Source organism: Urtica dioica, chromosome 2 (genome assembly GCF_054948205.1).
Source record: "Urtica dioica subsp. dioica isolate 48M chromosome 2, U.dioica_male_clone48M_v1_H2, whole genome shotgun sequence".
NCBI classification, from domain to species: domain Eukaryota; kingdom Viridiplantae; phylum Streptophyta; class Magnoliopsida; order Rosales; family Urticaceae; genus Urtica; species Urtica dioica.
The window spans coordinates 37,658,718-37,730,639 of record NC_142757.1 but is presented as its reverse complement, the minus strand read 5'-3'; the positions used below and the strand labels follow the sequence as shown (position 1 = coordinate 37,730,639).

Sequence of the window (71,922 nt, the reverse complement as noted above, 5' to 3'; positions counted from 1 at the left end):
AATTTATTGGGTCTTGTGGATTAATTTCATTTCATAAGAATTTTATTGAAAATTCTTAATGAGCCTTTTTCATGTTGTCATGAACAAATAGAAAAGCTTCTAGAAGCCTTTTCTAGATGACCTTGGGCGCCCAACATACCCAAAGAAAGAGAGAATATTTTGTGCATAAATGTATCATGATACCTGCCAAAAGAAAAAGAGGAAACAAATTTCCCACACATGCATGAAGGAAATTCGGCCATAAGGGTCAAGAGAGAAGCACATAAAAGAGGAAACAAATCCAAGGACTTGCTTGGCAAGTCTTGGCCGTGTGACTCTATGAAGGAAAAGGGAAATTGGCTCATGAATATGTGATATTCTATAGAAGAAGAAACTACCTTATTGAAGGTGAGACCTCTCCTATAAATAGGAGCATCATTCCACGCATTTCATTCATCCAAATTTAAGAGATTTAAGAGACTCTCTCTCTAGAACTTGGCCGATCCTCTCTCTCTCTCTCTAGTTAATTTTCGGTTTTTGTTTTGTTACCTAGGTCCTCATTTTACCTAGTGTTTAGCTCTGCGACTTCAAGACTCGTTCTTAAGTCGTAGTGTTTAAAAGTGCCCACACACTAATTCTTTTTCTCTCGAGTGATTTAGTGATAGAAACTTTCGTGGTTGCTCGAGTTGCCGAGGAAGGAAGAGAGACGTGCCGCGAGGGAGATGAACGTTGCAACCTTTTCCAAAAGCTTCTCAACGTTCAAGCTTCTAAAAAGGTTAGTAATCTTTTATGCTGATATTAGTTTTTATTTACATGTGCTTGCTCTTTGTCTAGGTTACTAAAAACTGTTTTACTTGAAAAAGAAATTTTTTAAAATTCCGCCGCTTAACGAAGCGTTAAACTTTTTCTTAAACCCTAGATCAATTCCAACAGTTTTTGGTGTAACGGACCATACTACACAGACGACTGCCCTCAAGCAAACAATTTCCATCCCGAGAATGCCAATTACGTGGCATTGAAGTTTTTGGCATATAGTGAAATAATGTGCTTTAAAACGTCATTTTGGCATTGAAGCTCATTAATAAAATTAATTAGTAATAAATAATAGCAAGGCCGAGGGATCAACACGCTCAGATCAAAATCCAAATCAAAACGATAACTAGTTTACTAGGTTGAACACGAAGAAACTTGTTGGCCAAAGTATTGGAAACAGCATCTGAAGGTGGTCCCTGAGAACGACGGAGACGAAGAAGATAATAGAGAAGACTGAAGGTACCCGTTCTCCTTCATGTAGCAGAGGGCTCGCCACGTGGAACGACTCCATGACGATCTTCGTCAGCATGAAACATAGAAGAGCCCCGGGCGCCGCCGCCCTCGTCGCGCGGTCCGACTCCGGTAAGACCAGATCTACTAAAGCTCCGCCGTCAGGGTTGATCAGGGATCTCCTGATCATCGTTGTCGTTGACCACGGCCGCGTTGAGTGCATTGCCGGTGATGGGACGTCTTGAAGTGGCTCGGCCTCTGCCGCTTCGACGTCCTCGAAGAACGACCTGAACAGAGCTCCGTTCGACGAAACCGTAACTGGCGTGATTTGAATCCCGCTCGTGAAGCTCAGGATTCTCGGTCTTGGCGCAGACAAAATGAGATGTGCAACAAGATGTGGGCATAAGGATATTTTTTGACTTTTGATAAGTGTGGGCTATTTACTTAAATAAATTATTTATAGTTTGACTATTATTTTAATTTCTCCGTATATAAAGGCTATATATTAACAAACATATGCCTTGATGTTGATGCATCGCTTAAAATAATAGAATTATTGTTAGATGAATAAATTGTTACAAGTACAACCAAGGATTCAAATGCCGGCGATTTTCTCCGACAATCGCCGACAATGTCGTTTCCGGTGAGTAAACGGCCGACGACACTTTTGAAGTCGTTTTTCCTCTATTTGTCGTTCGGAAATCGCCGAAAACGACACACCGTTTTCACTTAAAATGACCGGTCGTTTTCGGTCAGTTTAAAGAGTAAAAACTTCATTCACTTGACGAAATTTTCAGAAAATCGGTGTAAACAGCGACGAATTGACGAGTTTCGGACCAGAGCAAGCAAGCGAAGAAGAAGACAATTTTTCGGCGCCTTTTTTTTAGTTTCGTTCCTCCTCGTCGATAATCGGACGTGCTGAGGTGAGTTTCCACAATTTTTTCGGCGACAGGAGGCGAGTTTTGGGGCGAATCTTGATGAGTTTTGGATTTTAAAATTGGCTGAGTATTGAAGAAGAAGAAGAAGAAGAAGAAGAAGAAGAAGAAGAAGAAAAAGAAGAAGAAATGAAGATGGTGATGGTGGCGTGGTGTACGAAGATGACTGAAGAAGAGAGAGAAAGTTAGAGTTTTTTTTTGTATGTAAAGTGTAAACGTCAATATCAAAATTGACACATTGCATTTAATGAAAACTTGCCAATTGCATAATGAATGACATATCAAATATTACCATTTAAAATTGTGCCAATTGCACATAGGAAAAAAAATTGTGCCAAATATTGCCAATTGCACTTTAATTACCGTATTTAAGAAAAAAATAATATAAAAAATATTAATACTATTAAAGATCATAAGATATTGTGCAAAATAAATGCAGTTCATTAACATTCAAATACCGAATTTGATAGCGAATTTTTAGCTTTAAATACCAAATACAAGTTGTAACGTACAACAATACCAAAAATATGAACTTGAACCTAATAAATAAGAGCAAATATAAATAACTAAATAAAAGTAATTGATTTATTTTTAATATTAAACCACAATGAAAACATAAACCAAACAACTGAACGACCAATGAAACCGTCACTTTTACAGTTAAACCCATAAAAATTATTATAGGTATTAAACCCAAAATATTATTATATATATTACTCTCAACAACAAAAAATACCAATACATAGAAATACGTACTAAATCTATAGCTATTATATAGAATATATTTTTCAAGTTTAAAAATTCAAAAGATATATATATATATATATATATATATAATTATGTATTATCTTTTTAATATATTAGACAACATTATTTCCGTTCGGTTTTCCATCGACATGTCGATTTTCTATCGAAAATGGTATTTTATTTGCCCTTTTCCACATTTTTTCCGTTCGGTTTTCCGTCGACATGTCGATATTCCATAAATAAAGAGGCTCGAAACTGCATCGAAAACGACATTTAAATCACCAACCGGAAGAAACAACTCATTGTACCAATAGTATCGTGCAGATAAATTCCAGTGAAAATTGTGGACGAGATTGTCTCCATCACATATGAATCTACTAAAGAGAGAAAGTGTTTAGTTTGAGGGTGGTAATTGATAAGGAAGAATCCTACCGAGTTTGAAATTGTGTTTTAGAGCATTCAGTTCTTTTTCTTTATCTATTATAGTCAATTATTTTCGTAGAGCACATGTTTATTCAAACCTATAATTCTAAGTTCTTTGTAATTTTAACTGCTAAACTCTGAATACGTGTATTTTTTTTTGGTGCGTAAACTGACTTCAAAATACTCTTGGCAATTATTGAAGAAAAAATCGGTCTGAATTTATAAATGGGCTTTAGAATTCAGTAACAAAATCAAATCCAACTTAGAAAGTAAATAGACGAAATGTAGATAATTGAGATAGACAACAAAATAATCAAAAGATGGCTCTGGCCTTTTTTAGTGAATTATAACAGCTATAAAACACATGATAAATATCGGGCTGTAAATCACATGAACAATGAAGTCGGGATCAAAGTGTCCATGTAAAAGATAATAATAAATAAAGTGTAAAAAATAAGCTCCAGGGTCTTGTATTTATAGCCCTTGAGGACGATGGGCTCTGATTCTTCAGAGCCCATCGTACATCAAAAGCGGTGTTCGTTGTCCATATGATGATCACGTATCGTCTTTTACTTAGTTTTGGAGGAGCAATTGAGAAGATCATGTCTTGAACAGTCTTCATTGTCCGGGTCATAAGGGAATCTGTTGAAGCCCTTATCGTCAAGTGAGGATTTGTGATACCAAGACAAGGCCTGATGGGAGGCTTCAGTTCGTTGACCCTGCATGGACTTTGCCATCTGGGCTTTGAATTTTTCCTCTAGGTCTGGACCAGGTTAATTATTTGGTCCTACAATTTCATTATTAGTCAAGGACGAAGTCTAACATCAACATAAACTGTTGTATATGTGACTTTGAATGGCTTTTCATTTTAGTTATGTTGCAACTTATTTTCTTGTTATTAAGGTTATGCTCGACGAATTTTGGTGATTTTCATAAATAACTGATCCTCAAGTTACCCAATACGACCTAGAGATTTTTGGTCATTTCGACCTCAAAACTAGCTTTATAAAAATTACAATATTGAGACATATAGCAAGAATGATCGAATGCTACATTATATGAACAAACAAGAAACAAAATTCTCATGATACGCATAATAACAAGAGATTGAACTCTAGACTTGTCATTAATATTGTTAGGAATATTGCCCATTAGAAGATGATGATGATTACTAAATAAGATAAGAAGTTTCTTTATTAGCATCATATGATTAGTGGGTTGAGGTCTGATAACATTCAAAATCAGTAACAACTATCAACCATAGTCTCTGTATCAAACTGAATCGCATGCTGGGCATCCGAGAAAGGGTGGTGAACTAAAATCTGGTCGATGACTGATATGTGTCTGGAAAGCCTTATCTAAAGTCATATATGTGAAACACAAGTGAAGGTTGATTACTTAGTGGGAGCATTCTGCACTTGTGGTAATTGTACAACCCGGACAGACCTTGCCTGTAGATGTGTCGTTTAAGCACCGTTACGACACACTAGCCAGGGTCACAAATGTTGGTCACAGTGACGCTTGATCTTAATCCTGAAGTGATCATGGACTTCTAGATCCTGTTACCGGGTTCTTTGATTCATCACGTTAAAGGCCAATGAAGGTTGAATAAATGGATGTTTTGGGAACTCGGGACATGATTGTAGAAGAAAGTGGTTTACAGATACGGAATCCAGCATTCCTGAAAGAATGTTAATGTTCTGTCACCTAAGGGTTGATTCTAGAACCGATTGATTGTGCACATTTCCGAAGTTGGCTTACGTTCGGTTGAATCTTTCGCTGGGGAAGCAATGATGTTTAGGGCTCATATGTAACGAGAAAGGTATAACGGAACAAATTGACCTATCTATACGAGCAGAACATGGAGGGTCATGATCACGTACTGACTAAATCAGTGGACACTCGTTACGATGAGTAAATAAAATTCTAGTATTAAAGGAGAGTTCAATCTTAGCTTACACGGTGGAGTATTGACTAAGATTAGACGAATCGATCGAAAAAGAGAAAGAGTTTTTTTCGTCTTTTTGATCGGATTTTTTAAGCTTCTACTACTAGGTCCATCGTCCCCGATTTGACTTCGATAAAGATGGATAAGAATGTTAATATAATAGTAAGTAAATAAGTGTTTAATGGGCTTAAATCTATTGGGCCTTGAAAAAGCAAAAAAAAAAAAAATCGCATACCCCTACGGTATTGGACGTTTTTTTGTATAGGTGTGATAACCAGTATTTTTTCTGTTTTTTCTGTTCCTAAAATATAGGAGAATAAATAGGAGATATATTTTCCTAGATTCTCTCCTAATATTTAGGCTAAATATTAGGAGGATATTTTGGAGAAATCTAGGAGAGTATATTTTACTAGATTTTTTCTCAACAGCAAAATATTTTATACTGTCGTATAAAATAAAATCCAAGATACTGATCTGACGGATGAGAGAAAAAATAGGATTCACTTGTTGAGATCCAATGGTTGAGATTTAATCCACTAGTGAACACAATAAAAGGAAATAATATCTTTAGAATATTCTGGAATATTCTATAAAGATACCTTTTAAACTGCTATAAACAGAGGGTTGATGTGAAGCAAAATTTAACCTAATTTGCCAAGGAATTTCGTGGCCTCTCTCCCATGAGTGTGCCGACCTAATTCCTCTACTCCTTTCCCTCAGAATTGCTTCAATTCCATTCTTAGAAATAAGAGAGAAAGATCGAAAACACCCCGTTTCCAGATCTAGTGAGATATAACGAAGCCCACTCTTTTGTCTTTTCTTCCTCGGAGATTACGCTTCCGAAGACTTTGGTGTCATCACATTGAGTCCTTGAAGGAGGAGTTCCAGATCTGATCGTGTGGAGGCTTGTACGTTCAAGACGAGGATTGTGAAAGCCTTCGGTTCGTGAGCCAAAAACTGTAAGTTTTCTTAAACTTGTCTTTTATCTGATATGGTTGCTTGATGAAGTTACTTATGATTAATTAATTAAGTAATCTAGATTTTGTTTAATAACCATGTTAATAATTAGCTCTTGTTAACGTAATTATTCTTTTATGCATTTTAATTGGTTATTTAAGGTGCATTAATCACCAACAAGTGGTATTAGAGCAGGTTGATTATTTAATTAATCGATTCGTTCTAGTAATTAATTTTCATATGGTTTTTATCAATTTATATTATGATATGTTATTCATTCAATTCAGTATGATATGATATGTGAATTGTGATTCGTGGTTGATCGTAGATTTTTTATTCTCGCTTTTCTAGAATTGTTGTTAAACCCGAAATTCAAAGGGTATAAGATTTTTGTAATTTTATTTAAAATACTTCCTCTAATCCGATTGTTGTGAAATTCGGAGGGCTGACTACTCACTGCGAGATGAGATCATGGTCCGAAGCACAGCCCCATCGGAGTTCCAGAGATCCACCTTTGACGAAGAAGACGAATTTTGTGACATCCTTGTCACAAAATTCCGCCTACCCCTTAGATAGGAGTCTCGGATTTTTTGCCCCCTTGGCTCTTGATCCGAGCTAACTTGTTGAGCCCTAACTTGGCAAGTGGGCTCAAGGATTCGACCGGGTCAAAGTCCGTTAGACCGGTTTGGGCCTTTTATAAAAAAAATTTTTTTTTTGATGTTTTATTTAAATTAATTATATGGGCTAGGCCCTAATAAATTTTATTTAAAACATGAAAAATAAATGATCAAAGACACCGATTTATTTTTTCAAAGGCCAATTGTATTGGGCATCAATCATTAAATTATTTTTTGACAAGTATGGAAAAATAAATAATCTTTGACATTGATATATTTTTCACTTGAGACATAGAATGTGCTCAATAATAATCCATGAACTAATGTGATTGAGTTCATCAAGTTAGATTTATAAGAATCAATTAGGATACGATCAATCCGAATCAAAACCATACAAGCTTTGTGCATGCTTGTTTAAATAATTGCTTTGCCATGTATGATATATCTTGAAAAGTTGTTTTGTGGGTTATCATGGGCTTTCATTTATTATATGTAACTTATCTAATATGATTAGGATAGTTTTTAATAAATGAGTTGAACGGATCGGAGAAGCTTTGTCACCAAGCCGATAAGAGGCTAAGCTTGGGGGTTAATAAAAGACTATGTCTTCCCTCCTCGTTGGAAGCTTTTTCTGTAAAGGAATGCTAGTAGGATAATCAAGACTAGATGTCACGATACTCCTAATCACTAAGTTATATCGAAACTTAATTGTTTTTAAGGGTAGCTTAGAAACACTCGAGTTTTTAATATGATTAGATAATTCGAGTGGATCATCTAGATTAAAGTTAATGCTAGGAGATAAAAAAAAATAACTGAAAGTAATTTGAGTCGTAGACCTCCAACATTGCCACAACACCGTGTGGATAAAAGATCCCTGCTTGATCGACGATCTTTTAGACATGGTGATCTGCTCCTAAGGACAGACTTTTCTGATTCCAATAATAAGGTTGTGTCTCTAGCGATAAGTGGGGGAGTTGAGTTCGGCGTGTACTGGCTAAGTCAATGAGTTTGGGTGATACTCTTTCTGCTGAAATGTTGGGCTGACTCATGTGTGAATCCAACCAGTGGTTGCACACGTGGTCAAAGATTCCTAATTAGTGTCATGAACCACGATTGTTCACTAATCTGAGATGGTTCTCGATTTTCACTAGGTGCACTCCGTTACTCCACCATAGTGGGACGGGCTGTGGCTATTGGTGGATTACCGTGGAATATAAAAACTGGGTTCTTTTCTTTAGTATTTTATCCCGTGCTTGGTTGCATTATGTTTTTATTTTCCTAAATCTTATTGATAGCTTGTTTCTTTTCATTTGCTAATATATGTATATGCTTTTATATTTTAGAAATCATGTCGAACCGTATTATGGCCCTGTTGTCGAAAGACGTCCTGACTGGTGAGAACTTCCCGAAATGGAAATCTAACCTGAATATTGTGCTGGTGAGTGAAAGCATTCACTTTATCCTCACTTAAGAGAGACCTCCTTTTCCGACATCAAATTCATCCCTCTCACAGAAGGATGATTTTGACAGGTGGACTGTGGCTAACAACAAAGCCATAGCCTACATGCCCATAAGCATATCTGATGCGTTGCGAACAAAGTTGGAAGGTGAGGAGACTGTTGTGGAGATCCTTGACTCGCTGAAGGAAATGTTTGGGATGCAAAGCGAGCAAGCCCATATTGAACTCACCCGTAAGTGCACTAGCACTAGGATGATTGTGGGAACTCCTGTGAGGGATCATGTCATGAAAATGACTAATTACTTCACAGAAGCTGAACTCCATGGGGCTTTGATGGATAAGGTCACTCAGGTGGGAATTATCTTGAATTCTCTTTCGAGTGATTTCATACAGTTCACGTCGAACTATATCATGGATAAGTTGACGTATGGACTGCCTCAGTTATTGAATGAGTTACAGACTTTCGAGTCTATCACTCATCAAGGAAAGAAAAAAGGATCAGCTATGTATGCTGACAAAAGTTCTTTGCCGAAATCCAAGAAGAACATGTCTTCTGGAGCTGGGTCCTAGTACTTCGAAGGGGGAAAGCTCCCCCTAACAAGGAAAGGAGAAACTTCAAGAGAAATGGAAAAAGAAAAGAGAAGAAGTGTCAAATGGTGGGCAAATGCCACCACTGTAACACTGAAGGCCATTGGAAAAGGAACTGTCATTTGTACATAGCCGAGCTTGAAAAGAAGAAGAAGAATGCTGGTAATGTACCGAAAAATTCATGATATTCTAAAATTATTTTTGAGGATAATTATTCATGAGCATACTTCTATTCTTGTTGCAGAATAGATCTAGAGGAACACGATGGTATTGGTGAGCTTGTTGAGCAATGTCGGATTCAAGCCCGAATTATAGAGAAGCTCATGCTCCAGCTCAAGATCTAAAATTTCCCGCTAGTTTTATTACTTTCATTTTTAGATTTATTTTTTAACATAAGAGTTGTGTCACAAATAATTCGAAGTTTTCTGGACTGTAGTCTTTTATGACTATTCCAGATAGGATGAATCTTTTCTTTCTTTATGTTATATTACATTATTTATGAACATATGAATGTGTCATTTAATATTTCTCTACTCATATATGAATTGCCTTAAATTGCCTTTATGATATTTGAATATGCATAAATTCTTAAGCCTTAATTAAATATAGAATATGAAGGACCGTGTTTCCGTTCATTAACTATATAGGTGCACAATATTATATTATCCGAGTTAATAATCTCTGTTAGAATTTTAATTAGCTTTTATTGCTTTATTAAAATTGCTATTATAAATATGTTTTATGAAATAATAAGAACTATTTATAATTCTGGTAGTGTCTAAATAATTATCTCATATCGACAAATGATTTGTGTGATTAAGAGATAATAAGATAAAACAACTTTAAATTTAGTGTTGATGATACATTGATTGAGTGGGAGGATCTTTATAAGAACCTAGACACACTAGTTCAATAACTAAGTGGGAGCTTCCTTGAATGGAACCTAGTCACTAGAATTGATTAAGTTGGAGCATCCTTTATTGGATCCTAGTCACTAGAATCATATTATTGAGTGGGAGAATCCTTTAAAGGATTCTAGCCACGACTGTTCCTTGAATTTAATGGGAGCATATTTATAAGAATCTCGCCATTGTTGAACAATATAATGAAAGCAATGTCCTTCACAAGACTGTTACCATCATTTATGATGGAATACTTTGATATGGATTAATATTGCTATCATGACAATAATATGAATGGAAGTGTAATTAATTATTGACTTGCCATAAATAATTAATTAATAAGTGGGAGCATCTTTAATTAGAATCTTGCCGCTATTGAACGAATTTAAAATAGCTTAATCCTTCACAGGATTTTATGCATCATTTATGATGAGATTCTTAAATGAATCTAATAGGCTATTGTATCGTATGATAAATGGAAGTATGCATTACTTTCCATTAAGTAGAAAGCATCCATTAATGGATCCTTGTCTTTAATCATCAACAAAATCTTTCATTAAATGAAAGTACCGATCTTTAATAATTAAGATCAAGCTAAATTGTTTTAAGACAATAAATCCTTATTTAGTAGATCAACCTGTCAAGCTATTAGCTTGAAGGATTTGAGAGATCTATAAATTGAACAATGAATGTGTTCGAACAAGCGGATTGGTACTTAAGGGATTGAGCCCTTGAGAAGAGACATTGACAACGATGTTGCGCTTCTCTCTGATACCACGAACCAGTTCATTTGGGATCTTATTTAAAATAAGATGAACTGTCCTTTGAGGAACATGTATAGTTGACTTTGGATCTAAGTAGTTAGATACTACTCTACCTTTTATTAAAAGGTAGATCTTTACAAACGAAAAAATAATCATGATGACTCTTGGATTTTTGTTATAATCAATATTCTTGGAATGATCGATATGTGTTATTATTATACACGTGTCATTGAGAAAGTTATTACCGTTGTGTAATAGACTTAACGATGACACGATTGACTGAGCTAAAACAATTTCTGAAATTTGAGGTTTAGAAACGACAAGCTCGTTCCATAAATGTCTCAAACATACTTATTGTGATAAGGTATAAGCTCAAAGTTGAGGCTAAGGACATTGTCAATAAGTGGACTATAAATTAGCCCTTTTGACAATGTCAAATTTCTGAGAATACTAACGAGTGTTTTAAAACACTGTAATATTATAGAAATAGTGAGATACTTAATTATTTAATTGTAAGTCCTTAAAGTCATGTATATTAAATATGACTTGACCAACAATGATGCATAATAAATAACTAAGTAATGGAAGAAATCAATAAAGTTCTTATTGAAACATATTTAATCACACTATGGTTAGTGGTGATGAGATCTGAGCATGCAACGGTGCAAATTGTTGAAGGCGCCAATAGATGTACACCAACGAATAGGGTAACTTCGTATCTTTAGATATGAAGTCTGGTGTATAGTCTGAAACATGCAAAGTGTTAGAATGTTCTAAAGTAAATTGATTTACTAAGAACAAAATGACTTGACCTTAAGAGGTAAGTCAAGAATACTTGCATGTTAGCATGGAATGTGGATATATATTTGGGATATAAGTTGAATCGCCATAACTTGTAAAGTATGATAAAATTGAGAATCCATGAGAATCTCAATCCTGGGTCAAAACTTCTGAAACTATCTTTACGATGGCTACGAATAAATTGGCTCATGGTAATTTATCTTCTCTGGTCAAAGTGGGAGATTGTTAGGAATAAATTGGCTACGAATAAATTGGCTCATGGACTTCTAGATCGTGTTACCGGGTTCTTTGATTCATCACGTTAAAGGCCAATGAAGGTTGAATAAATGGATGTTTTGGGAACTCGGGACATGATTGTAGAAGAAAGTGATTTACAGATACGGAATCCAGTCTTCCTGAAAGAAGGTTAATGTTCTCTCACCTAAGGGTTGATTCCAGAACCGATTGATTGTGCACACTTTCGAAGTTGACTTACGTTCGGTTGAATCTTTCGCTGGGGAAGCAACGATGTTTGGGGCTCATATGTAACGAGAAAGGTATAACGGAACAAATTGACCTATCTATACGGGCAGAACCTGGAGGATCATGATCACGTACTGACTAAATCAGTGGACACTCGTTACGATGAGTAAATAAAATTCTAGTATTAAAGGAGAGTTCAGTCTTAGCTTACATGGTGGAGTATTGACTAAGATTAGACGAATCGATCGAAAAAGAGAAATGGCGTTTTTCGTCTTTTTGATCGAATTTGTTAAGCTTCTACTACTAGGTCCATCGTCCCCGATTTGGCTTCGAAAAAGGCGGATAATAGTGATTGACAGCATTAAATTCCAAAAAAGGTATTTTGGGAATTAAATAAATATTTATAGTAAAGCTGTTTATTTATTGCTAGATCAAGTAAATAAACTTAATATTTATTATTGGACAAGTAAATAAGTGTTTAATGGGATTAAATCTATTGGGCCTTGAAAAAGCAAAAAAAATCGCCTACCCCTACGGTATTGGACATTTTTTTGCACTGGTGTGGTAACCACTATTTTTTCTGTTCCTAAAATATAGGAGAATAAATAGGAGCTATATTTTCCTATATTCTCTCATAATATTTAGGCTAAATATTAGGAGGATATTTATGAGAAAATTTAGGAGAATATATTTTCCTAGATTTGTTCTCAACAGCTAAATATTTTATACTGTTGTATAAAATAATATCCTAGATACTGATCTGACGGATGAGAGAAAAAATAGGATTCACTTGTTGAGATCCAATGGTTGAAATTTAATCTACTAGTGTAAACACCATAAAAGGAAATAATTTCTTCCTCTCTATTGGGCATTGGTCGTTGGAACGCGCTAATGCTTCCAGGAGAGCTTGAAACTCCGATGGCGTCTTAGTTAGCACCGTGCCTCCCGCGGCGGTGTTAACTAAAGTGTTCGTTGAATTGAGGAGACCGTAGTAGAACGTTTGAAGTTGGACCGGCAATATGACCCCATGGTTAGGAGACTTTCGGAGCATCTCCTTGAAGCGTGCCCATGCTTCGTGGAGGGACTCGCCGTCTATTTGCGCGAAGCTATGGATGGTGTTTCTTAGGTGGGCCGTCTTATCGAATGGGAAGAACTTGACGAGGAAGGTGTTGTACAACTCATCCCATGTGGTGATGGAATTGGAGGGGAGTGAGTTCAGCCATGCTTTTGTCCGGTCACAGAGAGAGAATGGGAACAGTCAGAGTCGGATGGCGTCCGCGTTGATGTTGTGGATTTGAAATGTCCCGCACAACTCGTTGAAATTGGAGATGTGCTCATTCGGATCTTCTTTCGGTGCTCCGGAGAATTGATTTTGCTGGATCATGTTGATCGTCCCCGTCTTGATCTCGAAGTTTTGATTCCCTCCGATGGCCGGATTGACAATGGCTGGGCGATACCCTTGAGTGGTGGGTAACACATAATCGAGGAGTTGTCTTTCTTCGTTAGCCATGATCACTTCTTCAATGTCTTTCTCGTCTATGTATTGCTTCTTCTCCTTTCGATTTCTCTTGCACGTTTTCTCGATTTTGAAATCTATCGGAATGAGACTCAGTCACAGTCTTTTCGCATTAACCTTCAAAAGAGAAAGAAAACACAAATAAGTGAGACACAGAAAATAAAAGAATGTTCAAATTGAAATCTAGTTAATTGAATTACAATTGTAAGCTTATTCCCCGGCAACGCTGCCAAAAACTTGTTGCGATTTTTACGCGCGCAAGTGCACGTGTCGCTCAAGTAGTATAGTGAATTAAGTACGAATCAACTAGCACGAATTGAACTTAAAGAGGAGATGGAAAGATGTCACAAATTGTTGACAAGTTCTAAAACAATGAATAAACAAAACACTAAAATAACGGGTGTAAGCAGAAAGAGAGGCTAAGGGCCAATGCTTCACGGGTTTATTCAACGGTTTGGATACACGAATTTCACGCACAATCAATAATCAACTCACTACTCTTTGCTAATCATGCTCACATAATAATATTGCTAAATCTCTCTCGAGCATCTAACAACCTATGTCAAAATTAGGAAAATCTTCTCTCGATCTCAATCCCTAACAAAAGCATGCATTACTATTAGGAGCATTCACACGATTCTATGACAACCTAACTATCTCTAGCCTTGGAATGCATCATAGTAATTCAAACCAAAACACTAACAACCTAATCTTTCTCAAGCATCAAGTTGAAGTATAAAATCATGAACAGGGTAGCTAATCTCGATCAAGCATTAAAACGGATTTGAATTAAGCAAAGTAGTAGAGAATGACGATTGAACTTCAATATATTAAATTATATCCATAACCGAATCCTAAACCCGCTACGCCATAGTTCTAATAGAATTAGTTCATGACGTAGCGAGAGAAAAAAAAAACAGATTAAGAGAAGAAGAAACCATAATTAAAAACTCAATTGTAAATTAAAATACGGGACTTCAAGAGTAAAGGAGAAGAAGAAAACTGTAATTGACGCAAATTGATGAAGAACGGCTCTCCTCTTTTTCTCTATCTCTCCCAAACACTCTCCAAAAGCAAAACCAAAACTAATAATAATGTTTTTTACTAGTGTTAGAATAAAGGGAAAGGAAATGTTTTTTATAGTTGAAAATTAAACTAAATATAGATTACTGTCTTAGAAAATGGATGAAATTTGTATTTTATCACGCCAAAATAAGTATTTAGTTCAATAAATTGAGTCTTATACACCTGGATTCGTATTTATACAGAAACTATAAATATTCACCTAAAATTTTATTTAAGATACATTACAATAACTATTGACGTTGTTATTTTTGTTTTTGTTTTTTTGAAACGCTTATTGGCATCATTGCGAGCTCCAATTCAATGTGGTCTTGTGTAAGTCGACAACAGAAACGTTGTTCTGCAAGTAACATTTGAAAGAAAAAATTAAAATAGAGAATTCACCTTTCGGAACAAACTATCGAAGAAATTCAAATACAGAATAATATAGGGCTGGAATTTTCAAAGTCAAAACGAACTATAAAATGTGTACACTATTTTCGAATCAGGACATACACATTAATCTGGCTAAAATTTATGGCATTCAGCATTGACATTGTTGTCTTCGAAGTTAAAAATCAACAAGCATTTACGATAACTACACGCAAGAGTTTGTCATGATAGGGGAGGATGATTTTACCTAGGTACTTTTTTTTTTTTAATCTTCCGCATTTCATAAGGCACTTTAGCCAGAACCATGAGACAAAGCTACAGGGAGAGACTGGTGGTTCCAGCAACCATTAGACATGTTGCTAACCGCCCACTTACTAAACCCATCAGCCACAAAATTACAGACCCTTGGCTTCCAGCCAAAACTAAAATCTTCAAAAACATCTAACTCCTTCAAAATACAAAAATACAAGGAGGAAGTACTCCAATCAGGGCAAATATCCCTTTGTTGAAAAACATGAAATAAATATTTACAGTCTCCTTCAAAAAACACCTTCGACTAGCTTTCCCTTTTAGCCATAAGCTCTGCTTCTTCCGCCGTCTCTGACACCGTAAAACAAGCTTCAGCTCGCAGAACAATACATGCCTCATCTCTGGCAACCACACCGAGGCCGGCCCAACCATTCTTGAACGCTCCGTCTGAGTTTACTTTAATCCAACCTGGTTCCGGGGGCCTCCACTCCTCGGATAGAGTCGCAGAGAGAGGAGTAGGGGATATTGAGCTGGCTGTACGTTGTTGTTTCTTTCCACGTGACCAACAAGCCAATTCTTCAAATCTGGACTGAACCAAAGGAATAAGTTGATCTAGAAGGGGTTTAAATCCCTTGAAGATCAAATCATTCCTAGCCAGCCAGAGGGTGTCGCACAAAACTCCTGCAAAGATCGCGAAGTCTCTGCCAGAATCAGGGGGGTGCCTCTTCCTCATCTCGTCAAAGAGCAGGATATCTACCACAGACCTGTCGGTCGCCGGGGACGCGAGTGGCCACGGGACAGACCACGGAGACGAGAACCAGAGACCCCTAGCCAACGAACACTCACCAAAAATATGCCCCTCCGTCTCAATTGCTGCATTGCAAAAAACGCAGTCAGCTTCATCTCCCCGGCCAAATGTCGACGTCTTCGCTCGAGTCGGAAGAATATTATTAGCTATTCTCCACAGAAGAAGCTTGAGTCTTTCCGGCATCTCAAGCTTCCAAATTTTCTTCCACAGTGCTGACGGAATCCGCTGCTCTTCCTGGGAAAGCAACTTATAAGCAGAACGAACCGAGAAAGCGTCGTTCCGAGTCGCAGACCAAAATCTGTGGCCGTAAAGAGGTCTCGGCCTCACACGAGTTCTTAGGAGTTTCTTGGCTTCTTCTGGTTGAAGAAATGCTTCCACCTTATCTCTGTCCCACTTCCGGAGAGATAAGGAAATGAGGCTTTTGACTCGCATCTTGGACGCAGCAGCTTCAAGAACTCCATCTGGTTTCAACGCAGCTCCGCCTTTTAGCCCACAGTCCAGAACTAACTCACCATCCCCCACAAGGACGCGGGAGTTGTTCCGGATAAGAGGGCGAGTAGCACAAATTTCTTTCCAGCCTGGAGACGCCGATGTTTTTAGCTCACAGTCGAGGAATTTTGCTGATCTACAATACTTCTTCCTCAAGCTTGAAGCCCACAGGCCTTGGTGGTCGGACGCAAGAAACCACGCAAGTTTGGATATGAGGGCGTGATTTATGAGGTCAAATTTCTTGAATCCCATACCACCTGCGATCTTCGGCTTCGTCAAACTTTCCCATTTTAAAAGGCACTAAGAGTGAGTTTTATTCACATCACCCGACCACCAAAACCTTCGAACTAGCGCATCAAGTTCTTCACACCAGCCTTTAGACATCTTTATGGACGACATTGCATACGTCGGCATAGCTTGAACAACGGACTTGATTAGCACCGCGCGACCCGCTTGTGAAAGGAGTTTCCTCCTCCAACCCTCAATTTTAACAAGCATCTTCCGCTTAAGATCTTCAAATTGCTCTCCTTTCCTCCTCCCAAGAAAGAGCGGAATACCGAGGTACCGAACATCATTATCCAAGGTACTCATGCCCAACAAACTCTCAATACTAGCCGAGCACGAATTTTCGCAATTTTTGGAGAAAACTAGACCCGATTTGGCAACACTCACCCTTTGCCCGGACCAAGATTGATATTTTCCCACACAGCTTCACAAATTGAGCACCTCGGTCGTATTAGCGCGGCAAAAGAGGAAAAGATCATCGGCAAACATCAAGTGGCTAATCCCATTGTTGTATCTCCCAATCTTGACACCGTGAATCTCACCCTTACTCTCAGAGCCGAGAAAGTGCTTCCGCCGCCATGATGAAGAGAAACGGAGAGATTGGATCGCCTTGTCGAAGACCACGAGAAGGCTTACATCTTTGAAGGGGAGATCCATTTAAGAGAATCTCGTATTCGGATGTGGAAAGGCATACCTCAATGAGTTTGACAAAACTCTCACCGAACCCACAACACTTAAGGATTTCGAGGACAAAGCTCCATTCGATACGGTCGTACGCCTTATTCATGTCGATCTTGATACCTACTATGCCTTCACCACCGGTCTTTTTCTTCATCGTATGGAGGATCTCTCTCGCGAGCATCCCGTTCTCCGCTATCCACCGGCCGGGGACGAAGGCAACGACAAGATCATATCTGCCATAATTTTTACAAAAAAAATTAGCCAAATAAACCACCGAAAGTCTAAGAATTACCTAATAGCCAACCTTTTGTAAAAAAAAATTATAAATAACCACATCAACTTCTTTACGGCACTAAAAAAAAAAAAAAAATTACCCAAAAATATTCCCCCATATTTTGGGTTTTTTTTTTTTTTTTTTTTTTTTTTTTTTTTTTTATGTTTTTGAGTGCCATAAATAAGTTGAGGTGGCTATTTACAGAAAATTTACAAATGGTTGGCTATTATACAAAACGTTATAAGTCAAATAACTATATAGCTAAAAAAACCCTAATTTTTAAGAGTTGTTGACGAATAAATCCATATTCAACAATTAATTAAGCGAAGATAAGATTTTAGTTCAAATTATCAAACTATGACAAATCGGTTATAAGACATGATTTTTTTTATATAAGACGAATCTTTGATACAATGAGTAATATGAATCTTTTGGAAAAATATGTTGTTTGTCTATAGCCTTTTGCATTGATGTCATTTGCCTTTTATTGTTGTTAACTAAGAAAGTAGGTTGATCAGATTCACGTTTATGCAGTTATTTTGATAACTATTTATCCACATTCTCTTTTTTTTTTTCTTTTTTTTCTTTTTGTATTAGGAGTGGTAACCGCTTTTTTTCTATCCAGTTTGTGCGTCTATAATTGTCTTGCCTTGTGAAATAAGTGATTACATGGTGAGATGTCTATCCTTGTGAAATAAGTGATTATGTTGATCAGTATATAACAATACTATTTTCAACTCACTCTATACTAGAGTGGTGGGATGTGATAAAATATAGTTAGAACGTCTTCAATTCAGTTCTATTTACGACTCTATTATAGAGAGTTTGAATAGTTGAAATTTCAAATATAGAGTTCTATTATTCATCTAACTCTCATCCTGGCTATTGGAAGGAAGTGTCACTTCCATTTCCAATACGTCACCTTCCAATTGTTTATTGGGAATGACACTTCCATTAGGAAAAATGCATTCCATTGCTTAACGGAAGTGGAATTTCCATCAGGCTTAATGAAAATATGGATTTCCGTTAACTTTCATTAAGTAATTAAAAAAATTAAAATAAAAATCAAATTTAAATAGTAAAGGAAATGGACTAAACTGTTAAAATTTTAAAAGAATTTACTAATATGTAAACTGAATTTCATTTTTATTAATAATTTTTTTTAAAAAAATAAAAATAAAAACATTATAACAATATTGTGAGAGAGATAAATGGTAGATGACTGTTTGAGTAAAAAACATCAATTAATAACTTAAGTATATACTATTTTTTTTTAAAATAACTATATAAATAGAATTAGAATACAAACTTAGATAATATATGTGAATGGAGAATTTGAAAGATTTTGAGAGTTTGAGAGAGATGAATGTTTGAGTTGTGATTAAAAATGTTATAAATGTGATGTATTTATAGGAGAAATAAAAAAAGTGGGTTAAAATTTAATAATTTGTGTAAATTGAAGGTCCAACGATCAAATAACAGACAAATATTTTCGGTTGTCCACATCCAAATCATTTCAAATCTAACGGTGCCGAGTTTTTTTTTTTTTTTTTTTAAATAAATAAAATGTCCACTTGCAATTATATATGTTACAAACAACTTAAACCCAAATGATAATAATCCCTGACACACGTACACCCCCGCCCTGCCATCTTCCGTCACCTGTCGGCACGAAAATTTCCGCCTTACCGTCACACGGTACTGGGCTGTACCGTAACACACACATACCATACGGAAGGCCTTCCTTCTGCGTAGCTTCCGACCGAATGCGTAGCTTGAAATTCTATTATAACGTATAGATATAGAAATTTAACTACTTTTATTCATATCAAAGCAACTCTAAAATTATTATATTTTGTACATTTTTTTTTCTATAATTATATTATCTATACTATATATGAGTGTTGGGCTTTAAAGCTAGAAGATGCCATGCCGCATTTCATTAGCAAGAATATAATGTTTACACCAAAAACAAAACATGTCAACAACATATTTATCGTTTCCTAGAAAAAAAAAAGAAAAAAAAAAAAGAATAATCATGTTTATCCTATAGAGTGCCCAAATTAGACTTGAATTGTGAACCCACTAATATTAATCCACATTTCAACCATTGCTCATATATTAACCTTTTCTTAGCTTTATATTTCTTTTAATATACAATTTAATATATTGCGTTTACAATATTTTATTATGGATAATTAAATCCGTAAATCAATAGCTCATTTTCCTGTAAAAAAAAAGTCAAAATTTTATTTTATTAAAAAAAATAGTCACTAGGATCGCAACAAATTAATTAACAAATGAGTAAATTTAATTAGTTGCGCTATTTTTTTTAATAAAATAAAAATTTGGCTAAAATTTAAAAAAGAGCGAATGAATTAGCTAGTTATAACAAATTTTTCTTTTGTTATGATGTAAAATAAATTTTACTTTTATATTTCTCTAACGTCGCATGTGTTAAATTCTAAGAAGATATATGTTTTTTTTTTTTTTTTCCTTTCTCTAATGGTTAAACATATCTCAACTTATTTAAATTGATTCTATGTTTAAATGGAAAAACATATCAAAGATAAGAGGAAGAAAGATACAAAAAAAAAAAAAAAATAGTATTGAGAAAAAAAAATGTTTAATCAATTCATGAATTTTTAATTAATAGTACGTTTATATATAATGTAAAATAATATATGTATATGTACCAATTTATATGTGCATATACCGGCTTGAAACTAGTTTATAAAAATAAAATAAAAAAATAAAAAACTGAATAGCATATTCTTAAAAAAAATTATTTTCTTCTAATTATAATTTATTGAATACAAATTAATTTTATATGATAGACAATAATAACGCATAATACATTTAAAATATAAATCTTCACTACGAAAAAACATTAAAATAAATTACATGACATAAATATATAAATAAAATCTTAAAAAATAAATTGTCAAGCAAAATACTATAATAATAAATTAGTTAAGAGCCAAAAATTAATTTAAATCCATGTAAAATGAATAAGAAAAAAGGTATGGCTGAATATAAAAAGTACAAGTTAAGTATATGTGGACTAAAATGTGATATATAGAGAGTTGTTAAAATTATTAAATTAATAGATTGATAATGAGTATACTTGATTTTAAAAATAGAATTTTGGGTTGGAGATAAAAATTGTTTGACTTGACATAAACTGTCAAATATAGTGACAAAAACTTTTTAATAGAGTTTTTTTTTTTTAAATCGACCCCCGCCCTACTTACATCTCCGAAGAGGAGGAAGAGAAGGACGAGGGAGACAGTTGCAACATTCATCAGGTCAGTTTCAAAAGAACTCCGAACAAGGGTCGGAGCTTCCCCAATATTACAAAACCCAGAGACCCTGTCTCGAGCAGCCCACCCACACAGTTCATGAGCCACTCGGTTGGCGTCCTTGCTCACCCAAACAAAATTAACTAAAACAAAAGACATAGTCTCCTTCAAAATGTTCTAATAAATCGGACACAAGAACCAAAAAGGACAATTTTTGGATCGACGGAGACTATCCATAATCAGTTGGTTATCTCCTTCTATCAAAACGCGATCGCATCCTCGAAACTTCGCGACTAGAAGAGTTAGAAGCACCCCCTTGAGCTCCACTTCCTACGCCAAGGTCGCCTCCACCGGACTCCGCCAAATCCAGACTAACGCTCCTTCATTATCTCTTGCCACCAAGCCCACTGAGGCCCTCCCCAACCTGAAAGACCCATCAGTATTAATCTTAACAATTCTCGCACTAGGCTTAGTCCACGCCTAAGGCCTTAAAGTTTCCGGAGGAGAGACACCGTCTCCTGGGAAGACCGAAATCTCCATGTGATCCCGAACACCGCCTCTGACTCTGATAAGGGAACGCTCAAACTCCATAGCCTTGTCGTCGAAAACTTTGTTGTTACGATGCCGCCAAAGTTCCTCCAAAAGAAGCCACGCCCTAACCACCAGTTCATCTGATCGGCCTCTCATTAAATTCGCCGCCTCATTAGCATCCAGAATCGCCTCTATCAGCCTTTCTCCCGACGTGTCTTCCGGCCATTTCCAACGCAAACCCAGTCCTTCTAAAAACCAAAACCGATCAGCCCATTCGCAATTGAAAAACAAATCGTTTCCTTCTATTTCCCACAGCTCCGACACGACTCATCCTCCGACATTTTCCGGCGAACCAAGACTGGAGCCAGATTAAAACACTCATTAGCAACTCTCCAGGGTATCATCTTGCCACGTTCATGAATTTTGAGCTTCCATATCCTATTCCAGATTCTCGGCGTATCTCCATTCCCCTCTCCTCAGATCTGGCGCAAAGCCAACTTGATCGAGAAGCGCCCCGCGCCCCGAATCCTCTGCCGTCCAGACCAGCTTATCCGGACTTGGTTCTCTAGTATCTTCAGTGCCAAAAATTTTCCAAGCCATTCCATACTGCAGATCTCAAAAATTACCCTGCTATCCCAAGCGCGATTCCCCTCCTGAAGCAGAGAGCTCACTGTGATTCCCATGGGGACCCCGCTAATGTTGAGGAATTGCTTCCCTTCTAAGACCCATTTGTCTTCACTTATACTCACATTAACTCCATCCTCAATTAGATAACCCGAGTTCTCTTTGATCAATCCTCTCAAAGCGCACACTTCCCTCCAAAGCCTGGAATGATTTCTCTTAACAATGGTTTCAAGAAATTTCTTGCCTCCACTGTATTTTTTCCGAAGAATTTCTACCCATTTCAGCTTCGAGTCCGCCGCCAAATGCCACCCAATCTTCGCAAGAAGAGCTGAATTCATGTCTTCAAATTTTTCGGAATCCTAGGCCTCCTTCACCTTTGGGTATACAAATCTCACTCCAACTAATCGCCGCCAAAAACCGATTCCCGTCATAAGCCCCTTTCCACCAAAATTTCCTTGTCATTTTGTCGAAAGCTTGACAAAAAGTTTTGGGGAGTCTAAAGGATGACATCGTGTAAATTGGAATACTTTGAATGACCGTCGTCACTAGCGTTGTTCTCCCGGCTTTGGAAATGGTTTTTGCCATCTAACCTTCGAGGCGGCTACGGACTTTATTTTTGAGGAACACAAAGCTTTCACTCTTCTTACTCCCAATAAAGAGAGGGTTACCTAGGTGTATTACATCATTGGTGCACTCATTCATCCCTAGAGTGGCTTTTATCTCTTCCTTGACCTCCTCCGTGCAATTCTTGGAAAAGAATAACCCGGATTTATTAACGTTCACTTTTTGCCCGGACCACGCTAGATACTTCTCCACACAACTCCAAATAGCTTCGACTTCACTCTTTTTGGCTTGACAAAAAAGGATCGTGTCATCGGCGAACATAAGGTACGAGATGCTTGGCACATTTCTTCCTATCCGGACTCCATGAAATCCTCCCGTAGTCTCTTCTCTTTCGAAAAGTCTACTAAGAACCTCCGAGGCAATAATGAATAAGAACGGCGATAATGGATCTCCTTGTCTAAGACCTCGTTCAAGCTTAAGACTTTCAAGAGGGCTCCCATTCAACAAAATCGCACTTGAAGCCGAGCAAACGCACTCTTTCACTAACTTGATAATCTTTTCCAAAATTCCAAAGTTGTTTAGGACTTTAAAAATGAAGTTCCATTCCATCCGGTCATACGCTTTACTCATATCTATCTTTAATCCCAAAAGACCATTCTTGCCTTTCACTTTCTTCATCTTTTCGACAACTTCTCTAGCAAGAATCGTGTTCTCGGCAATCCATCTACCGGGAATAAAAGCCGATTGGAAAGGGGATATCATTTTGTGAAGGATTTTTCTTAGCTTAGCCGTTAAAATTCTTGGGATAACTTTGAAACTAAAGTTACATAAGCTTATAGGGCGGAAATTATCGAACTCCTCCGCTCCTTCACTCTGTGGAATAAGAACAATATGGGCAAAACTCACTTCATAATTCAAACCTTTTCCTTCAAAAAACTCCTTGACAAATGAGCATAAGGACTCTCCCACAATATCCCAATATTTCTCATAAAAACATCCTTGGAGCCCATCCGGGCCCGGGGCTTTGAGGCTCGGCATATTCCAAACCGTCGCTTTGATTTCCTCATTCGAAGGAACAAGGATTAGAAGAAGTAAAGAGTTCAAGAAACTTACTATTTAGAAGTTCTCCGATGTGTCTTCTTGTGAAGATTCTTTGACCATCTTCCTTGATCAAGCATCCGATGTAGTTACGCTTCCTCCGAATCACCGTAGAAGTGTGGAAGAATCTCGTATTCTCATCGCCGTGCTTAAGCCAAGACTCTCTCGACTTTTGCCTCCACACTCTTTCTTCCTTTTGTCTAAGGGAAGAAATTTCATCAAGAACATCCTCTTCTCGACAGAGAAGACTCGGGATTGGTGCCGAATTTTGGATCACAAGGAGCTCTTTATCAAGATTCTTGATCTTCTCCTTGATACTCCCCCATTCTATCGTTTGCCATCTTTGGAGCTTCTTCCCCACTTCTTTGCACCTCTTTAGAAGGGTGGGCCCTCCTAAAATTAAGTCCGGGGGTCTCCAACAATCTTCAACGATCTCTCGGCAAATAACCGAAAGGGCTTGCTCCCTCTAGCATCTTCCAAATAACAATCTAGAAGAATCGGATTATGATCAGATCCGATAGCCGGAAGGACCCGTACACCGGCTTTGGGGAACCTGCACAACCACTCCGGATTGGCAATAGCTCTATCCAACCTTTGTCTAATACGGTACCGCGCTGCTCTTCTATTGGAACAAGTGAAATGGCTTCCTTTCGAATGGATCTCGAGGCCCCCAGAAGAGAAAAGGAAGTTTCGCAACAGATTGCCATGCGCCCATGTCACCGGGACTCCACCTTGCTTGTCTCTAGGCTCAAGAATGACATTTAAGTCTCCAATCAATAACCAAGATCATCCGAACTTTCCGACCATTGGGGAGAGGGAATCCCAAAAGCTCGCTTTATCCCTCGCATACGGAGGTCCATAAATCCCGAAAAGGTCCTAATCTTTACTTCTTTCCTTGCCCCGAACAACCGCCCAAATCATATTTCTAGTCATCTTCCATATGTCTATCTCCAAACCCCTTCGCCACCAAATACATAACCCACCGGCTAGCCCATTAGCCGAAAATGCCTCTCCTCCCCAAAAACCAAAACCCCTACGTAAATCTTGCATACGACCGGAACTCATCTTGGTTTCAAACAAAACTAAGATGTCCGGGTTACTTTCCCTCACGAGCCCCCGTAGAGCGTCGTGGGCCGAGACCCGATTAAGGCCTCGGCAATTCCCTGATAAGACTAACATTAGGGGGGTGGGGGCTTAGGATGACCCGCCTCCTCGGTCTCGAAGCTTGTAGCATTGACTTTCTTCTCGGTCTTTTTCGTATCTCATCCTCTCTTGAACTTTCCAGAATTCCTCCTCCCTTTTTTATGTTTCTGGACGTCCGAAGGACTAGCCTCCACATTGGTGTTACCCGGGTGAAAAGCTAACTTGAATTTTGCTGCCAGTTTTGCCAAATCCTCCAAACATTGGTCTTCATCATCACCATGCATATCGCCATGCACGTACCCTTCCTTCTTCCTCTTGTTTTCTATTACTATGGCTTGTTCCTCCAATCTACGCTTTGTTCCCGAGCCCAATCCAAACTAAGGTGAGGCTAAAAAATCTAGGTACTCAATCTCCTTCTGTGAGATCCCTTCTATTACTTCCTCTTCAGCTTCAGCCGGCCCTTTAATTAGGCCCACTGAGCTCCCCTTCATTTTCCTTTCCTGTTCTGAATTATCTCGTTGGGCTTTCCCCTTAAACGGCCCACTTCCTTCACCCTTAGCCGTTGACTTCCTATCCAACCCTCATTTCTCCCCAACGGATATAATCCCTAATTTCCTGCCAGCGACCCCACCTTCTTCCCCCTTGTCAGGAATAGTAGTATTATATTCCTTAAAACCCTCTAACACAGCTTTCTTTCATATCTCGTCAGTATCAGACCTTCCCTTGTTGCTCCCCTCCTTACCGACAGACGAGGACCCGTCTCCATCCAAATAGTGTTTCCCTAAATTAGGGTTAGCAAGAATTCCAGGATTATCGCATGTCCTGACAGCGGTATGGTTTATAATACTCATCTCTTCCCCCGATGTCTGATTCATCTCCGGCGAGGCCAGCCAAAGTCGTATCTTCTCCGGTGGGACTTTTCGGCGATTTTCAGGGTCTTCTAGCCAAGCCCTGGCCTCTGGGAATTTTCCTTTCCCAATCAACGCTTCAATCCCGTTGTAGGCAGATTTTATTGGTGCATCTTCGTGGAGCCAGACTCCAAACATCCTAACCTCCGGCGAGTGAGGCACAACCACTTTAACCCAGGTGGTTCTACTGCAAAAATCTTCATCGTGGCCCAACTTTCCGCATTTGAAGCATATTCTACCCAAGTTTTTGTATTTGCAGTAGATCCAAAGCGGTTGTAAATTCTCTCGGTCCAAGAAAAATCCAGACAAGAAGGATTTATCGTTGGAGATATCCCATCTAGAAAAATATAATGGACTATGCAACTTGAAACTTTAACATTGCTATTCAACCAACTTCTCAAATATGTTTCAAGTAAAGCCACTGAATCTGATGTGGCAAAGTTAATCACATATGTTTTAACATAAATAACTTAAAAAAATTGCTAAAGCATTCTATAGCCAACGTTTTGAAATTCTTAAATCTTTTATATAGTTAACGTTATTTCTGATTTTATGTTGCAATAATTTTATATTCATGAAAACGTTAAACATGAGCTAAAGGCCAATGTTTTGAAATTAATTAAGTAAGGGTATTTTGGATATTTATATATTATTAATTTTTTTATGATTATTTTGCAAACATAACAAAATATTGGTTATTTATCAAAATCAAATTGCGTACATGGTTAGTCAGCTACAGAGCTCATTAACCTATCCAAAATCCTACCTATATCATACATGCTCAAAATTATTACTATATTTAAAAAAATTTAAGCAAATTTTTGGCATACTCTTTCATAAATTTAGGAGTTTTTTTTTATAGACACGTTTATTTGTTTCATAAAAATAATAATAAATAGATTAAAGAATACTCTTTAATTTACAATGAACATTTTAGAGTTAACTAAACTCCTACGTAGACGCATAAAGATAAATAAGCATGAGTAAAATATAACTTTAATTTGTTCTCGCGGATTGTATCTAATTTTATAAGATCATATCTAGCCCCTATTTGATCTTTTATTATTAAGATTTCCGCGGAATTATGCACTTACACAATAAAAAGGAAACTAAATTAAAAGTTATATATAGGTAAAATGTGAAATTACTAGACATTTAAAACCACAAAGTTTGTTATGCTATTACTAGTACACAAAATTAACACCTATAGTATCAAAGAAATGTAAAAATAAAAATACAAATGGAATGGCAAAGATGTCGACAAGGTGGGGACGATGAGAGAGAGACTAAAAAGGACGGATTGGCACGAGAGTCATGTCGATTCATTGTCTCTCGACAATTTCTTGTACTGAATTTCTCCTTGGATAAGTCTCATATATAAAGTAACACCCATTAACTTTATATGGGCTTCTTCCAAAAAAAAAAAAAACTTTATATGGGTAGACGGTAGACCCCACCCACAAACATTATTTTATCACTTCTCTCTACCTTCGAGGAAATCGACAGAGTCACAACATAACCTTACATAATTGGTTTTTTTTTTTTTAAATTCTTGTAGGTTTTGCATGATACGTTTAATTACAATTGGAAAAACATTTCGTGGTAATCTCACAATATATTCTTGTTATAAAAGAAAAATATGGATAACATTCAATCGCTCTAGAGATACACTGAGTTGCCATGAAAAGAATATCTAGAAAAAAAAAAATTGGAACCATACCAAATGAGAAATAACAAGATCATAATACAAGATTTGATCACTTCTTGACATAACCAAGAAGGTCGATGAAGCTAGAGCTAGCAATTGTCATAAGACTAGTCGAAACGAATATTTACAACAACCAAATAAACACTATATAATTGTTGGAGACCAACAGAAGGTTACTCGGTTAAAAAATAACTGTCATGACAACAGATGGCTTAGGTGGCTATCAAAATAACCATTTGAATGTAGAGATTGATCAACCCACGATCTAAACATAATCCACCCCTATAGAAAGTAGGGTAAATTCAACATGAGGACCCTACATACACACACGCGCACACATGTAATTGAGGTGCACAAATGAATTCTCTCAAAGTCACTTCACCTATTTTTCGCATCTCCGTTTACCTTGATTATACACTTCTTGTATTGAGATTTGTCTGATATAAGAATAATCTTATATATATCATAGTTGTATCGACCGAGTTTGTTCGGTTTAGACTGGTCTCCATTGAGAGATTTGTTGTAGATATTTTTTTCATCAAGAGTTTGGCGCTAGAAGGAGAGAAGCGAGAGAGGTTCAGCAAGGCACCATCAGCCTATATGAGCATCAGAATCGAACTATGCTGCTAACCACCGAGGGGATAGAAGAAACGCTCCATCATCCTCGCCTTCTAGAGCAGCTTATAGAGATGAAAAGGCGTCTATGTAGTTGGAAAGATAAAATAAAAGCTTGAAGAGTAGATCAAAGTTCGTCAGGTCACTAGACGAAAGGTAAATAAATTAAGGATACCAAAGATAGGTCTAAGAAGACCAGGAGGCATGCAATAGATCAATATTAAAAGGAAGATGTATACGAACAAACCGACACACCAATTATTCCAAAAAAGGATCGTAATATCACTAGCTATCAACTCTTGGGAGAAAACCCTGTCTAGGAGGATTAGGATAAAAAAGTATCAGGATGTAGATGCAAGAGTCAGACACCAAGTACAGTAGAAGCCCCACTCAAACAAACTATCAAAGGTTGGAGCCTTGAATTTAAAAAGTGGAACTCAGACAAAGATATGTTTTCCAAAATGCGGGGGACATGACTGTTAGGAATATTGCCCACTTGAAGATAATGAATAAATTATTACTAAATTCGATAATAAGATTACTTTATTAGCATTATATGATTAGTGGGTTGAGTTCTAAACAATTAGAATCAATAACAACTATCTTTCATAGCCTCCGTATCTAACTGAGTCACGTGTTGGGCACTTGAGTTCGGGCGGTGAGCTAAAACGAGGTCGATGACTGATATACGCCTGGAAAGCTATATCTAAAGTCATATATGTGGACCACATGGGTGAAGGCTGATCACTATGTGGGAGCATTCTACACTTGTGGTAAGTGTACGACCCGGACAGGTCTTGGTGTAGATGTGTCGTTTAAGGACCGTTACGACACACTAACCGAGGCCACTATGATGGTCACAGTGAGACTTGATCTAAATCCTGAAGTGATCATGGACACTGGGTTATGTTACTGGGCTCTTTGACTCATTCGCTAAAAGGTTATTCATGCTAATCACAGCTTATGTCTTGGGAGTTTTCTCATAGCATAATTCGAGTGGGAAATGATTTACAGATACGGAATCCAGCCTTCCTGAAAGAAGGTTAATGTTCACTCACCTAAGGGTTGATTCCAGAACCGATAGATTGCTAGCACTTTCGAAGTAAGCAACGTTCGAAAGAATCTTTCGCTGGGGAAGCAACAATGCTTAGGGCTGATATGTATCAAGAGAAGTATAACGGATAAATTGACTTCTCTCGATACGGGTTGAACCTGGAGGATCTTGATCACGAACTGACTATATCAGTGGACACTCGTCACGATGAGTAAATATAATTCTAGTATAAAGGAGAGTTCAGTCTTGGCTTACAAGGTGGAGTATTTGACCAAGATTAGACGAATCGATGGACAAAAGAGAAAGGACTATTTCGTCTTTTTCATCGGATTTGTTAAGCTCCTATTACTAGGTCTATAGTCCCCGATTCGGCTCTGATAAAGGCGGATAACAACTTTCGTATAATGATGTCTATCATTATTAATCTCACTTGCTGTAATTGTGATTGACAGCATTAATTCTGGAAAACGGGTATTCGCAGAATTAAATAAATATTTATGGTAGAATTGTTTATTTATTGTTTGATCAAGTAAATAAACAATTATTAATTATTTGTTTATTGTTGGACCAAGTAAATAAATAATTAATTGGGTTTTAAGCAATTGGGCCTTGCACACATGAAAAGTCGAATTTGGGAATTTTGGCACTAGGGTTTGCGCAAATCCCCTTGGCCGTGTGCCTAAAATTCGAATTTCATAATATTGGTATTTACCAATATTTTCTCTTTAGTTGTTTAAATAAAGGAGAGAGAAAAATATAAGATATTGTCCTATATTTTCTCCTTATTTAAAGGAAAGTATTTAGGAGAATATTTAGGAGAATAATATATTCTCCTTTATTATCTCACTAAATAAATTATTCTCTATTTAAATAAAAGAATAATATCCCATAGATATTGATCTGATGGATGAGAGAAAAAGTAGGATTCACTTGTTGAGATCTAAGGGCCTAGATTAAATCCTCTAGTGTGAACACAATAAAAGGAAATAAAATATTCTGGAAGATTCCATGAATATCTCCTTTTACTACTATAAATAGGGGTTCATGAGAAGGCAAAATTAAGCAATTTTTGGTGAAAATTTCGTGCTCTCTAGCCTACCTTGGCCGAGCACTTCACTTCTCTTCCCCTCGGAAAATTCGTTTCCATTCTTAGGAAAATAAGAGCGAGATCTCGAAACACCTAGTTTCGTGATCTAGTGAGATAAAGACTGTGCCCACTCATCTTTCTTATTCGCCTCGGAGATTACGTTTCGGAAAACTAAGGTGTCATCCTCGAGTCCTTCATCAAGACGACTCAAGACGAAGACGGATTGTGAAAGCTTTCAGTTCGTGAGCAAAAAACTGTAAGTATTCGTTTTTGCTCTATATCGGTTGCTTGACTTATATGCTCTCGTGAATTAAATTAATTAAACATAACTAGATCTTGTTAATTATAACCATAATTTAATTAGCTTATGATCAGCGTAATTAATTATTTTTCCGCATTAATATGGTTATATGGTGGAATCATCTCAAAAGAGGCGCGTCGGAGCGATCGTTCGTGTCCGATGCGCGCTCGATCCACCAGCAGTGACACCATTCACTGCGAGGGTAGTAGAATACTTCTCCCACGGAGGGTTCAAAATTTCGAGCATTTCCCCATATGACAGAAAGTTTGATCTGGGATACCACCTCGAGACATTCAAGTCTTGAATATCACTACAATGGGGAAGACTTGCACGTAATGTGCCATGCTTTATCTATCACACTAACATGAATTACTAAGAAGTGGTACGGCAAGTTGTGTTCTAACTCAATCGGATTGTGAAAATGGCTATGTAGGATCTTCCAAGAGCAATTTGTGGGATCAAGGTCAGGTCGGAATCCAAAGGAGAGGTTGTTGGCCTTTAGACAAAGATAATATGAGTCTCTGAAACACTACATCACTCTCTATTCTAACAGAAGGCACTTGTTGATGACCTAAAAGAAGATTTTAGGCTGTCAGGAATCACATCGGGTCGTTGCACCAATTCGGCTTTTGTTGGTCTCTGCATAAGGTAGGTTCTTGAGACGACGATGAGTTCCTTCTGAAATCTTAAAAGTACATCAGCGCAGAGGGAAAAATAGCCATTATAGCTATTTACAAATCAAGAGGTCGATACGAAGAAGAGAAAACACGAAAAATGAAAGATCACCGACCACAAAGTACAATCAACATGAGTCGATTAAGTAAGCCATTCGAGAGTAAATTCGATAAGTACTAGCCCTATATTATGTGGATATAAGAATTATTTTTGCTGATAAAGTACCGAGAGAGTTTGCCGAGGCTTCAAAAAATCAAGAAGGATTCAATGTAGTCATCAGCATGCCTACTCTCTAAGAATTCAGATTCTTTACATCGGTTCATGACTTATTAGTCAAGTTTTCCCACCAAAATTGGAATCAAGATAGAAAACAGAGATCATGCTACGACGAGGAGCTACTATCCTGATTATTTAAACTAAAACAAAATGTAATTTGTTTTAACTAAACCAAAATTTTTATACTGTTCTTAACACATTGAAAACATATTCAAAACTCAACACTTAAAAATTGCAACAAAAATTTTGACAATCCTTAACAATCAACAATCTTTAACATTCGCAACACACATTTCAAGCATATTTTTTTTAATAATCAACAAAAAATCTCTACACTATATTTTTTAAACCCTAATCTTGACAATTTGGTTTTAACCATATTGTTTTAACTATCCACATTTCTCAATTTAAAATATTTAATTAAGTATTTTAAATCTTTTTCGAAAATGTTTTCATCAAAATTTCTTAATGTTTAGATTTCTGATTTTTATGCTCGTGTTCACGTTCATGAACTTGATTTTTCAGAATTTCAAAATAATCAATCCAGGTGTCCAAAATTTTAATCTAGTGTTTTTTGTGTAGTTGAGGCTTTTGAATTATTTAATTTTGATATAGAAATCATGCATGACTTTCATCAACTTCTTTAGCTACCAAACTCAATTTCAGTCCATCAACTGATTCTGAAATGGTTTTTTTTTCATTATAATTTCTTAATTTTTATATTTGTTGTCTTTATGTTCGGGTTCATGTTCGTGAACCAGTTTTCTTGGAATTTTAAAATAATTAATCCATGTGTCCAAAATTTTAATTCGCTATTTTTTTGTGTTGTTGAGTTGTTTGTAGCGTTCGATTTTGTGGATAAGTGTGAGTTTGTATATACTAATACGAATGTGGATTTTGATTTAGAACAAAAAGAACTTATAGATGAAATTGAATTCATTAATTTCCCTTCAAAGAAGCCGCAAATATCTTTGATTACTAGTACAGATCAAATATGTTATCCTTTTGATATATTCAGGATCTAAATACTAATTTAGTTTTTTTTTTAAATATTAGTCTACTGGTCCATATTACACAAACAAGCCAACACCATCTTTGATTACTAGTACCCGTCAAATAAGTCAATGTGAAAACTCTAAGGAGCGAAACAAGTCTTCTTTCTCATAGACCGGATCTTCTTCACCATAAGCCTTCCGAGAAGTGTCTTGATTGTAAGAGGTTGAATAAAACTATCACGAGAGGAACGAACCGAAGTCCTCAAACAAGTGAATTACACATAAAACACTGGATTAGAATTTTGGAGACCTAGATTAACTATTTTGAGATCTTTGGAAAACTAGTTCACAAACTTGAAAAAAAAATAATAATAAACGCCGATCAACTGAAGTTTACCTTGGCTAACTTAGTTCGACATCGATGGCGAAAAAGATTGATAGCGATGGTGTCGGAGATCGATGGCGACAGAGTTCGAAGACGATGGTGTCGACGACAATGGCAAGGGATCGACGGCAATGGTAGCTGATGGACGACAATGACGACATAGATCAATTGCGAGGGCAACGACGATCAACGCTGATGGGGACGGAGAGCGACAACGATGGTGTCGACGACAATGGCAAGAGAGATTGACGGCAATGGGTCGGGGATCGACTGGCGACAGAGATTGATGGTGATAGTGACGTAGATCACGACGATGGCGATGGAGATCGGAGGGTGAATGAAAGGGTATTTTGGTGATTTTTACGATTTTTTACTAGCTCATCTCAACTTTAGAAAGTTTGTTTATTTTGCTAAGCTCAAACTTTAAATTGGCTATATAGCCGCAAAAGAACTACATAAGTATATATTCATTAGTTTAGACGTACATAATTTCATGAAATATAAATATAGATGCAACGTGTTGCATCGAACACTAGTTCAAACTTTTAAATGCGACATGTTACATCTAATGTGTAAAAATTGAACTAAAAAATTTTGCTTTTAAAAAAAAAATTACAGTGATGTTTTTAGATGCGACATGTCCAATTCAAAAGTATCACCAAACTTCATTAAAAAGCCATATTTTTTAGTTTGATTTTTACACATTAGATGCTTTTTACACATTAGTGTAAAAATCGTATGGATTTTTAATGAAGTTCGGTGATGCTTTTAGATGCGACATTTCGCATTTAATAGGCTTTTAGATGCGACATGTCGCACCTAAAAACACTACGCATCTAAAAGTGTATTTTGTAGTAGTGGACGGTGGTGGTAGTCCTTGCCGGAGGGATATGGAGGAGTCTGGGATGTGGTGGCCGTGACTTAGTAGATTGTGCTAGGCTGTTGGCTCAGGGCGAGGCTGGAAGGGTGGTGGTCGTGTTGGGTCGGCCGGAGAGAGAGATAGAGAGAATTAGGGGTTATTTTATCTAAATATAATCGCGGCAAGATAGCAGCTAATTTTTTTAAACCCAATTAACGAGCACTATAGAATGCCGCTTCATTGAAACGTGAAAATTGAATAATCTTGGATGTACATCAAGTTGTCGTGGTTATTCCCAATCGTAGCTAAATCATTAGTTTGTTGTCGTGTACTATTATCTTGGACATTGCTTGAAAGAAGCCGACACCAACGCATGATTTGTTTCTTGGAGTTTTGATGAATCAAATAGTACAGCCAATAACATATAGAATCTCTGGCTCAACCCATGGTTAAGGAAAATGACATTTTTTCTTAGTTGTAATTGTGGTATATAAGAAAAGTACTCCAAAATATATTTTTTTACAGTTTTTATAGCATCATCAATTTGTGCTATATACATCAAGATCTAACATGTTATTTCTTAGAAAAGTCACATATAATTTCTTATTGATATTTAAAATAAACCGATACACATCTCTTCAAGTATAACAGTTTGATTGGAGTTTCAATATTTGTTCTTTATTTTTTAAAACCATCCTCGTTAAAACCTCTCTGAAAAATTGACATGTCCTCATGGCTCATACAACTCATAGCACACCACACATTACACATTTGTCCCCCTTTGTTCGAAGGATAATACACTTTTTCTTCTTAGTCAAGCAAAACACAACAATCTTATGTGTGTGACGCTTTTCTATCTTTTAATGAAGAGCCTTTTGTTCGTATAATGATCTAAGGCCACTCTAAGTAAATCAAATTTCCGGTTTTCCAAAAAAATAATGTCACGCAAATTAATTAGACGTGCATGTACAAGAAATGTCAAGACACGTAAGCCACACCGAACCTTAGAAGTTGACCAATGACCATCTCGGTCTTGTTTGACATGACGTGTTGGTCCAAACTCCAAAGCGTGCATTATCTCCAGATCTACGGCAACTGCAGTAATAAATTGGCACGTGTGAGCTCCCAATGACTAAAGTACACAACGCCCACAAATAACTTTGAATTAAAAAATGAGAATTTTCTCGAATTCCATTTATTTTCTTGGAAAAACAGAGAACTCAAACAAATATATAAAGAACATAACAAAGTTGAAGTCATCGGACCCATACCAGGAATGTCAAATGATGAAAAATATTAATATAGTAAGTGAAATTACTCACGTGTCGTAATAGAATAATTCATTGTACCTGCTTCATTTATGTGACTTCTTTTCTCTATCAACTTGGGTGTCAATAGGTCCAAAATCCGAAAATCATATTTAATTCACATCTTGGCAATATTATAAGTTATATTATTTGTTTTATTTGAAGATAACTATTGCACACTCAATAATACAATGGATCCAGTTCGTCATCGAGCAACTTATCGGTATTAATAATATAATATTAGTCAAATAAATCTAAATTCGATCAAAATTCTTCACGTAAAATAATTGGGAGAATCTATGTGCTTTATCTCTTCAAAGTCGCTCCAAAGTTAATTACGTACAAACTAATTTAATAGATAAAAATATAAATTCTATTTTAAAAACAATTGGTATTAAATAGAGAGGTCTAACCGATATATAAATACATGTTCATTCACATATACGATCAATGTGAGATTATCTCACTTCAACACTCTCATTACGTAAAACGTGACCAAACCGAGTAACAATTTCTCTCATATTTTGCGTGGGCTGAACAAATTCAAATTGTGTTAATGGACAAGTCTTTGATACCATATTAAATTTCATTTTAAAATCAATGTAGAAATTGCAAGGAGAAGAAGATGAGGAATTTGAGAGAGGGAGAAAGAGACAAAAAAGGGCTAAGATCCCATAATACAAAAGTAATCATGAAAATATATAAGAGAGAAAATAAATAGACAAATACAAATAGTAGGCTAAGATTAAAATACCCCTAATATAAATATATTATTCTAATATCCCTCTTCAAACTCACGATGCATTAGTGTGAAACATCGAAAGTTTGTAAACTAAGAATCGAAAACATGGAGTGGATTGAGCTTTCATAAACAAGTTGACGATCTGTATGCGTAAGTGATTAACAACAACGTGATGGTCCTATTCTGTTAGTGTGTAAAGTGAGATGACAATCGATCTCAATATATTTCGTGTGCTCATGAAATACAAAGTTACGAGTTACAAGTGCTCCATCTCCACTATCAAATTCAATTTCGATCTATTTGTTTTCTCTTTCCAAAGATACAAATAACATTTCAAACTTAGGTCGAACACAATACTTACTAGTGGCACCGAACCTTATGTCTCATACTTAACATTGAGCTCATGAGTAGAAGGTGTGAGCTATAGCGTGACATACAATAGATGCGAGAATTCCTTATACGTCGCTATCACAAGTATTAAGATTGCCTCACTACTTTTGGTCTCGTAACGTCCAGGTTTCGCCCATCTCCAGTTGTGCTTGACGAAAGTATGGAACTGTCTCATCACTACACATAATCTAAATATACTGAACAAATAAAAAATTTATAACAAAATAAAGTAAAATATGAGGGAAATGTCGAAGTGGCCAAAGCATTTCTTGACAACATGATATCACAAAATACATATGTTTCGTGATAATGTTGTCACGAAATATTCAATTTTGTCACGAATTCTTCATCAGAAACACATATGTTATCACAAAATACTATGTTTCGTGATAATGTGATCTCAAATATAAATTTTGTAACATCGATGTCACGAAATCTTTAACCAAATTGACCTTGTTGTCACGTAGACCCTATTATGTGACAACATAGTCACGAAATGTTCAACGGAAATCTAAATCAGTGTAGTGATTTTCGGACTACATATTTTGGGACATCATTCAACTAAACTTAGGTCTATTTGAACAATTCGAACAAGAACTACCCAGACTTAATACCTAAGCTAAAAATAAATAAAGAAACTTACCAGAAGATAAAGGTCGGAGCTTCCTGCAAAAGTGGGAGAAAGCTTGTTGCTGCGGAGCTTGGAAGTGATCGCTGCCGTAGTGAGAGAGAGGAAGAGCACGGACGGGTGAAAAATGAAGAGAAACGAGAGAGAAACGAGAGAAAAGAGAAAGGAAGAGAGAAAACATATATTTTGAGCGGGTACTGTTTTTTTCTTTTTTGTTAAAAAAAATGATAAAAGAAAATGTATTAAATTGAGATAAGGGTAGATCGGAGAAAAAAGTTTATCTCTTCTGATTTGGTCTTATTTATTGACATGTTTTTGAAAATTACACAAAGGTGGAAAGAGCCATTTTTTTTTGTCTTAGAATTAGAAATATCCCCAAAAATCCACTATATGGTGAATAAAAATACAGCAGTAATTAGCGTGCTTAAAGAAACATAGCAGTAACTCGATATAATTGAGCAAATTGGCATTTGAGAAAGATTGATTGATTATATACATTCACACAGTACGTGATTTCAGATAAGGATATCATTATTATATTGAGCAACAGGCAATCAAGTTTATTTATATATTTTATTTATGAAGCAGAAATATTTGAATAGTCTTTTTGAGGAGAATATAAACATCAATTTCAATTCTCATTGCCTCAACGGTCTCAACTCTAGCTCGATATTTTAGACAACAAGCTACCAGGTTTTACATGCTATATGAATGCATGTTGAACACTAAATCGATGTTATTCAACAGTTCGTATACATTTAATATATAGATAAAGACACTGGTCAATTCATATCAAGAACTATTCCTCTAAAATTATTATATTTTATAAGAAACAACTAGCATATCCTTGTGCGATTTTGAGATTCCACGTCTGATTAAAATACTAATATATGATATATGACAAACAAGACTAGATTTCTTTTTTCAATAGTCAACTCTTTATACAAGTTGATTTCAAATACAAGACTGCTTTATGAGTTGATTAGTTTTGTGGGATAAGATCGGTGACAAATTAAAGAAAAGTTACATTACAAAAAATTACCAATTTTTTTTTAATACAATCAATAATGGCACGGTAAGTAAGAGTAGACAAATCAGGTCTAGGTAGTGATGGATCTAAAAATTATGATTAAAATGATTAATTTGTAGTTTTGGATTGTAATTATTGTTTATTTCATCATAGATAAAATAATAATTTTGACGTTACGGTAGACCACTGTGTTTTGCGTATAATTTTTGTCTTTTCATAGCTTTCGTTTTCTACGGATTAGATTTGGCAAAATCGTCTTATCTTTAACCATAATTCTCTAGAATTTAACACTCATATGCTATCAAAATAATTTGGATGCCTGACTTACGATATCCCATTTGAACATTGTTGACGTCGCATTATTTTTCGTTGAATAGAACTTAAAGAGTGAAGAAACCAACGCTGATTTTTTTTTTTTTTTTGTAAAATAAAAAAGGAATGGTGTGCTAATGAACAAACTGTAAAGAAAGTTTAAGATGAAAGTTTGGCTATGTATTTTAACTTTAGGATTCAAATAATGTTGGCCTTAAGATGAAAGTTACTACGGCTTATAAATTAACTTAAAATCATGTCTATTTTGTTGTGTATACTTTGGGCCATAAAGAAAGTTTCCCATGATGAAGGTATATTAACATAATGTATACTAACTTTGGGATTCAAATAAACTTTATCATATGATTAAAGTTACCACGGCTTATGCATTTACGTGATTTGGGCTAAATAACTTGAAGTTGATTCGAGGACCTTTATCAAATAAAATAGATACTTGTTTTTAATATTAAATCAAAAGTTTAATTTTCTTCACCGATAACAAATTTCATCATGTGGATTATTGACTTCAGAATCAGTTGCTTACAACGCAAGTCTCGGCAACTGCTAGAAGGATCTGGTAAGACAGTTATAATTTATGGCTTTATTGTAATTAACATGTTAAGTCCTTGATTTATAAAAGCCTTAACTTGAGTTAGTAAGTTAGAGATCAAAACGTTGGGGATTGGGATCAGATTGAATCTTATGATTTGGGAAACACGAATTAACCTGACGAAGAGCTTTGGTCACATCAGTTCTTGAGAGTAGTGACGCTGAAATCCTGTGTAAGGGACTTGATTCCTGAGAAGTGTTGCACAAAATCACTGATTAGTATTTTTGATGTTCCGCAATGGTCGGGTCTATCAATAATGATCTTATAGAGTGCCCATGGTTATTTGTGGATGGCTTAGGCAGATTGCAAGCTCTACCCAGCTGAGTTCGACTCGACGGTTTTGAGCTTGAGTGGACTAATAGAAAAAATGGTTCATTTGAAAAATAACCAAATTAAACATTTGATATTGTTAAATAGTCAACTTTTGGTAAATTTTAAATAAATAGTCATATTCATGTATTTACAGACGTAAATATTAGATAAATAACCACCTCCATATATTAGGCCATGTCATTGTTTACAACTATTTACTTAAGATTTACCAAACGTTGGTTATTTAACAATATCAAACATTTAAATTAACTATTTTCCTAATTTTCTGAAAATATGCAACTTCACGTGGGATGATTAGCTCTAAAGTTATGAATTAGTATTTCTTTCTTGATAATTTCTGTAGTGATCCCGGTCACAGCGTTATGTTTTTGCTATTTGTTTGGACTTTTATATTTGTGCTCTTATTGAGATTTTCAAAACACAAAATAAATATCAATACATAAACCAAAAAGTTACAAGATGTGTTTATAATAGTAATATCAACTAAGTTCTATCAGTGATAATTTAAAAACCAAAATTTTGCACCATTTATTCGTCTGTCGATTTTTAGGACAAACAAATCTTTCAAATCACTGTTGTGCACACACACATTTGCCCCTAAACAAAAAGGTGAACTATTATCTCCACACTGCATTCAAAATATGATCCACAGCCTTACCGCCTCGAAGTCGAGGAAACCAGATCTTCAAGCAAAAACAAAACTCCAGTAGTTCTCGAACATATTATGTTTATATACAACCCGGGCTACGATTCACCTGCTAAACACGAGAGAACAAGTGTTTAATCAGCACTCGGCTGTTTGAATTTGATTATTCTTCGCAGATTAGGAATTTCCTAAGTTCCTCGGTAGTATTATTTTGCATTCAAGATCCTTCATGCTGATAAATGAATAAACAAACCTTAAAATCTCACCGTGTTTAGAATGTTGTCTGAGTTGTGAAAGTGCAACAGCAATTTTAGCCCCAACAAGGGCGTTGTTCTTCACCAACGCAATGTCTAGGTTTTGGTTACGGAACTGCTTTCAAATAAAATCAATTACAGAGATTTATATGGCAAATAAGTTTACTAGTTCATAATTCCTAATACATGTTCATTCAGCTTCCATTGTGGATATGATTACTCATGCCAGAACAAGTGATGCAAAACTGATTTAGATGTGTTGGCAAACAGTAATAATATATAGAAGGATACTTGAAGAGAGAGAAGCTCCTCCGGTCAATTCATTAACCCTTGCTAGCAAGAAAGGCGTTTCGGCATTTCCAGTTATGTTCTTTTCCCTGAGTTTTGGTTAAAGATGGTAATGTAATATGTATTGTACAGAACTGAAGTTAATAGCTAAACTATAGATATTTGTTTACCGTGCTTCTCCAATGGCTTTCTGAATTGCAGATTCAATTAAGCTTCCCGAAGCTGAATGCTCTCTTGGAATCGGAACCGCAATCAGAATTCCTGTTCCTGTACAAAGTCTTGAGTTTGCATCTACAAGAAGGTGAAAAGAGAAGGAAATCAAGCAGGTGTTGCAAATAAACTTCAAAAACAAGCTCAAAAAATTCACATATAACCAGCATTTGCGTTACCAATAAGCCGAGCACAGTCTTCAGGAGAATCTACACGGCAAGGCGCCTGGTTTTCATACCAAAATCAGATGATGAGGGAATAAGAAACCATCTCAATCACTTTATATTTTCTTCGAGAAAGAGGTGTAAAGTCGTATGGATTGGTTGCTCAATTTTATTCAATCCAATGTTTATTGTTCTAGGGAGAATTAAATCAACTTCAACAAAGAAGACAAGGATGTGACACGATGTTACCTTGCAGCCACTTGTTTCGGTAAAAAATGCTGGGAAATCATTGGTCTTATAAGCAGCAACACAAACTCCTTGTGTTTCCTGTGGCGAAGTTTGACCAAAGCTGTATTAGTTTTAAAAAAATCTAATGGAATAACATTAGACTACTGATTAGGATTTTTAATGCAAATAGTCCATAACCTATTGTGCCTGTGGCATTTGCATCCCTAAACTATTTTTTGGAGCAAAGTGGTCCTTGACCTTTTGATTTTGTAGCATTTTAGGATCAAAACTTCACTCACAAAAAAAAAAAAAAAAAAAAAAAAAAAAAAAAAACCCTCTTAACTATATATAAAGAGTAATATCGAGTTACCAAATATTCAAGTGTCCGGGGAATATCCAATATTGATTTTACACCTGCAGAAATAACGGCCACGGGTGTCCTCCCAAGCTCCGTAAGATCAGAAGATATATCCATTGCTACACAGAAGATACAAAGAATAAGTTTTCTGAATGTAATAAGCCAATGATAATCCTTGCAAAAAAAAAAAAAAAAAGGTGATAAATCACAAGATGCTTTTTAGGAACTTAGATATTGAGGATGTAACGATAATAAGAGATAACTAGGTGTTAGATATAGAATACTTGGGAGTTTAGATTAGCTGATAAATAAGAGGATTAGTAGAGAAACCATCATGAAAATTGTATGCGAGATTAGCGGGAAGAAGAAATTCCTACCGGAATGTCCGATACCTATCATTGTATTTTCCTTTTGTTTATGGTCTAAGTAATACAAAATAAACTAGTTTGTATCCATAGTGGCGATTGGGAAATGATGGATTCAGCTACAAAAAAACTAACTTTCACTGCTAACCAACTGGATACCAAATTATTAGAAGCTAAAAAGCAGAGAACAAATATAAGACCTTTAACCAGACAGCATCACAATGACGTAGTAGTTGAACCTTTTCTCTGACATGAATTCAACCTTTTTAGCAGAATTCTCAGAAAACGGGAAGTTTCAAAATGGTGTACAGAAAATCTGTATTCTGTCAAATATGCCTGGAAACATAATAAGCCTGTTACAGTTTGGGCCCTAGTTGCGGACTATAGACCCACAAAATCTGTATTAAAACCAAATCCTGGAAAGAAAATTCAACAATGTAACACTGAGACCACTAATCATCATCATCAATAGTGCGAGTTTTGGTGGTATTCTTATCATTGATTTCAGTCGTAGATTAATTTTGGAAAAGTGTATACTTACTGTGTTCACCATGTCTGTGCACGCCTCCAATCCCTCCAGTAACAAACACTGAAATGCCAACCTACAGATAAAACATTATAAACCAAATAATGAAGCACAAGATCTGGAAATATGAATATCAATGTTTGTGGAATCAAAACCCAGAATGATTTCAAAGGCGATACCAGTTAAAAAAAATAATAATTGATTACCAAAGAAGCAATAAACATAGTTGCAGACACAGTAGTTGCACCATTTCTTCTGGTAGCCACCTAACAATGGAACATGATGATATGGCTGTAAAAATAACGAAATTTTCTATGTATTATGAATTTTCGGTCAATGATTATAACAAGGTTACTTACAACATGTGCAATGTCTCTACGAGCTGTCTTTTGAGCCTTCTTTCCGAGTTTTGCAAGCTTCTCAAGCTCCTTAGTACTCAAACCTATGAGAGACAGAAAACAAAATGGTCAGCGCCATCAATAATGGGGTTTTCTTACAGCCATCTCTTGACAAGGCTCTCAACAAAAATTAACAAAATCTAGCCAAGACAGAATTTATGCATGCTCATAGAAATTTGAAATCTTCGTTTCTAAACCAACTCATTGAATCTCTTGAGAATTCTATGCACACACGACACATCAAATTATCATCAAAGCCGATACACAACAAAACAAAATATCATTCTAGTCTAATAAATATAAATCTTGGCCTAGTCTCCTACACATGAACATTTGGGGCACATTTCTCAAACATGATCAGATAAACTATTGTTGAAATCAAGATTAACTTGTTTAGTTTCCGCGGATCAAATTTATGAAGTAAAAAGTTATAATTATATATACCTACGCATGGAGTTCCATCTAAAATCGCAATGGTGGCCGGAACAGCTCCAATGGACCTCACAATCACCTCAACCTCGTTCGCCGTTTCAAGGTTTTGCGGAAATGGCATCCCTAATGCACAATCAATGATATTCAAAATTCAAACAATAATTAAGCTTCTAAAGAGCTGAGACGTTTAGTTACAAAATAAAATAAAAAGATAGACAGCCTCTATTAGAAAAAAAAAAAAAAAAAAAAAAAAAAAAAAAAAAAAAAGAAGGGGTCAGAGAAACTTGAGTTCTTGAGAAAAATCTCTCAGCATTTCCTGTTTGTTATTACCATGGGAAATGATGGTGGATTCGAGAGCAACAATAGCTTCTCCATTTGACAAAGCTTTAGAGACTTCTTCAGAAAGCTTGATTGAGCCAAAACTCTGTGTACGATTCGGGATGAACTGCCTAAAATAAATACGCACGAAAGCGAAGGGAAAAAAAAATATAGATAACCAGGGAAGTGGAAACTGGCACCTTGTTATCGAAGTGTTGATTCAAGGGATCGAAGTGTCTCCTGAGAGTCGACAACCTTGAGAGAGCCGAAGAAGAAGACGTTGATGAAGCAGAAGAATTCATTGTAGATTTAGATGACGAATAGGAAGCAAAACAAAACAGATTCTCTCGTTGCCCATATTTTAATTTATTTTTAAGAACGGAAAATTGACGAACCTATTACGGTATTACCTCTTACAATAACCTTTTGCATAAGAGTGATGCTATCAAACAAACTCACGATTTTTAATTATCCATACAGTGCGCCTGACACTTACGTGTACAATTTTAAACAGTTTTTAGGCTTTTTATTTGTAGAGTCGTGAGTCGTGAGTCGGGATAAAAATCATTACCGTTTCCATAATCAACATCGTAATTTGGACAATTTTATTACTGTTTGTCTATGAAAATTAATATTTTAAATAGATTTATGAGAATGTTATATTAACCTGTTTGGTTTGATAAAGTAATGTAATATCTAATTAAAAATAAAAGGAAATGATATATATATATACTTTGTGTTTTAGTAAAATGTCGAGTTTAATCTTAGATTTTTAAAAATGTCGAGGTTATACAACCTGTTTAACTAAAATGACGAAATTATACCCTGAAATAAACAACAGTGTCACGACTCTTCTTTTAATGAATTTTTATTAATTTTTCATTGACGTTTACTATAATATTTATATGTAAACAAAAAATATTTTTATTTATTAGCGTCATATATGTAATTTATTTAAAAACTAAAAAATAAACAACAGTCTTAATCGTAAACAACAAAGACAGAGGCAAAGGGATAAAAATCAACAGTTGATAGTCATCAAAATCACAGGTTCGAACATAGAATACAGGATTTAGAGTTGCAATTCGAACACAGAATGAAGTCATCTCTTGGGAAATATGAATTTTATTATTTAATTTCAATTTAAGTCTATTCTTATTTCAAAATTGAGAATATGGAAGTTAGGGTCTAGTTTGGATTTGATTCGGTTTTTCTTATATAAAAATTAATATCAATGAAAGGGAGATTTGTGACACTTATCCATTTCATAATATAATTTTGTCATTTTTGTTAAACAGAAGATATGAACTCAATATTTTTTAAAACCAAATGTTAAACTCGACATTTTACTAAAATACATGATATATATATTATATATATATATATATATGTCATTTTTCCTAAAAAATGTTTTTGTGATAATTTATATATGAAAAAATTAAGTTGTAATGTTATTAGTGATAATTTAATATAATTTTTATTTGGCATACGCGTCATTATCTTCTATGATAATTTATAGTATTATTAATTATTAATTTTTTTTATTTCGACGAAGAAGATTTATAATGGTTGAAGTTTTTATGGAAGACGGAATTAAAAAAAATTGTACCACAAAAACGACACCACCAACCTATATACAATTATTAAAGACCTATAATACTAATATAAAATTTATATAAAAATTGGCATAAAACCAAAGATAAGTTCAAAATGCATACTAAGTTCAAAACCAAATATAAGTTCAAAATGCATACTAAGTTCAAAACAGATAAAAAAAAAAAGAGTCAATTGAGTGGCAGTGGGGTTACCACCGGATCGTGCTTGGAGGTCACAATAGTCAGACTATGTCATGAGACTCGCATACGCTGTGGTGCAGTAGTTGAGATGCATATTGTAGTTTTGTTGGTCACCTCTAACAACATTGCAGAAGACATGATACTGAGGTAATACTCCAACTAAGTGGGGACCAGATACAACATATCCAACAATTTGAGGCGAATCATCATCTATGGAGTACATGGAGGTGGGGATGGGAACATGGATAGGCGCGGGCACTACGTAAGGTCATGCGTAAAGAAATGTATAGGAATCTTCACCTCCTTGGTACGACATTTATCAAACGACATTGAGCTAAATTGAATCGTGATGGAGTCGACATCATAATCACCAGAGGACATGGTGGAACCCAGTGTACTACTCAGTCTCAAAGTCATAGAATTGGTCAGACCTTATAGACATATTAATTTGCATGAGAATCAATCGAATACATAAAACATATTAATAAACATATCAAAATATAGTAGTACCTTCCAAGTGGATCGCGCGCTTCATGGTCTTCATCTTGCATAGCTTGGTATTCCGATTCCATAGTCGAATGATCATAAGGATGACCACCACCATCATTATCACCCACTACAACAAATACAGTTTTTCGGTGCGGATGACTTTTGGGTGCGACTTTTCGCACCTAAAAGTCGCACCAAAATTACTTTCGGGTGCGACTTTTCGCACCCAAATGTCACTAAAGTCGCACAAAAAATTTCGCTGATTTTTTTAAATTTGGGTGCGAAAAGTCGCACCCAAAAGTCCAAAACATACTTTTGGGTGCGACTTTGTCGCACCCAAAAGTCCAAAACATTTGGTCTAAAAATTTAGCGGGATTTTGTTCCCTCTTATTTGTTTGTTTTTTTTTTTAGGGATTCCCTCTTATTTGTTTTCACCAAAGAATCGGGAAAGGAAAAAAGAAAGAAGAAAAGAAAAGAAGAGAGAAAGGGAAAGAGAGAGACCGAGAGAATGAGAGAGAGATAGAGAGCCGAGAGAAGAGTATCGGCCGATGGAGACCGAGAGAGAGGAAGAGAGCGAGGGAGTGAGCCCGCGGAGGAAGAGCGAGGCCGACAGCCACCGAGACCGGGCCACTGGACGCGCGCGCGGGCTGAGAAGAAGCGAGCGCCGCCGCGAGCCGCTGAGCGCGCCGCCCACGAGGAGACGCCGGAGAGCGAGAGAAGTAACGTCCGGGAGTTGATTTCGCGAGCAAGGTAAGGAGATTTCATTCTCAGCCAAGAATTTCGAAAGTTAGGGTTGAGAGTTTGATTTGGGGGTTTTGATTTCGGAGTGAAATCTGAGGTATAGGAATGTGAGTTAATTTGTGCGTTTTGTATTCTCAAGATGTGCTGGATTTACATGAATCTGTAGCTTTTAGTGGGATTTATCACAGGCTATTTTGTAGAGTGCTTAAATGGATTGTAAGAAAGAAGATGAAAGCAGTAGTGTTGTTTTTATTAAGAGCTTTTGATGCTCTGTGGCAGTGCCTTCGTGGGTGAACAAGGTTACAGAGACAATAAGGGATCCAAGGGTGGCGGTGAATCTTACTTTCCGTAGTCCGTGGAAGTCCATATCATCTCTGGTAATGCTTATTCTCGAAACATGATAAGATTGAATAGGCTTTGTTTGTCTTTACTAGAAATAAGATAAGATTGTTGTGTGCCTAAAAATCATATTAGATGATGTGTTCTGTCTCAGGTACGTACGAATGGAGTCGATGCCTTCTTCATCACGCTCCACCCCTACAAAAGACACCAAAGAAAATTAGAGGTTTTGATTTTTTAACCATCATGTTAATAAAACGAGCAGTGTTGTATTGTTGTAGTTTAAAACAATGAGCACTATTGTATTATTGTAGTTCCATAGTTGTAGTTTAAAAAAAGTGCATCTGTGAAACGAAATGCTAACATTTTTATTTGTCTTGGTTTAAGGTTTCCTGCCCCGAAGTACGGCAAAGGTATTGTCTCTTGTATACATGAATACCGGAATGAGAATCAAGGTAAATAAACAGCCTCATTTTTTGGCCTGCTATTTATCTTTCTCTGATGTGTTGTTGTTTTCCTTGGATGCCACTCAGCCTGCTCGCCCTTATCACAAGCCACAAGGTTTTAGCAAGTTCAAACTCATCTCCACAACCCACTTATGTTTTAGCCTTAAGAGCAGGTAATCAAAATCATTCTTTTTCTATTCTTCTTCCTATAGCGAGCTCAGGTCCAATTTACACTTCTTCATACAATGAGCTAACTCTTAATTTTTTTTTTATACTCTCGTGATAACACTTGCACTTTCGTTTAGGTGTCTTTTTTGGGGTAGAGAGGGTTCAATACACATGCCATCTTCCCTGCGTGAAACTCTGAGCTGCTGACCCACGACCATTGAATTAGGTACAGTGCTTGCACGGAATCTTTATTTATCTAGTTCTCATTTTGCATACTAACTTCCCAGCGATTAGCGAAGTCGTCATTGTATTCTAATGTTGGAGATTGGAGTAATTTTTTTTTTAATTCGTTATATTATATATGTTTGTGTGATCATTGGTGGTGTTGGATTTAGATCCGAGGCTGACGGCTAGGCACGGAGGCGGGCATATGCCGATGCGGATAGTGATGAGTCAGAGCCTGCATCTTCCCGAGGAAGCGAAGCTGTGGGACATGTCCGAGGCTCCCACCATAGTGGCGACTCAGAGGGGAGCGCGGAGGAGCTTCCAGAAGCTTCTCGCCTCGAAATGAGTCGAAGTGGTCGAGTTCGACATCTTGAACCCTCAAGAGGTGATGGAGTATTTTCACGACCGCGGATATCTCTCCGTTCTCTGGGAGTGTGGGGGTACATTAGCCACCTCCGTTATCTCGTCTCGAGTGTTGCACAAGGTATCCACGGATTCGTCGGGTATATTTGTAATTTACTAGAAATGTAATTCAGCTGGGTCATTGGGGTTATGCGAGAATTTGTGGTAGAGTAGCGAACAAGTTTATAAAGCTAGTGCATAGCTTAGACTTGGTTAAAAATATCGTTTTGGGCGGGTCATTAGAGTTATGAGAGACTTGGTTAATAGAGGAGTGAGCCGAGTTTATCATTCTGTGTATTATGTGTATTATGGACCATTTAGGTATAATTTTTATTTTTCAATTAAACAATTCAATATAACAAGTTTCATTCAGCCTTTTATTTTTAATTGCTTAATTGCTTATAACAGGTTTCATTAAATTAAATCAAGTAATGTCATTTAATTGCATTTTATTTTATAAATAAATTAAGAATCAAAGTCACTTTCAAATCAGATGACAACTAAATCACAGTTAACAATTACATTTTTCAAAGATTTAAAGTCACTTTATAATAGAGCGACGTCTAAAGCACTATTTTTTTCCCCAAAACTGACTATCGGGTGCGACTTTTGACTATTGGGTGCAACAAAGTCGCACCCAATGCTCTTTTACCCGTCTTTTCCACGGATTTTGGTGACATTTTAGGTGCGACTTTAGGTGCGGAAAGTCGCACCGAAATGTCGCACCCGAAAGTCAAGACTTTTGGGTGCGACTTTTCGCACCCAAGACTTTTAGGTGCGAACTTTCGGGTGCGGAAATATCGCACCCAAAGTCGCACCTAAAGATATCTTTGGGTGCGAAAATTGACTTTTGGGTGCGAAAAAAGTCGCACCCAAAGGTCTATTTTGTACTAGTGACCACCATCACCACCATCAAGGTCATGGCCGGATGAAGTTACACTCACTCAATACTCGTTCGACATTGATCTTCTAATTGAGCTTGTGCAACTACTTGTGGCTCGGGTAGTTGAGATTCATCATCAAGGTGGACTATTTTGAATCCATTCAATAATAATATTGTAATCCACATCGTCCCCCATGGCTATCATTGAAGTTTCTATGATTTCCAATGAATCTCGCCTCTTATTGTTTTCGTACCTTTCTTTCCAGTCTCGGAGTTGTAACTTCATATTATATGTACAAAAGACGAGTTATTCCAACCTTTTGTAAGCAATACGGATCCGTTGTTTGGTGTAGACTAGCAAAAAAGTGCTCTAATTTATTTCGCAAGCGATGATGACGATGTTTGCTAGAGGATTTGCAAGGCCAACCTTCTTAACGTTGGCGTCTCGATCACGAACATGCTCCACCATTCAGCTACAAAATAAGTCTTATAATCAAACAATTATAATGAATGTCTATACCATTAAACGTAAACCAAATGAATTGGGTAATCATACCAGAGGCCATCTTCTCTCGGTTAGCCACCGCACTTTTTTCCCGAACAATCCCTTCGCCTCGCGAAATTGGATAATCTAAAAAATAAGGTCCGTTACAAATTTTGAGTTTGAATAATACAATGTCAATAAAACATGTACAATTTTAATAAACGTAGGTAGATCAATCATCATGTGGATGCAAGGTCTTAAATATGGTAGTCACAGTAGTGACATGCTCTGGCTTCATCATGATGTTCGGATTGTATTGATACCTCGGATTTAGGTAATAGCTTGTCTCGTGTAATGGGTGACAAAGTTGTCTCTCCCACTTCTCAATCGCAATATCCACAACTCATTTCTTGTTTGGAATCTTTTCGAATTTGCCTTCATCAAGTTGAACACGTGGTAAAGCACACCTAAAAAATTCAAAACATACTAATTTTAAACACGTACCTAAGGTTGGGATGACTTCTATATCCATGAAGCGTATAGTAGTATACATGGGCTTGAACACATACTCTGTCAAGGGGTAACCAAAACGTTTAGTCGAGTACTTTTGTTTCGACAAATCTTCCGACCGAAGTAATACGGAATGTGGCCGTCTCCCACCAACCAAAAGTGAACATTTTTCTCAACCCTCCATTATTGCCCCTTAAGCTTGTAAGGGCTAAGTAGTTGGTGGCGAACATAATCTCACCTTCAAATTTCTTTCTCATCTTCGAAAACACCATCCCGTGGTTGTAGATGAATTTGGTAATTTTCCTTGCATCCTTCACGACCAGTGAGATAGTATCTCTCTTACCAATATCTTGTTGTCAATGGTGCCCACAAGAAGAGTTGTAATCTTTATTTTGTACATTTGATGTAATAAAGTCTCATGAAGACTCTTGCTTGTAATTGCTTATTCATTAATAAAAAGTTGAAACGTTCATTCATTCTTCCGTGTCTGTTTGAAGCTTTATGATAAAACATTAGTCTTTAGTCCATAAACAAACTAAACAACTTACGAAGAGACTATTGACCTCAGTATGATTGTTAGAAGAATCTATGATGTTTGGTTATGAGGCATTGAGAGTTGGAGACTCTATAGTTCTTCTAGGTATCTTCCGAAGGTACTGAATTGACCAGTGCACTTCTAGAGACAAGATAAGAACAAACCATTTAACCTCTTATGTCTCGAAGTCACTACGTATGAATTGCATCGTGCTTACCTTAATCCTGAAATGAGACATGTCATTTCACACCTTAGTATTCTCATTTGAGAAAGTCAGAGTTCGGACTCACTATGTGATTCCGAACAAGGCCTATTGGTGAAGTACTAAGTTGTGAGAATGTCATGAGTAACTTTGTGAAGATCTCATAGATATGTAATTCATGTACAAGATTGCTGAAATGCAATGTATATCACCTCATGCTTTGTTCCTTGGAGTGTGAATAAATGAACTGGCCAGTGTCCAAATTGAGTCTTGACTCTTTTGGATGAAACAATGTGACTTGTTAGCTCCTCGTCAATACATTGTTTCTAACTTATTCACAAGCGATAAAGGAGTTGAGGAAATAACAGCTAGAAGGGTAAAATGGTAATTTTGTAAATCCCGACTAGCTGATGATATTCATGAAGGGTAAACACTGATAATATTATGTGGATCCACTCATTACAATTAGGTTGAATTCTTGAGTAGAAAATAAATTCATTTGAACCGAGAGATTTTCAGTGTTAACTCTTTAGTGGAGTCAGCTGACATTAAGCTGAACTTGGAAAATGTTTGTGAACTTTTGAGTCCAAGTATTTTAGCTCAAGCTTTGTTCATTTGGATCCATGAGGTCACTGTCACGAATCACATCGAGTAGGAATAGTTAAACTGGAAGCTAAGTCAAAACAAGAACGAAAATTGTCAAAAGGGTATTTTTATCTTTTGAGACATAGGATGAAATGAATGTCAATAAATTTTTTGACAAGGTCATTTAATGACATGTTTCACTCGGCCAATATTAGTCTTATTGGGCCTTGTGGATTAATTTCATTTCATAAGAATTTTATTGAATCTTAATGGGCCTTTTTCATGTTGTCATGAACAAATGGAAAAGTTTCTAGAAGCCTTTTCTAGATGAAATAGGCGCCCAACATACCCAAGAGAAAGAGAGAATATTTTATGCATAAATGTATCAAGATACTTGCCAAAAGAAAAAGAAGAAACAAATTTGCATGAGGATGCTTAAGGGAATTCGGCCAAGACAGAGTCAAAGGCAAGGCATGGAACAAAATAGGAAACAAATCCAAGGCTTAATGAAGCCTATGTTGGCCGAGTATCTCAAGAAAAAAAGGGGAAATTGGCTCATGAATATGTGATATTCTATAGAAGAGGAAACTACCTTATTGAAGGTGAGACCTCTCCTATAAATAGGAGCCTCATTCCACACATTTCATCCATCCAAAGTTTTAGAGATTGAGAGCTTCTCTCTCTAGACTTGGCCACCCCTCTCCTCTCTCTCTCTAGTCAATTTCGTTTTATTGTTTTGGCACCTAGGTCCTCATTTGACCTAGAGTTTAGCTCTGCGACTTCAAGACTCGTTCTTAAGTCGTAGTGTTTAAAAGTGCCCACACACTAATTCCTTTTATTTCGAGTGATTTAGTGATAGAAACTTTCGTGGTTGCTCGAGTTGCCGAGGAAAGAAAGAGAGACGTGCTGCGAGGGAGACGAACGTTTTCAACCTTCCGAAGGCTCATCAACGTTCAAGCTTCTAAAGAGGTTAGTAAATTTATCATGCTCATATTAGTTTTATTTACATGTGCTAGCACTTTGTCTAGGTTAGTAAAAACTGTTTTACTTGAAAAAGAAAATTTTTAAAATTCCGCCGCTTAACGAAGCGTTAAACTTTTTCTTAAACCCTAGATCAATTCCAACATATCTTTCAACATCAAGTCCATGCAATGAGCAGCACATGGTGTCCAATACAAATTAAATTTCTGCATCAACTTTTTACCGGCCTTTTTATATGCCGATCTGTTATCGGTCACAACTTGGATCACATTTTGTTGTCTGACCTCTTTCACCATCTCAGCCATTATTGTATAAATGTAATCCTAATTTTTTATCTTGTCAGACGTGTCGATAGACTTCAACAAAACAGTCTTACCTGCTGAGTAGACCATGACATTGATGATGCTCAATCGAGTTGGTCCAGTCCAACAATCATACATTATGGTGTACTCATACTCTTGCCATATTGGTCGTTGACTATCAACGTACGGATGTGCATCTGTCACCTCTTCTTTCAGGTACGTGTTTTGAATCTCGTACAGAGAAGGTAAAGGGATACCATGACCCGTAAACAAACAAATTTTACGTAATCCAATCATCAGAAACTCGTCAATCAAATAATCATAATTCACCTAATAATTTTACAAGTTCTCTTACCTAAAATTGACGCTTCGTGCTTCATATTCTGAAAATTATGAGACTTCATTTTGTTTGCCACCATACTCTCATGAATGAAGAAACGACTCATAATGTTACCCAAACGCTTTTTAAGTGAAGTATTTGCCTCCAGATGAAGCATTTCCTACCGCGCACTATCTGATTGATAAAGAGATGGGCATCTGTTGAAACCGCCCTTCCCAAATCACATTGTGATTGACGAGGCAGCTTCTTGACGACTTCTTCATTGTCGACTTCTCTAATTTTCCGCGGCAGCTTCTTGACGACTTCTTCATTGTCGACTTCTCTAATTTGCCGCGGCAGCTTCTTGACGACTTATCTTCATTGTCTTGTATAGTTCACGCTCTGTCAACATCAAAGCCTCCTTCTTCATCAACTGGACTAAGAGTCATACACATCTCTCTCTGAATTGTCTCCTCAACAATTTGTTTATTTTTTCTTCATTTCAGCCTCATGTAGCAACAACCTCATCTATTCTCTAACTTCTGGAGGACACTTCTCACACCTCTTCACGTTCTTCTTCAAGTCATTTTCACTCAAGTGAAGTTTCATACGTGTCACACATCCTCCTCTTGTTATCACTCCACAATAGTTGCATGTGAAATGATTAAGGCTCCCGGCTACTTTCGTACAATGCTTTCGTCCGCCTTCATCTGCCATCGTTCTTTACCTACAATCCTTGAACAATAATTTCTTCCACAAATTAGTAAATATCAACTAACAATTCTACGACATTATCATCATTATTTCAATTTTATGGAACCAAACATTTCAAATTTCTAGTATCGTATTCAATTTTCGGAACATTATGAACATAAATCTAAACTATTTAAAACTTCAATTTTCGGAATCTCTTAAAAAAATTGAAAAAATCATACGTGAACCGCACAACATAGATAAACATGTTTCATTCAGAAAAATATCACAAAAAAATCCAAAAAACACGAAAATTGGCGAGCCTCACGTGATTTCTTTCCTTCATCTTTTGGAACCAAAAGGTTTTTTTAAATCATTTTCTCTTTTGGATGAAATGTTTTTTTTGTCTTAGCTCATATCAATCGTATGTCTACAAATTTAAGATTTGATAATTATAGACATGTATATCTCCAATTTCTTTAATTACAGACAAGTACATCTGTGGGGATAGAGTTCGGCTCTCTCTAACAAAATGACATTGGGATGTCGAGCCCGATAATCAACGAAGTCCATTCTACAAAAAGACTCGTAATACTCGTCATTTGTTATTCATTGACGTAAATACTTGAAGAAATATTTGGGCTTGGCACAAATCCATTTATGAACTCGGTGCACCTTCGTCAAGGATCACCACGAACTCGGGGCTCAAAAATTTGTTACATGAAGTTCGGTGTCGATGTCTATATTTATAGACATGGGAAGGTGTGCCTTGGAGCTGTTTGGTGCTTATATCTGCGCTGAATGGCCGCACGGACGAGTTTTGATCGACCAAGTGAGTAGGCCGGTCTGACAAGTCGACCATGGGAGCATATGGCCGGACGGACCAGTCAGCCAAGTGAGCAAGCCGGTCGGACTAGTCACTTTTTGGGAGGCGCGTAACGGACCGATAACAGTCGCCAGCACGTGTCTTCGGAGATATGAAACCTTGTCGTAGTATAAATTCTCTTCTTTTGAGAAAATTTAGAGGCTTTTGATCCTATGATGGCTTACATCTCTCTCTCTCTCTCTCTCTCTCTCTCTCTCTCTCTCTCTATTGTATCTTCGAGCTCGTCAGTCACTTCTGAATTGTTGCGCTTGGCATTTGCATTACAAAATATCAATAAAATCGCTTACTTTCTTATTTTATTTTCGCATACATTCTTATAAATAATCAATATTTGTTTCTATACAACGAATTTTTGAGATCCACATCATAAATTAAATCGAAGACACTCAATTCCTTTATGTTTTCTTCGTGATTGTTGAGGCTCGGAAACGACATCAACAACGTCTACAATTTCAATTATTGTAGACATATGTCTACAAATTTCTAATATGAATTTTGATAATTGTAGATATGTATGTCTACAAACTTGTGTACTTAGAGACATGTATGTCTATAATATTTGTAACTGTCGTGGGTGAGTTCTAGTCTTAAAAAAAGTACTAAATCAAAAACTAACATGTGCGTGGATGTAACCGTAGAGAGTGAAGGCAGAGCGTGGTTTTTGGACGTGATGAGTCTGTTCCTCGCCATTGGCGGAGGCCTCATCGTATTGGTGCAGATTCCGACGACTCCGAAGCCGCGAGTGGCGACAATGGAGGTTGGGTCGGACGACAGGGTGACGACACTGAAGGAGATGGTCCATGTGGAGGCGGCCTGTGGCGGGGCTGTGGAGGAAGGGGGCAGAGCTGGCGGCGGAGGAAAGGATGATGAGGGAGATGGGATCGGCGTAGAAGATGAGAGAAGAGATAGAAAGAGAACAAAGAGGAAAAGGAAAAAAAATTAGAAGAAATTAAATTTAAAAGGGTAAGATGGACATTGCACATTGGGCATACTAATGGAAATGTCATAAAACTTATGAGAGCTTATTAAGCCCAAACGGGTATCCGGTTCAATCATTAATATTTGCCCTAAGATAAGCGAACGCAAAGAGCCGTCAACTTATGAGAGCATGTTAGGAATCCCGCATTAAAAAGAGATATGAAATAACAAGAGTTTTATAAAGATTATGGATTACACGTCTCATTATTAGTAAATTTAGAGACGGAACCCTAACACAATAAATAAAAATACCAATGAAAATAAAGTATTAAAGAAGTTGTCGAGCGAACATCAAAATTATTTATTGTATTTCGAATTAAATTAAGTCACATAATTACCTTGGACAAAGTACAAAAATTTTTAATGATATAATTTTAATAAAATTTTCAGTTTGACTAGTTCTATACCAACTGTGAAACTTAACTACTTATCCCGTCATTTTGCAACTTACTCGTCGATCCATACGTTAAAGGTGCGCGAGCATATTACATCCTCTTTTACAAGTCCATCGTGTATATACCAGGATCAAAACTAACGGTAGAGCTATTTGATTAAAAAATATATATATCTAATTAAAATTATACTGAGGAAGAGCATGATAATACCATTGCCTTGCCTTCTTTGTACATGCTTTAATAAATTTAATACAAGGTTGTTGAGTACAAAGAAACTCAAGCCATTAAAATCTCAAACTCTCTACTTTTTTCTCTCATCAACTACATAAGCCAACTACGGTTACTGAGGCATTTGAGCAAAACTTGGCAGGACTCAACACATATACCTCATCTCCTCCTTCTCCTTTCATTAGGATCCTCGGTCTCTTTATCTTTCAAGAAGCCGAGAAAAGCAAGGAACCCAAAAAAGAAAAAGCCGCCGGAGTAATTTCCACCGCCACCACCGCCTCCGCCGCCCCCATCTCCGTCGTCACGAGGCGGTAACCCCGTCCCTCCGTCGTCAAGATCCGGTAACTTGTCTTTCGCTGCGTAATTCAATTGCAACTTGTATAAAATTTCGAGGAAGAAAATCAAATTGCATAGACACCCGGCGAGATCTTTCAACTTAATGTGAAGAGCTATCTCCATTGTAGTTCTAAAACAATGCACAATTTAGTAGATACTGTACCAATAAAATTTCTAAATACATAAATAAGAATTCTACAATGTAGTGTCACTCATTCTAGAACTTCCGAATCCCAAGTTTAATTTCAAATTTGAAACGAATTGTAGGAATAGTGAAGATGCTGATCCGGTTCACCACAACAAAATATTTGTTTAGTATCGGTTAACCGCAGTTAACCAAAAAAATAGTTTTTGTTTATTACCGAATTTGCGTAGAACTTCCGAATCTCAAATTTAATTTCAAATTTTAAATCTATTTTAGGAATAGTGATGATGCTGATCTGGTTCACCACAACAAAATATTTTTTAGTATCGGTTAACCGCGGTTAGCCAAATAAATCGTTTTTGTTGATTACCGAATTTGCCTAAAACTGTATAAAAAAATAGTATTCCCATCAGAGATGCTATAATTAATCATAGAGATGGAATTTACTTGGCATATGGGTCATCGTTGGGGCTTTCCGCGTTACAGTCTGGGTTTGCTCCGAGGCACATCTAGCATTCTGAAAAAACAAGAGCGAGAAAATATAATTGACCACAAAAACAATCAGAAAGCTGTATAAAAGAAGACCATAGGCTTTATTTTGAGTCCCTTTGAAGAATAAAAACTGGTAAGACTTTCGCCTGACTACAGGAAGAGAAGAGCTTTACCAAAGCCGAAGCACATATGAGAATACTAGACCGTCTTCGAGTGGACTGAAGGGCTGGATTTGCTCTCCATAAGTACGATCTTTGCTTATCCGATTCTAGTGAAGTGAAACGGCATACACTTTCCGGGTTAAGTTTGCCTCTAGCTAAACACAAGTTACAAGAAAACGGTTATATGTTAAGTTGTCTGAATGAACAAGTCACCTGAAATTGGCAGCAAAAGAGCTTGTGCTAATGAAACACTAATTTCTGGATTCAAAATAAATAAAAGACACGAAAGAAATTAAAAATAAAGACATAAACAAAGCTTACATGGTTGTAACCGTGGTGAGTTAACAATAGTGGGGGCTCCAGGGAGAATGAACATCTTGAACAGACACCTGAAAAATAGAAAGAAAAATTTGATCAAATTCTCGTAGAATATATATAGAGAATGAATTTACCGAAGGGAAAACAGAGAAACTTCTTATGAGACAGCGCAAATAATCATCCCTGAAACTGAAAAGGGATTAGATTGTCTACCAACTGGCTAGAACTCATCACCTTAGAGGCTTGTTCTAATCAGAGTCTAGGGAATCTTAAGTCCTTTTTCTCATCCCTAGAATGCAAAACATTATATCTATCTAAGGCATACTATCAAACACATGGCGGTCAAAACTTTATGACCTTATAACGACTAAACAAGAGAAGCAATAAGGTTGCTTTTGTGAAGTGACAATTCAGTTCTTTAATCACCATCGCTAATCAGAAAAGGATATGAATTATTTAACTACAAGTGACAATCACACAACCGTATCCATTAATATAATTTAGAATCAGGAAAAGGTGATCTCAGAGCTTTCTGAAACCAAAAACGTTTCAAAATTTGCAGTGATAACAGAGAAACAAGCAAAAACCTTTCGTACATCGTCTATAATTGTATCGCAGCAACCATGTGTATAAGAGTTTAAAGTTTATCATAGACCAGAAGTTCAAAGCTACGCGAGAGAATTAAGGGAAGAAAAAAACCTCCGGCAGCGTTGAAAGGAGCGGCGGCGATTAACGACGGAGAAATAGTGCTTGTGGAGAAGAAGATTCGCCGGCTGGCTCCAATTGGGAGTTCATTGAAGATATACAAATATTTTATTTTTCGATTTAATAGTTTTTTTTTTTTTTTTTGGTTCACGCCTGAAGTCTTGGGATATTTCGATTTTGCCCTTACAATAAACAAAGGACAGAGTAGTGGCCATTTCTAAACTTGAAATTGCAATTTAATAACAGTCTAGACAATTTTTGTACAAAAATTGACCGAAAATTGTTTAAACCAATAACCGATAACCGAATTGATTCGGAACCGAAATTTGGTGCCACATCATCAAATCGAAAATTCGATTCGGTTAACCGAAACCGAATTTCAGAATCGGTTCGGTTATCGGTTTTGAAAATAAAAAAATTCGACCGATTTTTTTATCCAGTTTTAAAACCGGATACGCCGTTTTAAAATCGGATAACCGATTTAATCGGTTAACCGATTTGAACCGGATAACCGATTTGGATAATTGTAACATCTTTAAAACTGGTTAACCAGTTTTGAAATCGGTAAAAATTACAAGAAACCCTCCTGTACTCTGGGCTCGGTAACAAAGTGCCCCATCATTTAAAAAAAATCCATAAAAAAATTATTTGAACTCTGGTTTTCTTCGATTTTTGCTCCTTCTGTCAACTTTAATCAGTTACCATCCATCAAATGTGCACGTTTTAGGCGCGCGAGGGTTCAACTTAGGAAACTTATGTTTTTACCCTCCGTGTAAACCTAATAAATACGATTTCCTATCAAATTATTAAATAAAATCATTTAAAAAATGCACGATAAATTGTCCAAAATTATTTCCTAACGCCCAAACCTTCCCCAATTCCGAATCCTAGACCCAATTTTTTCACGATTCAACCTTGTGGAACCCTAGATCTCGGAGTGGTGGCAATGTCGTTGTCTTCTAGTAGTGGTTTCACACCCCAAGTCGATGATACGAAGTTTGTCAACAATCGTTGGAGACCTCGGTGTTATTGTGTTGTATTATGTGTCGAGCGGATTTCGTAGACGTGTCGCAGTCTAGGACAAAGGGTTATGGGTGTTCAACATGTAAGGTAAGTGTTTCTTTTGTCCATGTTCTTCGTCTGTGTTTCTTTCATTTTTGTATCTTCGTCTTTGTTCATATCATCACAGTGTGGTCTTCGTCATCGCCTGTATTTCTTTACTTGCAATAGAGGTGAAAGAAGTAGTGGAATGTTAGAGTGGATTGATCCACAGATATGTAAAAGGTGTGTCCAAATCATTCTCGGATTGCTGAAGAAAATAAATAAACTCGAAGATAGACTGAATATCAAAATGCCAAAGAAAGCCCGATGATGACGGAGTTCAAATTGAGCTGAAGAAAATGAGCAAGAGGATAAGAGAGGAAGCCAAGAAAATTAAAATTTATTTGATTGTAATTGTGATTGGTTTTGTATTGGTTATCTTGTTTAAATAACCTCACTGGTTGTTTTTGTAGTCGTTCTTTTGTGAGTTGTTGTATGTGTGAATGTTATGGAAATCCAATGAGAATTCTCTTGTGTTATGCATGTGTTATGTTTTTGATCCCGTGTTATGTCAGTGTTATGCGTTCGTTTGTATTGGTTTTGCCTTCTTCAATATTGTACCTATGTTATGTTTATCCTTTGAAAATGAGAATTCAAGTTATAAATAGCTTAAGAGCTTTTAAATTTAAGACCAAATATGCTTGTGATTGCAATCAACCAAATTGTTTGATACACAAAAGGATAGGTTTGGTTCACATATAAATACATATTCCTAAGTCTGATACACAAAACGGTGGGGTGAGGTTGGTGCACCTAATCTAATACACTATGTTAGCAAGTTTGATACACAATAGATCACACCATAATTTACCAACAAGTTTAATACACAAAATATTACACAATATAATACACCCAAATAATCGCAAGTCTCTGACCATTTCACCATGAAGACATCTTCACTATTCTCATAATCACTGTCTTTCTCACCCTCGTCGGCGTCTTCAGGGTCTTCTTCTTATGGTTGACTCTATCCCAGGTCTGGTTGACTCTCTTGTGGTTGACTGTGTTGAAATGGAATCTCTGGTTGACTCTCTTGTGTTGACTATCTTAATTCAATAGTTGACCATCTTGTGGTTGACTGTCTTCATTCGGTAGTTGACTATCTTGTGGTTGATTGTCTTCATTCAGTAGTTGATTATCTTGAGGTTGACTATCTATTCAGTAGTTGACTATCTTGTGGTTGGCTGTCTTCATTCACGGCTTGATTCTTTTTAATCACTCTGTGTTTCTCTTCCAATACAAGATGACTATCTCCCAAATCAGGTTCACTTTGATGCAGAACATGTTCGCTCTCCTCAAATGCAGTTTGACTCTCCTCAAACTGCTCTATAGGTACATGATCTTCAACTTGACTAACTTCGAAAACCTGGTCTTCAATCATTGGCTGTGATGATGGTAATAGCAAAACAATAGGCTCTTCTTCAAAGGGAATGGGAGCAGTGACATGGTAATCACAAAAATAGAGGCACTTCAAAAGTCTCCTTAATCAAATCTCCAAGCACTATCATCAAACTCTCATCTGAGTCAATGTAGAAAAGCTCCGTTGACCCTTCCAGTTCCACGTAACAGACTGTTCCACCAAAATATCAACGATGTTTCTTCAAAATCTTGTCGAGATCCAACAGAAACAGACGATCAATGTCGACGTGGTCTATGTAGTCTACTTTACTGTCCACGTAGGACAACCATTGATTAGTCTCTTCTATTCTACCCACATGGTGAACTTGGAAGGTGAATTTACTAGACCCATAAAGTGTACCACCATTTTAGAGACTTCTTTTCTGAGCCTGGCCTTTCTTCTTCTTCTTTTTGGCTGGAGACTTTGTTTGAAAACCTAGAATGCTTGGATTCGACGGTCGCGGAGGATTCCACGAAGATTTCACCATCATCGCCGAAACCCTAGATTTCGAGATTCAGATATTTGACTTAGGTTTTGAGTTTTGGGTATCAATTTATCCTTTATATATTTTACGATTTAATTAATATTTAAACAATTTTAACAATTTTAAATTGATATAAACATATTTCAGAAATGGATATCAACTCCAAATGGTAAAAGTACAATTATACCTGAAGCTGGGCCCTCACATGCCTAAAACGTGCACATTTGATGGATGGTAACTGATTAAGTTGACGGAAGGGGCAAAAATCGAGGAAAACTAGAGTTCATATAATTTTTCGTGGATTTTTTTGAAATGACGAGTTGGATTTTTTTTTTAAATGATCGGTCACTTTGTTGCCGAGCCCGGATTACATGGGGATTTCTTATAATTTATCCAAAAATTGATGTTCTCGAAAACATCTCGCAGAATCAAGAGCTCGAGGAACTAAAAAAAAGAGTTTGAAGAAGGAAGAAGATGGCCAACACGAAGCTGCATATCAAAGGTAATAATATACTGATTAAAAATTCGTGTATTGACAATGGATTATGAAAGCTAGATTTCCATGGTGTTCAGATAAAAAATTATTCAAGTATTAATAATGAATATATATATATATATATATATATATATATGTATATTTTGTTTCGAATGGCTCTAAAAATATAATAAATCTCTAAATAAGTTCATGCACGTTGGTCATACGAAATAATTGATATGGATTTTGTAGACGATTTTGATAGATACTCAAAATGTTAATGAATATGGTCTTGGATAATAACAAATAATATAATGCCTATTAACCTTTTTTTTTTTTTTTCTGATCAATATAAGTCTTGAATTGTTGAACATGGGGACAAAATGAATTGCGAATAAAGGTTCTGGGTTGAGACCTAAAAAATTGGTTGAAATTTATTGTTGCAGAGGTATGTTTTCATTTTCTATTTTTTTATTATTAGAATCATAGCTATAATAGTTAAATTTTAGATATCATTGGAAATTTATAATTGTTATTAACTGGTGTTAATTTTTATTAATACATATTAAAATTATCTATTAAATCTTAGTCATACTGAAGATTGGGTTGTGCTTGAAAATAATTGGGATCCAAAACAAAATATCATATCGCATTCAAAGTTTGATGTAATGGACCACATCGTTGCTGGATTAAAGAATGAGAGTAAAAAATACTATTCAGAAATGGACCATTCGGACATGTATATAATTTGGAAGAGAAAAAATTTCCTAAGCATCTGATATACTTGCTTGTCATGCATCGTGGAAAGCAATAAATAAAAAGAGTTATGGATTGACATTGGTGGTACCATAGTTGTGCTTATTATGTACGAAAGTTCTTCGGGTGCGACTTTAGGTGCAACATTGTCGCACCCAAAAGTCCATCGTTAAAGGCTTCGGGTGCAACATGTCGCACCTAAAAGTATCACATATTAGGTGCAACACTTTTCGGTACGAAATGTCGCACCCGCACCCAAAGTCGCACCTATTTGGCTTCAGAAAATCTAAAAAAATGAGCATTATGTGCGACATGTCACACCTAATACGTTATTTTAATTAAAAATAAATAAATTTTACAAATTTATAGATTAGAAACGAGGGTCGAGGGCTGAGGCCCGGCGAGGGAGGAGGCGTTGTGACGGGGCAGACACGACCCTCGCGGTCTTGGACGGTGGAGGTGCTCGGCGTAGGTGCTCGGTTGCCGGGGTTGAGGTCGTCGGCCGACTAATCCGAGAAAGAAAGTGAGTTAGCTAGAGAGAAAGAGAGTGAGAGAGCTTACTTAGGCTCGGCTGCGAGGAGGAGAGACGGTGACGAGGAGGAGGGCAGCAAGGAGGAAGGGATTTGGCATGGAGGATGGACGGCAGAGGAGAGAGAGAGAGAGAGAGAGAGAGAGAGAGAGAGAGAGAGAGAGAGGCGTGAAAGAGAATGAGAGAGGCGTGAAAAGGAAGAAAAGGGAGAGGTATTTTATAATTTTAACCTAATATTTTCATGTGCGACATGTGGCACCTGTTGCTCATATTGGGTGCGACATGTCACACCGGATACTAAAAAAAACTTTTCTATTCAGGACAGTAAAAATAAGAGGATGAATTTTAAGCCCGCCTAAATTTTTTAAAAGTTTTAGGTGCGATATGTCGCACCGGATAGTATTGGGTGCGACATGTCGCACCCGATACCACTTAAAATGAGCGAAATTTTTGGTTTCTGGAAAGATATGTGATGCGACATGTCGCACCCAATTCCCATTTAGGTGCAATATGTCGAACCGGATACCCTTCCGCACCAGAAAATGAAATTTGTAGTAGTGACATAACAATGTATTCATGAATTATGTTTTATGGATACAATGAAATAATAATGTATAATAACTAATAATATGTAGTATTAAGAAGTGATTGATCAATTATTTCATGTAATAATATGTTTAAAATGCGAGCCAATTCCAAGAGCTCGAGGCAGACCACTAATAATCAACAGCTTGGAGGAAAGCTACTTTACCAAAAAGGGAACAAAGAGAGATAGTCATTTGGTGGGATTGCTGGATTCAAAGATTGACGTGGCAGATGAAGAACACATAGAGCTAGCAAATTGACAGTTCTTGAAACAATGATACTGCCAAAACAGGCAAATACCAACAAGAAAGATGAACATCTCTTGCTAGCTAACGATGATGAGTTATTTGCATAGTACATTTGTTTAGTTTCGAGACCCTACGCAATTCAATGAAGAAATCAGGAAGCTTTGAGTGTTTGAAGTTATACCTGAATTCTTATTGCAAGGATTCACGAAAATGACTATTGAGCATAAAATTCCTAGGAAGATGAAATGGACATACTACAATAATGTTTTGAATGACCTGTTAGGTAGATGGATTTCCAAGAATGACGAGGTAAGTGATTTATGCTTATTATCGATAATTATAGATAGTATTAAGATAATAATGTTGTTTTTTTTGGCGTATCAAATCAAGTTAGTCACCACTATAAAAGAAGAACTCGCAGTAGGATTTACATAACGAGAATAAATTAAAAAAGAAGAGCAAACCACATTGATACCATATAAGAATATAGGCAAATGCGAAGCTAGTAGCTCGGGTATTTATAGTTAACACGCCGAGTTTTTGCAAAAGACTATTGACGACCTCACTTTGGGTCTTATATATGATATAAACTGTATCCAGACACAAGACACTGAGTTTAAGAGAGTGAAGAGTAAGCTGGAAACAGTTTGAGAATGGTTTATGAATTTTCAATGTTCAGCTTGATTTCTTAATTACTTTTGATTTGTTTGACAATTTTTTTTTTCTTATGAATAAGAGCAATTAATCTTTGTTTGTCACGTTTAATTTTATGTTGGATTTTTTTTATCTCCACATTTGTGATTGTTTGAAATTAGACGAATATATTACTTTTTATCGGATGGTTGTATGAGAGCTTTGAACAAATAGAGTGTTGGTAGTGTTCACGAGTTTTAAATGGTCGTCACATACTCATTATCTGTTATAAATTCATTTTTCAAACGCCCCATAATTGTTTATAAGCAGAGTCTAAAAGACAACTATTTATTAAAATGCAATAGTTTCAAGGCACTTATAAAAGGAGTTAGTGAAATGGCTAAGGAAAAGTACCATAACATAATTTTAATACCATTTTTTGGCATATGGAAACAAAATTTTAATTTGTTTTGGTTGCGTTTATCCAAATTCAAGCTGAAATACAAGTGAGACCCGCCTATTGTAGTGGGACCATTTATATTAGTGTTATCAACTTATCAATGTTACTTTTTGAAAAAGTGTATTCACTGTTTTCTTGATGTCTCTTATTGATGTTAAACCAAGTTAAACAACACTAGACAATTTACCAGATTAAAATGACAATAAAAATTGTAAATCAAGAGACAAGGAATTGGTATCCCAATTCAACCAATCGTGTCTACTTTTAGGAAGATGATGCTCTCGGTGGAAAGGGAACTTCACTAACTGGTAGAAAAAGTACAATTCCGGGCAATCATGAATGTGTTTTGGGCTCAGCAACTCTCACACAAACCCTAAGTGTGTAACTAAACTCAAGAGGGTAAACATTACTTTTATATGACGCAGACCCAGCTAAGAGTCCTTTGCTAGGGTTTTCTAACAACGTAGAGAAACCCTATCAAATGACTGAATCTGACGCAAAATTTAGACAACACATGTCACAGTACAGATGTTCCAACAACCTAGAGAATCAGTTTTGCCAAATAACAAAAACAACGAATCCTTAGTAACAAACCTACCCCCCTTTGGTTTTTTGTAGGCAAAACACTCAGTAAGCAACAAAACCAAAAACTTCAGCAAATAACCAGAACTCACTCAACCAAATCCACTAGACAACAGAAAGCATCAAAACTTTAGAGTAAGTTTCTTTTTTAATCTTCTTGCGCTGCATTGTCGCTTCCACAGCCTGCCGCTTTGTCCCTTCTAAAGCTTGTCGCACTGCTGCAAACCAATCAAACTTGTAATTTTTTTTCTTTTACTGATTTAATTCTTTAGTATATTTTTTAATTAAAAAATAATGAGAAGTCTAGAGTCATACCTGCGTATTTTGTCAGGTGAATCAATCAACTTTATTCTATTGTACTTTTTTTTTAATTTGTTGAACAAATTACTTTGTCGGGTGAAGCAACTACATTTATGTATCACATAATATTACTTCTTAAATTTCTTTTAGCTTCAAACGAATTTGAGGATCTATACATGTGCATTATTATATTTTATTCAATATGTATTTTTTTAATTTATCATGTTTTTTTTCAGATGAAAACACCCACAATTCATTCGCTCTTCAAAAGAAAAAATATTGAATCTCCATCTTCATATAGTCAATTACAGTCTGGGGATCATGCTTCAAAATTGCAAAGAGTTGAAGTTGTTGCCGAATTTGATATCGATAAATTAGAACGTGATCCAGGTTTACGATCATAAATATGGAAGTATCCATTCTATAAGCGTGACAAAGTTCGAGGAGCTTATATTAAGAATGGACCATACCAGCTTATACTTTCTATGTATCCAAAATCAGGTGAAAAATATTCTCGAAGTTTCCAGTCATCTATGTTTACCCGTTTTTCATCATGTTTGGAATATTCTAGATGATATATTTTGTCTATTGTGCTTCTTATTTCATAAAGATATGGGCCATCAGGATCCAATCCATTCACAGTTAATGGGTTTCAGAAGTGGAGTAAAATGGGAGGGAAAAATTTGATCACTGGTGCATATGTCGGAAAAGATCATAATTCTCCTCATTAAAAGGCACAACATACCTTGTTAGATCTCTTGAATCAGTCTTTTCATATTTCAGAGAGGTTTGATGATTTTACATCACAAGATATAGTAGATAATAGACTTCATCTTAAAACCTCCATTGAAGTAGCTAAGTGGCGCTTGTATAACAGGCATGCTCATTTAGAGCTCATGATGAGTCTAGCACATCAAGAAATCGCGGAAACTTTTTAGAATTGTTGAGATATTCTGCAGCTTTAAATGATATGATGTAGCAAACATTTTGGATAAAGCTCCACGAAACGCTTGGTATACATCACCGAAGATACAAAAGCAAATATTACAGATCTTGGTAAGTAAAGCAAAAAAGTATATCCGGGAAGAGATTGGTTGTGCGAAGTATTGTATAATTGTGGACGAAGCTAGAGATGAATCTAAAAGGGAGAAAATGTCACTTGTATTGTGATTTTTTGGCAAGGATCGTTTCATATAAGAGTACGTTTTTGGTTTGCTTCATGTCAAAGATACTAAAGCATTGGCTTGAAAGATGGTATTTTCTCGATGCTCACTCGTTATGGTCTTGATGTGCAATCTATACAAGGACAAGGTTATGATGGTGCAAGTAACATGCGTGGAGAATGGAATGGTTTGCAAGCCTTAGTTTCAAATCAATGCCCATATGCTTATTATTTTCATTGTTTTGTCCATCGCCTGCAATTATCACTAGCTGCGACGTCCAAGGAAATCTATCATGTGAGTTTTTTTCTTTACTAAGCTTAATTTTATTGTCAATATTGTGAGTGCATCATGTAAGAGAAATGATCAACTTAAAGATGCTCATGCCTCAAATATTTCATATTTGCTTGATATTGAAGAGCTTGAAAGTGGGAAAGGCCTTAACCAGATAGGTTCTTTGCAAAGGCCGGGTGATACAGGTTGGACTTCTCACTTTAAATATATTTTAGTATGATTAAAATGTTTAGTGAAACATGTGAAGTGTTATTAAACATCATTGATGATGAAACTACTCATAACCAAAATGGTGAAGCAAGTTCAGCTTACGAGACAATGACTTCTTATTACTTTGTCTTCATTATGCATCTGATGTTCAGCTTACGAGACAATGACTTCTTATTACTTTGTCTTCATTATGCATCTGATGTCGAACCATGGAGTATAATATTTAAACTAGTTATATTAATTATTGCACATTAACACATATTTTTTGTACTATTTCTATTATGTTTTTTAAATGTTTCAAAAATAATTTTCAGAAAATAAGTTCTAAAAAGTTCTAACAAGCATTTGAAAAATTGTTTGCCAGAACTATTTTTTTAATCGGACAGTTCTGTCCAATGAACTTAAAACTAATTTTGGGAACGTTTACAGATTGTAAAGTTAAGTTTAATATGTCATTTTAAAGGTACATATGTTATTGTTGTTTTGCGAAAAGAATCACTGAATTCAGAGCCACGAGCTATCTGTAATTAATAAAAGTGTGACTATAGGTCATTCTAAAAGTAATTTTTCCAACAACGTTTTTACAAACTTTCAAATTATATTTTTGATATGCATCACGTTTTTCCGAGCTTTAGATCGTTCTTAGAGCTTTAATATTCTTATAGGTCTTTTATCCCTTAAGCTTAGATTTGTAAGGATAGATTATAGAAGCTCATAAGTTGATTTCCTATGGGTTCGAGAAAGAGTCGGATTCCTAATTCGAGTGCTGGGTATCTTGAAACTGAGAGGTGAGTTCATCTCACTACAATACGAATTAGTTCATAATAATATTATATATTAATGTTATTTATTTATATGACTTTGTATGATGTATGATTGTTTGCATGTTATATATGTATGTCTATGTTTTCTTAAGTTATCTTATGGTATTTTTGAATTATGATTTATTATGTAGAAAAGTACGTTTAATTTTTGTCACTTTGCTCTAAGAATTATCAAGCAGGTTTTAGACCTATTTTTATTTCATGAATTCTACCATGTAAATAATTTAATAAGTATGCAAGTGAAAAAATTTAAGTAGGTGACGTATCGGTCTACGTCAGGGTAAGTTCTTGCGACCCACCTCGTAGACGTTTATGTCTCTATAAGATGAGTCGTACATGTTCAAGGAGGGCGGAATCAATAATATTTGGCTGCATTGTTTCCATAAGTCTCAGTGCGAACGATACGATACGATCACTACGGGTCTCCGAAAATCATGAATAAAGTAACAAGATATGTATCACGTTGATAATAAGACTTAATAGAACTTTGTAGTATTTATTTATTATTATCTAGAAAAATATTTTGTGAGTTTTACATGAACTTTACTTAGCTTTAGCTCACTTGTTTGTATATGTATCTTTGTTCGCATTGTAGGATATACACAAACAAGATGACTTCGAGTTAGTATCGTGGTGGCAACAAGAGTGAAGGGTGGGAATGGATACCGCTATGCTAAAAATGTTTTCCGCTGCCAAGTTATTGTTATAAATGTGTTAAGTATGTTTCTTTATATTTAGAACCTCTTGAAGTCAAATAATTATTCTAGCTATGAAGAAATATTTTTGTATTTATTTATATTATGATACTCCACAGTTAAAATATTTAGTTGGGAACAAATATTTGTTTCAGCTCTAGTTTTTCAACAACAAAATGATTGACAAGTATGAAAATAAATTTTAAGCTTTTATGATTGGATAACGACTTAAAAAAAATTGGGTCGTTACAAGTGCTCCATTAAATGGATGTGAAAACTACCTTTCTGAATGAGAATTTAGATGACGAAGTCTTCATGGATCAACCTGAAGGTTTTGAGGTTGACGGAAAGGAACGCATGGTTTGTTAATTGAAAAAGTCTGTATACGGACTTAAACAAGCTTCCCGACAATGGTACCTTAAGTTCAACGCTAACATCACATCTTTTGGATTTAAAGAAGACATCGTTGATCGATGTATATATCTGATCTTAGATCAGTGGGAGTAAGTTTATAATTATGGTTTTATATGTTGACGACATCTTGCTTGCTACTAATGATATTGGTTTATTACGTCAAACCAATGAGTTTCTCTCTAAGACTTTGAAATGAAAGATATGGGTGAGGCAAGCTATGTGATCGGAATAGAGATATCTCGTGGTAGATCACAAGGATGGTTGAGATTGTCTCGGAAAACATACATGAATAAAGTTCGTGAGAGATTCAAAATGGACAAGTGCTCTGCATGTGTTGTTCCAATTCAGAAGGGATATAAATTTAGCATCAATCAAATTTCCAAAGAATGTACTGGAACGCAAACAAATGGAACAAATTCATTATGCCTCTACATTCGAAGCTTGATGTACGCACAGACTTGTACCAGACCAGACATTGGTTTTGTTGTCGGAATGCTGGGCAGATATCAAAGTAATCCAGAAATAGATCATTGAAAAGCTACAAAGAAAGTACTGAGGTATCTGCAAGGAGCGAAATATCATATACTCACTTATAAGAGATCTGATCACACCTTGAGGTGGTTGAATATTCAGATTCAGATTTTTCCGGATGCATTGATTATAAAAGGTCTACTTTTGGCTATTTGTTCCTCTTAGCGGGAGGAGCGATTTCGACATACTGACGTACAACCGCTGTTAACCTTATTGATTTTTCATGCTTAATATATATTTTATGATGTAACTGATATAATGATGGATTTATCTTATGATATACCCACATATGTTTTTCTATTAAGCCATATGGTATGACAAATGTGCCAAGTGAGAGAATGTTAGACCGTATATTTCCTAAAGCCCATTAGTGGGCTTTGTATGTGGGAAATAATGTGGCCTAATTGTATTAACTGTTAGTGTTTAATAATAAATAAGATAAATTCTAATGGTTAATTAATAAAAGGTAATTTTCCTATTGTACCCTGATGGTGGGTCTATATAAAGCTAACTATAGGAATTGGTCTTCTCTCAATCCATTACTTAGTGCTTAATAATAAATAAGATAAATTCTAATTTTTAATTAATAAAAGGTAATTTTCCTATTGTACCCTGATGGTGGGTCTATATAAAGCTAACTATAGGAATTGGTCTTCTCTCAATCCATTACTTAGTTCTCCCGAGCCACCAAAAGAAAACTATCAAAACCTAAAAGGGTAAAAATAGAGAAACCAATTACAGTGATTCAGCCGCCGCCGCCGTCGTTCTCGTCATGGATCGAGGTAGGTTTTCTCAATCTCTAATGTTTTGTGAAAATCATTTAAGTCTAAGATCTTGGCTATTTAGGATTGTTTAAATTATGTTTACTTATAGAATATAATAGAGGAAATGACGAAAAAAATACTTAATGTTTTGTGTTAGATAAACTTTTTTTTTCCGTCAGCGAAAATACCTAATGTTACATATTAGTTTCACCGTTACTACTTACTTCAAATCAAAGATTCAGATTTAACTTTTAATATATGTTTGATAAAAAAAAAACTTAAAAACTAAAAAATAAATAAATAAAGTCTCTCTCTGAATACGCACACACGTGTATATACATATATACAGACGCACAAACAAAAACATACGCATTTAGTATAGATATATATACGTACCCATACAATACACGCAAATACACATCTTTTCACTCCATCAACACTTTACACTCAGGACTCCATATAAACATTATCAATCATATTGATTTCATAGTATAGATAACCACGTAGATTGAAAGCATTGAAAAACGATAATTGGATATGTGGGTTTTTTGTACTGTACTTAAATGCCTTTTATTGAGCTATAAGCCTATGTTTGAACTGTACAAATAACAAATATCTGTTTTGGAGGGTCGCAGGAATACTAGGTAGTCGCGGGGAAAAATAGTGATTAGTCGGAATAAGTGCAGACTCGTTGGATATTTAAAAAAAGTATGTAAAATTATATGTTGTAGATAAAAAAAGGGTGGATTAGGAATTTAACTCAAACAGCCCTTCTATTTTAAAATTATAACTTAATTATTAACATATTTAAAAAATTAGTCAATTTGTTATAATAACATTCCAATATTCCAATAATACCTTTAAGGTTTGTTATTATTAATTATCAGAGTAAATAATATTAATGGTAACAAGAAAAATAGTAAATCTCATTACTCGTAACCAAAACAACAGTAAATCTTATAAACTGTAACAAGAACAACAATAAATCTTATTAACTTTCACCTACGCCGTCTCCGACGCCGGAATCCGAGTTTTCATCAAAGTTTCTGAAATTCTGATTAGTCACAAGGATAAGATGTCGCACACAATGTATTGACAATGTGTCTGACAACTTGCTTGCACACAGATAATGGATAAACAACAACAGTGCGATAAAGAAAATACACACGATATGGTTACCCAGTTCGGTGCAATACACCTACGTCTGGGGGCACTCTGCCAGTGGAAAGGATTTCACTATCTTGTAGTCAATAGTACACGCAAGGTTTATATAGATTACAATCACCAAATCAATAAAACCTAGAGACTATTACCACCAGTGAATACCAAGCCAGGGACTCCCCCTAGATTTGAGCTCCGTCTCAATTCCACCCTTCGAGCCACCGCCTGTGCTCGGATGGCTTTCAGTCTTTAACCGTTCGTGAGCCTTCAATCACGAGATCACAAAACCCAACTCTCACAGACACTC

The 71,922-nt window shown here is 36.0% G+C and overlaps 2 protein-coding genes and 1 long non-coding RNA gene across 9 annotated transcripts; 1 reads left to right on the top strand and 2 right to left on the bottom strand.

Moving 5' to 3' along the window:
• Positions 1-35,927: 35,927 nt before the first annotated feature.
• On the bottom strand, positions 35,928-43,658 carry LOC149404608 (indigoidine synthase A family protein). Of its 7 annotated transcripts, XR_016294747.1 has the most exons (16): positions 43,467-43,658; positions 43,279-43,372; positions 42,961-43,071; positions 42,478-42,560; positions 42,325-42,384; positions 42,134-42,194; positions 41,240-41,346; positions 40,891-40,968; positions 40,657-40,702; positions 40,438-40,558; positions 40,271-40,356; positions 39,979-40,075; positions 39,738-39,834; positions 38,863-38,934; positions 36,810-36,880; positions 35,946-36,343 (listed from the first exon to the last, which is right to left on the bottom strand). XR_016294747.1 is itself a non-coding variant. In XM_089606454.1 (13 exons), the coding sequence occupies exons 1-13, from the start codon at positions 43,566-43,568 to the stop codon at positions 39,831-39,833; spliced, it is 1,050 nt and encodes a 349-aa protein (XP_089462580.1). In that variant the 5' UTR covers positions 43,569-43,653; the 3' UTR covers positions 39,448-39,830. The 7 variants fall into 7 exon arrangements, 3 of the variants coding, with proteins under 3 accessions (XP_089462580.1, XP_089462579.1, XP_089462578.1); XR_016294741.1 differs by having other exon boundaries at positions 35,928-36,343; positions 36,810-38,934; XR_016294779.1 differs by lacking the exon at positions 35,946-36,343 and having other exon boundaries at positions 36,589-38,934; positions 39,992-40,075.
• A 2,225-nt stretch (positions 43,659-45,883) lies between these two features.
• LOC149404607 (uncharacterized) lies at positions 45,884-47,252 on the top strand. The gene is made up of 3 exons (XR_016295465.1): positions 45,884-46,669; positions 46,786-47,086; positions 47,165-47,252. It is a non-coding gene; the product is annotated as an uncharacterized LOC149404607 (long non-coding RNA).
• An 8,533-nt stretch (positions 47,253-55,785) lies between these two features.
• LOC149404606 (uncharacterized) lies at positions 55,786-58,111 on the bottom strand. Its single transcript, XM_089606474.1, has 5 exons — positions 58,005-58,111; positions 57,309-57,376; positions 57,000-57,142; positions 56,782-56,851; positions 55,786-56,209 (listed from the first exon to the last, which is right to left on the bottom strand). The coding sequence occupies exons 2-5, from the start codon at positions 57,361-57,363 to the stop codon at positions 56,013-56,015; spliced, it is 465 nt and encodes a 154-aa protein (XP_089462600.1). The 5' UTR covers positions 57,364-57,376; positions 58,005-58,111; the 3' UTR covers positions 55,786-56,012.
• Positions 58,112-71,922: the final 13,811 nt, after the last annotated feature.

Excerpts from the sequence above, each read along its gene's own strand:
- LOC149404606 (XM_089606474.1), bottom strand. The coding sequence starts at position 57,363 with ATGTTCATTCTCCCTGGAGCCCCCACTATTGTTAACTCACCACGGTTA. Across the intron at positions 57,143-57,308 it reads CTCACCACGGTTACAACCAT|CTAGAGGCAAACTTAACCCG; the intron begins GTAAGCTTTGTT and ends ACTTGTGTTTAG. Across the intron at positions 56,852-56,999 it reads TCATATGTGCTTCGGCTTTG|AATGCTAGATGTGCCTCGGA; the intron begins GTAAAGCTCTTC and ends TTGTTTTTTCAG.
- LOC149404608 (XM_089606454.1), bottom strand. The coding sequence starts at position 43,568 with ATGAATTCTTCTGCTTCATCAACGTCTTCTTCTTCGGCTCTCTCAAGG. Across the intron at positions 42,561-42,960 it reads AGATGGAACTCCATGCGTAG|GTTTGAGTACTAAGGAGCTT; the intron begins GTATATATAATT and ends TGTCTCTCATAG. Across the intron at positions 40,559-40,656 it reads AGACTGTGCTCGGCTTATTG|ATGCAAACTCAAGACTTTGT; the intron begins GTAACGCAAATG and ends ACCTTCTTGTAG.